Consider the following 72,089-nt stretch of genomic DNA (forward strand, 5'->3'; position numbering starts at 1 on the left):
GCAAACGTGATTCAGGTTCACGTACTGTGCTGAATGTGGCGCTCTGTCACTCACTGCCTGGTGTACTGCATGCACAGAGCTGTGTAGCGTCATGTTAAGTGAATGTTCTGTGCACAGAGGACTCGCATTCACTGTGTAGTAATATAAAAAAATATATATATAAAAAATATAAAATATATTTTAAAAAAAAAGGAAAGGGGACGTGGAGTGTACAGTACAGATATTCGCGGGAGATTTTTTTTTTTTTTCACCGTCCCTTACAGAGGGGGGGGACGACGACTGTAACGTCTGACGGGGGGGGGGGAGTGATTCGGTGAACGAATTTTTTGAACGACTCATTTTAAGGAACTGATTCTAGTGATTCAGTACAGTCAAAAGAACTGCCGATCCCATCACTACGCCACGGAGGGAAAGGACACCAAAGACGAAGAGTGTGGGGTGAAATACTCGTCTGCCATTCCCTGCTTATTATCACCTGAACACTGTGTATTTCAAGGGTACATGAGAGTCGTCCTGCACATTTAAAAATAGCATAAACTGTCCATGTAACCTCGATTTGAGTTCTCCTCCAGGGGCTTTGAAATCATGAAATGATTTATCAGAGTTGACACATCAATTTCTTTGCACTCAGATTTTGCTGCATATGCTTTTGGTCATGAGATCATTTTCTTATGTGTGCTTTCACAGATGTAAATTTTGACAGTTTCTTTTTTTTCCCCCCCTCATAGAAACATGCTGTCACTTTTAATCAAACTAACACATTTGTCAGTTTAGAATCCAGTCCTTTCTATTGTTGAAATAGGCTACACATAGCGGTAAAATTGTACATCATTCTGTTCCATCTGTACATTAACATTCACTGGAGCACAGTGAATCTATTATTTACTACCCCTCTTTAAAATGTGTGTAACACTGTTCACACTATCTCTAATCCTCCTCTCTACAGTAAATTTCATGATGGCTGCCCACTCTCAAGCCTGTTTAACAGATGACGGACATATGTAAAAAGCTTAATACAAATATTTTTGATTGCATTTTTTACACATTACATCCACATTTGCTGTTTTGTAGAAAATACAGTGGCCTCTTTGAGAAACCTCAAATAATAGTACAGAATATTGTGCACTCACTCTGCCTTCCTCTTTATATCCGTCTTTTGCTGCTTTTCACAGTCAGTCATCTCTTTGGTGCATATAATAGCAGCTGGAGAGAGTGGCTTCTGGTCAGCTAACTGCCCTCATTGAAAACCAGATTGGTCCACCTTTCACTGCCACAGATTTTGCAAATCCTCATCCATAACGTCAGGACTGCCGTTCCAGGAATGTGGGATTTTTTAGCTTAAAGGTTCCTCTGGCATTTTCTCAAAAGGTCACCTAAACCATTCACCATTCAGTTATATGACTTTTAGAGAATGCTTTTTCACTGATATGTTCGATAGTATTGGCAACTTATAGGTGCACCGAGCCCTTAAGTATTATAGTTATTGATTGAAGGTTAACAGGTTCACGTGATACCTGCACAGTATGTGCAACATTTTAAAGCTGCTGAGCTTGAAGAGTGCCCACTGGCTAAAAATGGTTTAAATATTTTCATCAAAGGAAAATGATTAGAATGAAATCTAGTCAAATGGTGATGTAGGTTCTTTGTGAGGTTCCGGGCCTTAGATGAACATTTTTAGAGATTTTCCCCCTGTAAAAAAGAACTCCATAGTTTGCTAAGCATATTACAACCCAGGTATGTTTCGCTGTTAGACATAGTGGCTGCAGTAATTAGAGTCAAGGTAGAGGTGATGTAGTATAAAGACTGAATATTCTTGAATGGCATTCACTGAATATGTTCATGCACAACACTGTCTACCTCTATCTTTATTGATTGTCTATAGACAGTACATAAGAAGTATTTAAACCCAGGACTTATTATCTTGAGTTATACAGTATAAAGCTGGAAAGGCTCAGTCAAAAAGATGATTTCAAAGTGTTTAGATATTAATCAGCCCACAGTTATCTATAAACTAGACTGCTGCTCTAATGCTGTTGATTTTATATGAATTCCCAAGGTCTACTAATGGATAATGTCAGGGTGCTCCATCTGCTGAAGCTCAATAGAAATTGGTTGCAGAAGCACAATGGTCTCTACAAAATGACTTCAAACTAAAAACAATGATGTTTTAAAATGAGCTAAAGATCCGTTCACACCAGAAGTCATAAGAATCAGTCTGTGTAGGAGGAGGACTGGTCCAAAAGTCCTCCTGAACATTGTGCTGGTCTGACAGAGCTGCAGGAAACACTAGTTGAAGGTTATTGGTGCCAAAGGAAGTTTGACAACTTATTAAATCCAAAGGTTTACTTACCCATTCAACCTCCGGCACTGTGAATGTTTGAGCAGGTCCAGCAAAGACATGAAAGATTATAATTGTTCGTGTCACTGTCTTTGTTGAAGATCAGATCACAGTTTAGAATTAATTAATGCTGAAAACCAGCTGACTTCATAATATGCTGTAGACACAGCACAAAGTGAACTGTACTGTAACTCTGCAACTTCTGAAACTTCTCAAGCTGACAATGCTTCGAGGGATGTGAACTTTGAAAACATTTTTTTCCACCATCTTCCCACTGCTTATGTTTGAGAATGTACTTATTTCGGAACAACGCTATGGCAAAAACAAGGTTCACTCAAATGCTTATATTCACAATATTTCTTAAGTCCTGCCATGAGCATAAAAGTTCAAGTGCCACAGTGCATTTGCATTTGCATTTATAAAGTCTGCAAGGAATTATGTATTTTCCACCATAGCTACGAGACAAGGGAGCGTCTGAGTTGCATCCTTGGCCTTAACAAAAAATTCAGAGAAGTGTTATTTCAATTTGGCTCCCATAGATATTATGTCTGGTAAAATCTTTTGGTAATGACACTGTCTGGGTCTTTCTGTTAAATATCAGAGCCTTTACCCTTTCTCAAACATTTAGTTATTGGCAGACCAAACAAAGAGCTCAGAGTACGTGCACGGAGATGTTTTTGTTTGATTGTCTTTGTGTGTGTGTGTTTCCTTCTCCTTTGGCTAGACTGTGAACATGTGTGATTGGACACACAAATGTGAACGCGAGTGCACATGAACGGATGCGCCGAGGAGTAATTGGTTTTGTGTGCAGAATCACCAGTGGAACAGCAGAGGACAGGTGGAGAGGAGAGAAGGAAGAGAGAGGATCCTTTGCTTCAGCTCATTAACCAACGCCTGTTAGCTTGGAAATAAATTGGGTGAGATTCCACCACTGGAGAGGCTGATTAGTTCATTTTTCTCCTCCCCCCCGACTGATCCGTCGTAGGTGTAGTGAGGCACGGCCGCTTCTCTCACTCTCTCCCTCTCACTCTGTCTCACTTACACACACATGGCATCTGAAGCCCAAGCACGCATACACTCAAATCAGCCGCCCGTGGGTCCTGGAGCAGATGTGAATGAGACAAGTGTCAGATGACTTGCAGCTTGCCACAGCTCAAAGGTCACCTAGACCTATACTGTCTGTAAGCTGGGCTGACTGGACAGGAAACTACAAGAAGCAGGTAGAGTGATGGGGATTGGTTCGAACATCAGGAGGAAAACAACATAAAAAAAAAACTTTACTGTGTGATGTGTGTGGTGGCTCTGCAAAGATACAGAGTGCTTTGGCAGCAACAGTTTTGGTCTGCTGATCTCTCCCAGCGTTTGATTCGGAGACATCGCCGTGTCATTACATCCACAGTGGAAAATGCCTCCTCTGCAGTGTCGCATGAAGGCATCATCGCAGAACAGAACATAAAGGCTGAAATTTAGATTATGACTTGTCATTTTCTAAACCTTGGCATGAGGTTAACATTATTAGCATGCTGTTCACAACACCGACTGAACACTTAACCACACTAAAAGTACCATTGTCATCCTGAATGAAAGCACCTCAATTTGGCAAGAGGTGCCATCCAGAATGGTTATGATTTTTCCAAAAAAAATGTATTTCCCACTGTTATTGACTAGAATATGTGAGAAATGATCCCAGAGCAATGAGAAAACACCAAAGCACTGACACTGTCGGGCTACTTTTCACTCCTGTTTTGATACACACACATGCACTCTGTCTTACTGAACATCCAACGCATTCCAACCAGCGTGTTAATAGAAATGAACAGACATACTGGATGCATGAATGCGCCAATGAACACAAATGTCTGATCAGGTGTACATTAAAATTTCAATTTTACACATGGAGGAATGGACTTGTTCAATACCACATGCATTACACTCAAACACACACACACACACACACACACACACACACATTAAATGGTCAGTGTTTTGGGGCAGCTGCACGACAGTCTGTCATCTTTCCCCCCATTGCTCCTCCCCCCCTTAATAACATCATTAATCAGGGAGTGTCAGCACTGAGATATGGGTCGATAAACAATTTGGTGCAACATGCCTAATGGAAACCGGAGTCATTTAATATATTCACCTGCTTATAAATCCTACAGATTATACCCTGCTTTCTGGAGCCTCCCATCAAAGGTGTTATGCAACAGCTCACTAACGTGTGGAAACAAGCTTGAAAGAAATCTGTACTAAACCTGTTGTTGTAAACTTTATAGGGTTGAATCATGTTGTGCAACTGACCATAACGACATGTTACATTGGAAGGGAGATAGCTGTCTGTGGAGTCTTTTCCAATGTTGATTGATGTCTTGTAATGATTAGAGATTGAGTTGAAGGGATGGGAAGGGACCAATACAGTTTATACAACATATTCTAATTGATAGGTTATCCCTGTCTAGAATGTCGAAAAGAATCAAACTCTTGTGCAATGTCTTTGACTGTTATCAATGCAACATAGAAGCTCATGAGAGATGGCAATACTCTATCTTAATTAAAATCGATGTTTATTACAGCTATTTGGAAAAAAAATGGACAAATTCTTAGTCACATTCTTCCACATATGACTGTAACCTTTAACCATCAAAATATTGTACATTAAAGGAGACATATCATGCCCCCTTTCCACAAATTAAAATAGTTCCCAAGTGTCTTAAAGACATGTCTGTGACATGCTTTGGTCAAAATACCCCAAGGATCAAACATCACAGCTCTTTTCATCCTCTCTAAACAGCCCTGTTCAGAACGGTTGGTTTCAGTGCCTGTCCCTTTAAATGTAAATGAACCACTGCTTGCCCCACCCCTTCTACCGGTCCCAGGTAGGGGTGGTGTAATGCAAATTTGAAACCTAGTTACATCACTGGAAGACAACTGAAGGGACAGCTCGTAAAACCACATGGATTTCAACCTAGGAAGCCTGAGCATTACAGATTGTTTTGTCAGTTCTCACATTTTGGGTCCAGAAGGCAAGACAAACACCCAAATATATGTTAAAGAGCCTTCAAAAAGTGATATTTTCATAATATGTCCCATATAATGACATTAGATGTCAAAGACTCAGTGATACAGACTATACTACATTATGTAAATGGCCAGTAGCCTGGTGAGGTGGTGATTTAACAACATATCACCTCACTCTTTGTCACATTAGATCATAACATAATATAGAAGGCAAATGGTTTCACTAACAAAGAGCAACATAATCTCTGTATATTTGCAGATGATACAGCCTCATATTTGAGTATTAGCTACTCAACATACATCTTCCAGTGAATGGCAGTTCTCTCTAGATAATTTTTTCAATCAACTCTCTAATTCATTTGCTCCACTGTGATGTGAACATTTTAAGGCGAAACTTGAGTGTATTGTTTTAACCCATTATTGCCATGATGATAATAGGCCTACATAAATCTATTTACAGTACCATCTACAAAAACATTTTTGGTAAATCATTAATAATCAGAATTATAAGTTAATATAGTTGAGATTGTACAAAATATTTTGTCAGCATGGAATTATGACACAAATATCATAAAGATCTCTGATTATATTTTGACTGTTTCTTCAACAGTTAAATTGTAGATCACATCCAATTAATTCATATTTCAGATTTAATTAGTTTCAATTTTATTTTAGTATAACAAACTACTATGTAAATATTTATTGATGCAAGAAGGGGAACTGTGTAAAAAATATAGCAGAAAAATACCAATTTTTATATACAGTAGCCTATGTATGTTTTTTTCTTGTTGTTGTTGTTGTTTTTTTAATTTAAGACACAGAGAGTAGCCCACACTCTTTATTTGCCCACACCACACCCTGAAATACGGCTGTACAAACCATGAACCACCATGAACTAATAGAGGCCAGACTGGAGGCTATCTCCATTAAATGGCCAGGATCGTACACACACAAACACAAGCAGAGTGTCCAACTTTACGGTTACTGAATGATGCACTCATGCCAGACTGGTGGGGGGAGTGTGTTAACTGGATTAGTCACGCCTGCACAGTTCCATCTCTCTGCATGTGTGTGTGTATGGCCTTATGCCCCAACACACACATATGCAGTTATAGTTTGCCCTTTTCAAGCCCTTGGTGACGCTCTGTGTTATTTTATCATCATCTCATTGTCTTGTTATCTCTACCTGAATAGTAACTGTGTCCACTTCTGAAAAGGTACAGATAAATACGTGTAAGGCTTTAACACACTCTCAGTGAAAAAGAAGGGCTATATTCCGATCTCAAGCTGGCCGCCTCTCTCTTGTCTGGCTGCGTCAGGTCCCCTGAGTGACATGCTGCCTGAGTGGACATGGCACCGTCATCTGACTGGGACCAAATGAGCCATGAGAAACGACAGGGGACACCCAGCCGATTGGCTAATTGTCCTGAATAATGAGCCTGGTTCTTCCCTCTTATTGGTGCGGGAGGTGGGAGGTTGACAGTTGGCAGATCCATCCACAGTCTATAGAATACAGTGTCACTGAAATGGATTTGTTATGCGACCCCTGGGGTGACAACAGTCTAACCCTCCATTTTCCATCCACCCACTGTAACATACATTCTGTGCAGCCTTTGCAGTCTGCTGCTTAGCTACAACAACATCCCTCCAAGACAAGTTTTGTTGAAGGCTTTAGTGAAGACTCAGGTGTTGCAACAGGGCAGGAAGCCCAGGCAATTGCCATAGGGTCCTGAGCTGGAAGGGGGCCCCCAGGGACAGCTGACATTGGTCCATATCGGTGACAACCTGATGTTGTCACTGGCTGTGTACATCGAATGTTGTGAATAGTCAACCCAGTATCATATATAAAAATGTAAACACCCAAACATTGTCGTTTCAAATTATTCTGGCTGGATCTGAAAAAACAACAAGCAAGCAAATTATTATGAACATTCACTGAGCAAATATTATGAAAATATATATTTTTTTTTTTTGCTCGAAATGTAATCAAAGGGCATTTTTATGCAGAAACTATCTCAAAATATAGATTTTTGATAGAAATATTTGCTATGTTTTTTGTTCTCACGGCCGGAAACTTGAGCGTAACGTGACTTGGACACAAAACAATAGGGAAAAAAATAGTCAGAAAAAATGTAACAGTCATACAATTTAATTCATTGAGTGCCAACCACGTAATTTCTCATTTTTCGTTCCCATGCGTTGAGTGCCAAAAACGAGATTTCTCGTTTTTTGCTTTTTTTTTTAACACACCCTATGTGTCCTGCCCGGTCTTCATCTGGAGCAACACCGTGTCCTCCCCAAGGTCCTCCCGTGGTAAAATGTGATGGTCTCTGGGCCAAAGCAGGCCGCCGGCACCACCGACCCGTACCACAGAAGGACCGCGACCACCGGTGGGGCCGGTGTTCCCGACCTGCTGTGGCCGGGAGACCATCACATTCCGCGGGCGAGAGGCTGTGACATGGCACGGTGCGTCTGTGTTATTGTTGTTTAGTGGCGCCCCCCCCCGCCCCCGATGGTGGTTTTGTGAATAGAACAACAATTGTTGTATATATTTATCTTACACGAGCCCTTTGATCCAGAAATGCAGGTGTCAGAAGAGCGACAGGCACAAACAGAGCACCTTTCATAAAAGACGCTCCATCTCCTTTTCTAGAAAAAAAGCAGGGATTTTGGTGAAACCCAGCCATGTTTAGCTTGAGTTTTCTCAGGAACGGAGGCACGTAGAAACAAACGGTTTGTGGCCATTTGAAGCATAAAGTTTCACCTTTCAAATGAGCCACGGCATGTGTTGGTGGCAATAATATAGAATACACTGTGGCTCTACAAAAATCGTCAAAAATGGTCTAAATTGCCAGTACACTTGACTAAAACTTTGGAAAGGAGCGCGGCACTCAATGAGTTAAGAGCCGTTATTGTAAACCCTCTATGTTTTTGCACTTTGGACCAACATAGCCAAGGTACGGTTGGCATATAATAGTAGCATAGCAGAATTGAATCATTAATAGTTTTAGTTTAGTTTTAGTTTTGGATACATTAACAGTTAATGTTTGTGGTCCCTGTTGGGGCTGGGGGCCCTCCAAGATACCTCTTGCCTGGGGCCTCCAGAGTGTCTAGAAACGCCCCTGAGTGAAGTTGAAGCCATTTTAACGGAGCTGAGACAATTTTATTCAAAACTTTCTTGGGCTGTTGTCAGTGACAGTTTGTTCCCACTGCCCACATAAGAAATTGCACGTACTGTACCTGTAAGTGTACAATCTGTTCATTTTCAGATCTATTTTCTACAAAAATAACTGTGATTTATTCAGCATCTGTAGCTAAAAGGCAGTTTTTTTGCTGCAGCATTATCCTTTAGAGCACAAAAATGATTTGACTATTACAGAAATAGGGGAGGTACTGGATTTGCCTTGTGTTACATAGACCCCATTACTTGTCTGTAATCCCATTTTGAGTGTGGCTTGCTGCTACTGGTTTCCCGCTGGTGCTCTTGATTGGGTTGTCAGAATGCAGCCAGCTGCTGTGACATGGAGAACACAGACATGATTGCATTGGGATCAAGCGCTGACAAATGTAAAGGGGAGGGCAGCAGACAAAGACATATGATAAAGACAGGTATTCATTAGTTCAAAAAATCTTGCTCTTGGTTCATTTGTAGCTGTTCCCCATGTAATGCTTTGATATGAAATGACGACTTGAGACTCTCATAGTCAGGAGTGGGATGTATTAGGGAATAAACAGGAGCCCCTCTACAGAAACAAAGAAAAGAAGAAGAAACACTCCATTGCACTGAGGAATTTTTACAGACTGAGAATGAAAATCGATAGGCTATAAGCATATCATTTAATTACTATCATCATTATTATCATTGACAATGGGTACAATACATTTGGGTGTGGAAAAATAATAAACAAACATATTTCTAAATCCCTTCCCAGTTAATTCATGCCCTCCGACACACACACACACACACACACAAAAATGGTTGAGGCTCGGTAAACTTGAGAAGTAGCTGCAGTGTCAGCACCGTTTCAAACGTGGTCATGTCAGATTAATTATTGCCCTCGTCCTGTGGATTATAAAGCCTTGAACCACCTGGAATATTGGAGCTACACCAGAAACCTGAATGTCCTGAGCAGCCGTCAACTGGCCGACTGGGGACTCTTTCCCTAAAGTAGATACCCTCTGGAGACACACCGTGATTTATGCACTCGCGGCCTCGGCTGATGTTTTCTTTGCTCCTGCTCAAGCAACTTGGTCCATTAAGTTGTGACAAAAATAATACGTCTTGCGAGCAAACTCCCTTTGGATATAAAAATAATCCATTTAATTTGCATAAACAAAACATAAACTTATCAAACAAAGAATTCACGCGTCCCGCCAGCCTGTGGTCAAAAAATAATATGCTATGCTTCCGGTGCGCCACACCTGAACTCCCTAGTGGGCACCTTAAAGGGATAGGGTCTCGGCATAGCAGTGCATGTCCATATAACGGTTGCAAATGGATACCAACTGTCTTCGTAACAAAAAGACACACCAAAAAACATCCAAATACCTCCATGCTGCTCGTATGTAATGTCCGTCTTGTATTGAAGCCCCGGAATGCGAAATTGTCCCAAAAAAAATTAAATGACTCTATATTTCAAGCTTGTTTATATACTATATGGACATGCACTGCTACGCCGAGGCCCCCTGTAACTCAGAGAAGCCACGGAGGACTCTGAAACTTCTCCCAGCCCTTAGTCGACATGAGGGTGAGTAGATAATGAGTGAAATTTCAATTTTGGATGAACTAACCCTTTAAATGTCCTCCCATTACTCCCCACAGCGCCACTCAGGCTCCACCACCCTCCATTCGCTTTGCTGGGAAGATGAGTTACTCAGGTGGGGAAAAAAGGGAATTTACCTGGCCTGAAGACATTTTATTGAGGCAGAGGGATCACTTTGGCATTTCTTGTTACAGGACTGAGTTTAACTGAACTCTCTGTCTTTTTGTTATTTATTGCTGGTGTGGGACATTTGGGGTTTTGGGACATTCAGGACTTTAATACATGTGGGTTTGTTGTTGATGGCCATTCTTGCTTGACCATGCTATCCCTCAGGTGGCTTGAAGTACCTCTTGTCTGCTGGATGTAGCTGTTTGTAACACCAATAGAGCTGTGATCATGTCAGTGCCATAATCTGACCAGTGGTCACAATGAAAGAATCTGTTAATGCTGCTTTAACCCATTACCCAACACAGAATCCCTTTAGTCATCACCCTGTCCTCTGTGAAAAGTCTAATTTTACAGTTAGTCATGATAGATTCTCAACTAAAATTACAGAAGCAATACAACTGAAAGATGTATATTTTGGCTCACATACCTTTGGCATTAAAAAGAGACTATATTAGCACTTAGTGAAATACATTTCTGAGCTACGTATAGCTGCAAAGCTTGAAGCAATCAACTCTGTGTCAACAGCTGAGTTGCTGATATTGAGATCTTAGAATGTATTGCAGATAAACTTGAAAGGACATGGACCCTTCAAATAATGTCAATATGATCATGAATATAATACAATTTATTATAACGTGTTAAAGCAGAAGTAAGCAGAATGTTTGTGTTAATATAAGTCTTAAATAGTTATATCTTCCGACAGCAATCACTTACATAGAGTGTTTGGTCTATCAGTCACTCTGCTCTGCTGTAAGCCGAGGAGAAAACTTTCCTTGTATCCTACAACCTTTATCCAATGAGGAGAGAGAACGGCATAAAGGGGCGGTCCTCTCTGTGTGTGCAGCAAAGGGATGCGCGTGAATGTGGTGACGTAGGGACGAGGGCGGGGACTGCTAACTCAGGGCTCGACAGTGCGACAGTTTTGCTCGCATTTGCGAGTTGATAATAGCCCGTGCGAATAAAAAATTGCATTCAGTCGCATCAGTGCGACTCGGACAGAAACTGCATGCACCGCTTTGCATGCTGTTTAACCAACACGTTCTCACTCCCAGTGCGTCAACCCCCTGACGAACGGTCACTGTCCCTCCTCGTCACATGCCTGACTCATTAGGTACCCGTTTTTCGTCATGAGGTGACGAGCGGGGATTTCAATTCATTCCAATGCAACCCCCTTCGCGGCGATATGTGACGCTCAGAGTAAAGTGATCCAGCCGACCGGACGCGGCGCTGAACGACGCACTGAGCTGGAAAACTTTTTTTCCCCTTTGAAGCTTTATTGAACCTGGTGTGTCTGACATAACTTTCATCCAAGCCGTCATTTTGGTTATTATTTATTTACTGATCTTGGCGTTGGTGCAGAATAATAAATAAACAAACAAACAAAAAAATAAATAAATTACATCCTTGTCGGAAGACCAGACGGGGTGGGGGTGTGTAATAAATAAATAAAGAAATAAATATTTTTGTCCCGTGCGTAATTGTCAAGATCCGCATTTCGATTAAACTCGCCTTTCTTCTTTTGTACGAGTTGTTGGACGACTGCATTTTCATTTTATTTACTTATTTCCCTGTCCTAAGTCATGTTTATGGATACACAGTTGAACATATTGTCATTTTACCCTCGGCATTTTCCCCTCACTTTGCTGAATATCTGTTGATTCATGTCATAAACACGTTTTGTTCATTAAAAATATGTGGTGTTTATTAAAAATATGTTGTTCATTCAAATCGGTTGTTGTTCATTGCAGAACAATAGAATATTAATACGGTGATTTATATACAGATATTGATCGCGCAGTGTGACCACAATCACTACGCACGGTGGCGTGAGGGACATTTGAAACAGCTGTATCAATCGTCCCTGCAGCGACTACTGACACTTCAACCTGTTTTGGCTCTAAACTTCAAAACTATGACATTGCATAGTTTAGGACCTGTTTATGTACGAATTCATCTGTTGTTAGGTCATATTATTATTGCATGAAACACACAATACAACTTTTGATCACAAAAAAACTACCGCACGTAACATTTTACTTTCCGTAGTAAAAAAAACAGGTTCGCGCCAATAACTTTTGAATGGCGTGACGTAATTTCACAAGCTTTCCCAGGATTGGTCGGTGTTGAGTGCTGAACTAGAGGATGTGACGTCATTGCAACGGCGCCACCGGTCGCGACCATAGACTGCGACACTGCCATCTACGGCGTCTGGACGGAACTACAACACCTTAACAGTGTGTTTGTGATCATGAGGAGTGGAAATTAAGCCATGTTGATTTAATTCAACAGCATGTGAATAAACAGTGAGGAATCAGAACAGTTAGACAGCTCTTTTTCAACAAAGTCCAAATAATTCAAGTAACTCAAGTCATATAGGCCTTTTTTTTTTTTAATTGCAGAAAACAACATTTCTCCCCCCTTCTCCCTTCTCCCGCCCAGGAACCTTAGTTTATAATATAGTGTAGAATGAACCCGTCCACTGTAGTAATGTTTATGCACAACTGCACCACTTTAGCCAGCTCCTTTATTTCTGGTTTTACATTGGACAAACTGATTAAGGCTCCATTTTCAGGAGACACAGCTATTCTTTAATAACTTCCACATTCGTTGGGTTACGTTCAGAGGTTTATCAGGGCAGGGCCTAGGGTCATCCAGTGTTAGCAATTACAGACCCATCTGACCTTCACAGGGGTCACAGGTCAACTTTTCATGTGAAATTTGACGATTTTTGCTATCAATTCAGGCATAAAACACCAATACTTGGAGCTGGGAAGCTGAAATCTTTAGATTCTAGTCCAGACCTTGGAGCAGATTGACGGTGCCAAATATCAGAGCTCTGCTCCACTCGGAAGTGTCCAAAATGGCCAAAAAGCAGTGTTCATTTCTAATCCCCAATTCAACAGATAGTCTTTAATAACTTCCACATGCTTTGAGCTGGAAGTCTGAAAGTTTCAGGGTTTTGTCAGGGGCCTAGGGCCACCCATTATCTGCAATTTCAGACCAATCCCACATTCAGAAGGGGTCAAAGGTCAAGGTTTAGTGTGAAATTTGACGATTTTTGCTATCAATTCAGGCATAAAACACCAATACTTTGAGCTGGGAAGCTGAAATCTTTAGATTCTAGTCTAGACCTTGGAGCAGATTGAAGATCAGAGCTGTGCTCCACTCAGAAGTGTCCAAAATGGCCATGGTAAGTGTCAAAGGTCACAGGGGTCAAACATCAAAGTTAATCCTAACAAAACACACACGCTTTAAGTAATCATCATGAAATTTAGATGAGTTGTATATCAGAGAGTCCTCTATCATTATATTGTATTCCCATTGCTCTGGGGGCCACGGGGGGCCCCTGGGGGCCACTTCGCTTTCCCATGCTCTCACAGATTTGGGTGTCGGGTCAGTGGATAAGGGCCTCACAATGAGTCCACAGGCCAAGTTTCAAGTGATTCGGTTGGTTTCTATGGAAACAGCGGCCTCCTGGAGACAGAGGAATGCGGCTGTTTGAAGCCCCGCCTCTCGAAAAGTAATGGCTCAATCAGGACCGAACGCACATCAACGCGTTCGTCTTGGGCCCCCGGAACCACTGATATCAAATTCAGAACTGTACGACTTTTAGAAATATATTTCATCCATTTCAGCTTTTCTGACTCAGAAGGTCTCTCAGGCATTAAGTCTGAGAGGCTCTGAATCTGAAAAGCTGAAATGGATGAAATATATTTCTAAAAGTCGTACAGCTCTGAATTTGATATCAGTGGTTCCGGGGGCCCAAGACGAACGCGTTGATGTGCGTTCGGTCCTGATTGAGCCATTACTTTTCGAGAGGCGGGGCTTCAAACAGCCGCATTCCTCTGTCTCCAGGAGGCCGCTGTTTCCATAGAAACCAACCGAATCACTTGAAACTTGGCCTGTGGACTCATTGTGAGGCCCTTATCCACTGACCCGACACCCAAATCTGTGAGAGCATGGGAAAGCGAAGTGGCCCCCAGGGGCCCCCCGTGGCCCCCAGAGCAATGGGAATACAATATAATGATAGAGGACTCTCTGATATACAACTCATCTAAATTTCATGATGATTACTTAAAGCGTGTGTGTTTTGTTAGGATTAACTTTGATGTTTGACCCCTGTGACCTTTGACACTTACCATGGCCATTTTGGACACTTCTGAGTGGAGCACAGCTCTGATCTTCAATCTGCTCCAAGGTCTGGACTAGAATCTAAAGATTTCAGCTTCCCAGCTCCAAGTATTGGTGTTTTATGCCTGAATTGATAGCAAAAATCGTCAAATTTCACATGAAAAGTTGACCTGTGACCCCTGTGAAGGTCAGATGGGTCTGTAATTGCTAACACTGGATGACCCTAGGCCCTGCCCTGATAAACCTCTGAACGTAACCCAACGAATGTGGAAGTTATTAAAGAATAGCTGTGTCTCCTGAAAATGGAGCCTTAATCAGTTTGTCCAATGTAAAACCAGAAATAAAGGAGCTGGCTAAAGTGGTGCAGTTGTGCATAAACATTACTACAGTGGACGGGTTCATTCTACACTATATTATAAACTAAGGTTCCTGGGCGGGAGGAGGGAGAAGGGGGGAGAAATGTTGTTTTCTGCAATTAAAAAAAAAAAGGCCTATATGACTTGAGTTACTTGAATTATTTGGACTTTGTTGAAAAAGAGCTGTCTAACTGTTCTGATTCCTCACTGTTTATTCACATGCTGTTGAATTAAATCAACATGGCTTAATTTCCACTCCTCATGATCACAAACACACTGTTAAGGTGTTGTAGTTCCGTCCAGACGCCGTAGATGGCAGTGTCGCAGTCTATGGTCGCGACCGGTGGCGCCGTTGCAATGACGTCACATCCTCTAGTTCAGCACTCAACACCGACCAATCCTGGGAAAGCTTGTGAAATTACGTCACGCCATTCAAAAGTTATTAGCGCGAACCTGTTTTTTTTACTACGGAAAGTAAAATGTTACGTGCGGTAGTTTTTTTGTGATCAAAAGTTGTATTGTGTGTTTCATGCAATAATAATATGACCTAACAACAGATGAATTCGTACATAAACAGGTCCTAAACTATGCAATGTCATAGTTTTGAAGTTTAGAGCCAAAACAGGTTGAAGTGTCAGTAGTCGCTGCAGGGACGATTGATACAGCTGTTTCAAATGTCCCTCACGCCACCGTGCGTAGTGATTGTGGTCACACTGCGCGATCAATATCTGTATATAAATCACCGTATTAATATTCTATTGTTCTGCAATGAACAACAACCGATTTGAATGAACAACATATTTTTAATAAACACCACATATTTTTAATGAACAAAACGTGTTTATGACATGAATCAACAGATATTCAGCAAAGTGAGGGGAAAATGCCGAGGGTAAAATGACAATATGTTCAACTGTGTATCCATAAACATGACTTAGGACAGGGAAATAAGTAAATAAAATGAAAATGCAGTCGTCCAACAACTCGTACAAAAGAAGAAAGGCGAGTTTAATCGAAATGCGGATCTTGACAATTACGCACGGGACAAAAATATTTATTTCTTTATTTATTTATTACACACCCCCACCCCGTCTGGTCTTCCGACAAGGATGTAATTTATTTATTTGTTTGTTTGTTTGTTTATTTATTATTCTGCACCAACGCCAAGATCAGTAAATAAATAATAACCAAAATGACGGCTTGGATGAAAGTTATGTCAAACACACCAGGTTCAATAAAGCTTCAAAGGGGAAAAAAAGTTTTCCAGCTCAGTGCGTCGTTCAGCGCCGCGTCCGGTCGGCTGGATCACTTTACTCTGAGCGTCACATATCGCCGCGAAGGGGGTTGCATTGGAATGAATTGAAATCCCCGCTCGTCACCTCATGACGAAAAACGGGTACCTAATGAGTCAGGCATGTGACGAGGAGGGACAGTGACCGTTCGTCAGGGGGTTGACGCACTGGGAGTGAGAACGTGTTGGTTTAACGTGAGCAGTATCCCCCCCGCCCCGCCCCCCCTGCCTGTTTGGTGATTTTGGCCGCCGCATTGATTAAAGCTTGTGTACATCGGGGCCGTTCAGATGTAACGTCTTTTCCGCACATTACTTTCAAGGTAGACGCGCGTCATGCACGCCAAGGCGACACCGTAGCAGCGCACATTCGGTGCGATGCGCTTTTTTTCCGTGCACGTTCGACCTGCTTCTTCCTCCGGTACACGGTCTCGGGCTGTGTCTTTCCTACTGTTTGACACGGAGCTCTGCTCCGTTTGAAAGGTGAAGGAAGCCCTTAGGTGGTACGTGGCCTCCGAGGCTACCGCGGAGCTATCAAAAAAAAAAAACGCTTGTCGCGGTGAGAACAGCTGACATGTGGTCACAGTCTCACAGCGCAACATTCATATAAACTTCAACCTCAAAGCTCCCTGTCTGACCTGTCCCTGAACATCACACAGGGGCAACATGGAGCTGCTTGTGTGACAGGTTGTTGAGGAAAAATGTTTGGTGTTTTTACTGTTCTCAAATGTAAAAATGGGTCATGTTGGACCCTCAGCATTATTTAAGGCTTAAACAGCCTGCTACAACATTTTTCATTGTGCTCCTAAAAAATCTTAGTGTAGAGCCCTGTATGTAATGTTCAGCTTTTTATACTGAGGGAAATATAGGTTCACTGCTCATCAATACCCCCACCCCTGGGCCACATGCACACACATACAGCGTAAAACTAAAAACTAATATTGGTTGTAATAAATATTCTATTTTCTCACACATATTTGCATTGTTTGTCTTTCCTGATTTTTGTTAAGGCAAAGAGCCAGTTAAAACATTAAAAATTAGTCTACAGGGTTAGGATTATAGGCTAAATCTACTTTATTTGTTTGAAAATGATATTTTCACCAAAACTACAAAATTTTTATTGTGCTACTAAAAAATGTTGTGTGCTACTAAATTTTTCAGCATGGTAGCACAGTGCTACTTGGAAAAAAGCTTAGCGTCAAGCCCTGTGCTAACTCCATCGGCTGACAGGAAGTTAGCCAAAACCACCGGATCGCTTACTTCTGCTTTAAATTACATAACAGTGCAGACCAAAACTCAATTCAAATCTGTATTGTACAAAATTGGCAAAAAAAAAAAAAAGTTTAACCATCCTTACAAGAACAGTATAATGATTATTATCATTATTCGAAAAATCTGTTTAATTACAGGACTGATTAAGTGCTATAGTGGTTACAATTAGTCATTATACAGCAACATCTAGTATATAGAGACATCCAAATACATGACTTGGTTTAAGTATGTAAAATAGATGTATGTATACAGTATAAAAGAGAAGGCTACCTTTCATCTAACTCTGAACCTTGGCATCATAAGTCCCTACCTTTTATGTATACATTTCATTCCTTTGAATTTGTGCCGCATGCTGAAGCGAAGCCCCTGCCAGCAGATTTCAGTGACAGGTTTTGATAAATAGATGCAGAGACGGAGGCAGCTGTCTGTGTTACAGTGCTAATGGTTTACCCTTTTCATGTGCAAGTCAAAGCCTCTGTGTCATATATGCTTGGAAATATGTGTATAAACATAAATATGCATCCCCCCCCAAATGCCAAAACATCGACTCCTGCCATATTAAAATGCATCAGAGTGGCACTGTCATGCTATATGTCTTTTCTGCCATTCAGCTGATTTTGGCCTCTCTCTTCCCCTGCCTGTCATCTCTGACCCCCTCTCCCTCTCTCCTTCTCGCCCCTCTGCGCTGAAGCTTGCTGGGACTTCACACAGCCCACTCACAGTCTGTTCATCAAGTCCACTAGACACACACACACACACACACACACACACACACACACACACACACACACACACACACACACACACACACACTGACAGACTTATTCATCCACCTCACCATTCCATGGCACCTTGCAGCACAGCAGGTCGCCTTCGCCTGTCTGTCAGTGCCACCCCCTAAAACAGACCCTGAGCAGCAGTATATGACTTAATCAGAGTCTGAGAGACTGTAGAACCCTCCACCACACACACACACACACACACACCCTCCCTTCCAAGCTGACCCACTGGAGCGTGGTCACACCAGGTGGGAAAGTAAGTGATTTGACTCATGGCTAAAACTAAATTTAGAGATTTTGCCTTGAATTATTTTAAGATTCTCAGTGAGACCCGCGTTTAGGTTCAGCTCATCGAACCCATTTGCATTTTCTCTTTCATTTTGTCAGATTTACAGTAAAACATGAGTCTGGTGTGCAAGTCTAGAGGTGTGAATATAGGTGTCACTGTGCGGCCTTGTGATCTTGTAGTGCCATAATTATCTCTAATCTTGCACTATGTACAGGCCCGACTACAAAGTCTCAAATTGGTTTTAAATGCCAGCAAATCAAAAATCATGGTTTTCTCAAAAGCTCCTTACTCAAATTAAAATATATCCTCTGTAAAAACTGCTCAAGGTCATCCTCTAAGCTTTCCCTTCATTCCCTGGCTTGCTCCCAACTCCCCTTGACTGCCTCCAATTTTACCTCAAACCCAGTAGTAAGTAACTCCTTTAGAATCTGGATTCAATTTAGGAAAAGCCTATAGGCCTCAGACCTCTCCCCCATTGTAAACAATCACCTATTTCTGCCCTCCTGCACCGATTTGGCTTTTAGGACTTGGTTTGACAAAGGGATAACTAAATTTAGGGACCTTTATGTCCTTTTCTGAGCTCTCAACAAAATTTGACCTGCCTAAATCCCACCTCTTTTTTTTTTTCCAGGCAAGGTATTTTATTCAGAACCAGAACCCCAAATTTCCTAGCCGTCCCCCTGAAACTTTGGTTGACTCATTACTGGCTCTTGAGCCTAAACAAAAGCGGCTAATTTCTAACATTTATGGTCTCATTAATTCTGCTATTGGCACCCCAGCTTCCGGTCCCAAGGAGTCCTGGGAGCAAGAGCTTGGGACCACACTGCCCAATGATTATTGGCAACAAGTTTTACGGTTGGATCACTCCTCTTCAATCTGTGCGAGGCACGGCCTTCGACAGTGTAAAGTTGTCACAAAGCTCATTACACCAATTTGAGGCTATCTTGGATTTATCCCAATGTAACTGATTCATGTAATAGGTGCAAACAATCTCCAGCCGACCATTCCCATATGTTTTAATTCTGTCCCAAGCTTGCCACTTTTTGGTCTGAAATCTGTAATACTCTTAGCACAGCATATAACACTACTATATCTCCTGATCCTCTCTTGGCCCTATCTGGTTCCCTCCTGCAGCCTCTTGCCTCTAAAGTTTTCCGTACTGTTCTTGCCTTTGCCACCTTGTTGGCTAGGCGACTCATACTTCTTAATTGGAAACACCCAACCTCCGTCTCATAGTAGGTGGGTGAAAGAAGTGCTACTGTCCATTAAACTTGAAAAGCTTAGATTTTCCCTCAATGGTTCCTTAGGTCATTTCGAAAAGACTTGAAAACCTTGGAAATTATATTGAATCTTTGACATCTCTGCCTGATTGTGACGACTGAGCCCCCCTTATTTATTTATTTTAATTTCATTTATTTTATTTTATTATTGTTGGGGTTTTTGTTTTGTTTTGTTTTTTCTTCTTCTTGTTTTTAACATTTTTATTTCATTTGCTTTTATCATTTTCCTTATTCATGTATTTGTTGTATGTATTCTGTGCTGTTTACATGTTATTGGATTCATAGAACTGTTTACCTTGAGTGGGTCGGGATTGTGGGAGGGATAAAAAATGGGGGAAAATGATAGAATGGAAGTCTTCTCTGTCACGTTGTACTGATATGTTGCTACCTGTGGAATTGCTTCCAATAAAGAAAGTCATTAAAAAAAAAGAAAGCTGTCAGAAAAAAAAAAAAAAAAACTGCTCAAGTTAACCTGGTCGAGGTTGTCACCAATTATACATACTTAGGTTTCCTTTTAGATAGGGAGCTCTCTCTTAAATTACATATTGAAAACTTGGTAAAAAAAAAAAAAAAAAAAGCTCAGGCTAAAGCTTGGTTTCTTTTACAGAAATCGCTTGTGTTTCTCTCTGCGAGTGCGTAAATTGCTTGTGTTGTCAATTTTTTTACCGTTAATTGACTATGGAGATGTACAGTACATGTACATGTGCGCTTCGTCCAAAAGCCATATCAGCTTTGGACACTGTATAATATCACAGTGTATTGAGGTTTTTCACTGGCTGTGGTCGCCTCACACATCAGTGTCAGCTCTATATGAAGTCCGGGTGGCCATCTCTGAGCACCCGGAGAGAAACCCACTGGTTGCTGATGATCTATAAGGCTCTCCTCGGTATGTTATCTATGTTCACTCCTCCATGGGGCAGAAAATCGGTACGCCTTAAGGTCCAGTGATATTTACTGAATACTCCACGAGTGCAGACTGAATTAGGGAAAAAAAGCGTTCAGTTTTGCCGCCCCATCAACATGGAACAATCTCCAGGCTGAACTGAAAATGTCTGAACTCGTATCTTTTAATGTTTTCTGTCGTTTCCTAAAGGACCGACAAAAAAATCAATTGAAGGGTGCCTCTGCTGACCATTCTTGCCACCACGACCCCCTTGCTCCTTGCACTTTGTTTTAATCTCGTACTGTGGCCCTATAGTAATGTATTTGTATCTCATGGATGTATGTTGACGACGTGTGCTGCTTCCTTCTTGGGCAGGTCGCCCTTGAAAATGAGATCTCGATCTTAACGGGTCTTTTTTACCTGGTTAAATAAAGGTTAAATAAAACAACTATGGTTGACATTGCAAAATAGATTAAAATAGTATTATTTCATTTACATAATTCAAAGTAATCCCGAATTTTACTCGTATTAAATAATAATAATAAAAGAAATCTTAAAATGTTTTACTTTCCATAATGCAGCTCAATACCTGCTTTGATTGTTTCAAGCCCAAACTTTGGAACCCCTCTCTAAAGTTCTACTAAATTAAAAAAAATTGATGGAATACCCCTTTAACATTGTTGAACCTTACTGGAGCTACTGTATGTAATCCATCACAGTGACCACCAGGTCTGCATTAATTTTTGTCAAAGTTACGGTATCATTATGCAGTGCAGACATTTCAGATCAATCTATATTACCATGCAGCGTCATGTAACTGAAAAAAATGAATGCAGACTCGATGTTCCCTGTGATGGATTACAGAAGTCAAACAGGTTTCAAGAGCTAATTGATTTTTTTTTTTTTTACTGTCAGGAAACGGATGTGAACCAATGGGCACTCAGATGGCAGGACAGATGCGTCCAAAAATCTGAACTGTATCGTTCATTCATTTGAAATTTATCCACAAAAATTCTAAAGGTTCACGACTTCTAGTTAATTGATTTTTCTGGCAACTTGAGGCTGTGACACAAGCTGACCCACAATAACACTTGGATCCTAACGTATTATGATCAGATAACATGGATGTGCAAAATGTCTCAGGAAACAGTTGTCATTTAAAAATGGAGCGAGATCAGTATTGTTCTGGAGGTTTCTGGCACCCAGCGGTCCATCTCATTAGCCCTGCTTTAGCCTTTTTCCTCTCTAGAGTATTTGAAGTATGTGGTTCTTTAGCTGCTTAATGCTCCACACTTCTCATCAGCGTGTCACTAACTTTGTCTCTGTCTGGTCATGTGGTGATGGGCTGGTAGGCTGCTGTGTGTTTTTTAGAGCTTTTGTTATTTTGCCAAAAAACCTTTAGCAGTAAACAACACTGATGAGAGCTGTGTGCCATAACAAAACAAGATGTGCACACTTACACCAAAACACTGCATTATAAAGGCACTAAAACACTCAGGAGATCTGGTAATACTCTGTGGATTCATCACTTCAAGCGACTGTTTTCACATTACATCTAGTGGTTCATTACAGCAGCTTAAAGGGGACCTATTATGCTTTTCCTGCTTTTCAGACTTATATGTTTAAAATGTTGGATAATGGTTCTAGAGGATGTGGAAGTGCCATATCACGAGGTTTATGCATTTGAAGGTAAACCCTGCTAGATGATTTGGATTTCTCTGCACGCCGTGTTTTACTCGGTTGCACTTACTTTTTTTTTTTACATTGAGCTCCCCTACATGGTCATGCCGAGGTATCTGCTCCAGCCAGCCCCATCTCCTCCCATGTTGCTCTGTTGTGGCTGGTGTCACAGCGGAGCGGACTGCTTCCTACTTTATTCCCTGCATGTTGTAGCGCTGTAGCGTCACTTTATTAAGTTTTAACATATTTAGAAGTTTACTCTGACATTTGATATTTGAAGCTGTACCTGTGGGAGCAGCGACCTACCGCCAGAACGCCGGACCGATGTAGCACCGGAGCGCCAGAGCAGCAGCGGCTCCTCACACAGGCAGAGCCCGTCTGCAGAGCTCTTTGGCCGGCCAACCTCCGTCGTCATCCCGGTGAAGAAAACGATCGCTAATAAACATACCCGCATGTTTTTTAGAGGTTTACCGCCAGGTGGTTATTGTTTTTAGGAGATAAATGTTGGTCTCATTGATGAAATCTAACAATTGTGGAATTGAGGAGCAGTGCTGCGGGGCTCTGTACACAAATCACCACATTTACATCAATAAATAAAATTCACAGACATGTCTTTAAGACACCCAGGAACTATTTTAGTTTGTGGAAAAGGAGCATAATAGTTCCCCTTTAAACAATAACACTCACAAAAACTTTGCTATAATCTGCTTATTTTAGCAGTGCTCAGATAAATTAAAATATTGTTATATTGTAGAAAAATTGTAAGAAAAATGTACAAGAACACCTCTTTTTCGAAGCTAGTTTTCTTTTTGTGATGTTATAATACCGTCTAGCCAACATTCTCATCTTCTTACTTCCTCATCCAATCACATCCTGCGATGGTGTCAGAGTCTTTCCTGGCTGTTTTCCTGCCTTCCCCTCAGCACGTGTGCTAAAATCTGACCCTCTGTGACTCTATTTAGCAACAAGTGGATAAAGCCAATTGATTAATTAACTCTCAGTGATGAAGTGAAAGTGGGCAGAGCAGCAGGCCTCAAGAGAAGGACTCACAGTGCTAAATTGCCACAGGCCTGTATCTCTCTCACTGTATCTCTGGGTTTCCCGCTCTGTGTGTCTGGGTCACCTCCAAACCCGGTTCTGCTTGTCTGAATAATTAGCTGCCCATCCCTAGCTGCCCGACTGCGCCCCGTGGATTTATGATGGTGATGGCTGGCCTGGTCTCAGGGGGACAGTGTGTGTGTTTGTGTGTGGTTGCGTGCCAATGAGGCCAAGGGAGACACGGCTGTACTACTAATGAGGGGACACAAGGTTATTTACGGCAGGCTGGACCTGTGTCACGGATATGGAGATAAGGCAATACCTGGGTAATAAATCATTAAGGGGCACAGGAATCGTCACAGGTGGGCGCACATTTCAGTATCTGCCTCTCTCTCATGCTTCATCTTCATGGCTCACACTATCTCTCCTGTCTACTTATTTTGACATGTATATTGAGTAGAAAACATGTCTGTCACAAGAACTTCATTCATATCACACTCTATTTCCCTTGCTATGAAACAAACTCAGAGGCTTCCTCCCACCTCCCTCTGTTGTGATTCATCTTTTCAGTGCATTCCCAATTCAGGTCTGATGTCCCCTGGCCTCAGGTCAACGAGGGACATGTGCTCTGATGAATACAGGTTGCCCTTGTTTAAAAAAAAGATCTAACATTTTTAAAAAACATTACTTACTTTCATCAAACAGTTCCTTCTTTTTTTTTTTTTTTTTTTTTACAAAAAGCAGTTCACGGACATCACAGTCGTCAGGATGAAAGGGAGGCATGAATGGTTGAGTGTAAACCAGAAGCAAAAACCTCTTTTCTCTGATGTACTCTTAAGGTTTTAAGCATACTCGTAGAAAACAGTTTAATCGACCATCAAAAAAGAAGAAAAAACATTCCCCACTGTAGAAATGAAAAGTTCTGTTAGCAAGTGCCTCTGTCCAGACAAGCTTGACCCATGTGAACCATTCGAGGTGGGTTTAAAACATCCATCTCCTCCAACACTGTTGCTGTGAGGATATTTTTTCTCTCATGGAAAAAAGACCACATTTTAAAGTGGAGCACTGCCCATATTCGTAGCCAGTGATTTGACCTTTGGATAGGTGTCTTTTATTAAAGTGGAGTGCATGTCTGGTTTTGGATTGGCTGCACTGTCAGGTCTGAGTCCTGGTGACCTTGTACACTGCAGTGCTGACCTTCGTCCTCACCTCACTCTGTTTCTTGCTTGAAGCTAAATTAGTCCTCTAGCAGAAATGCAGAACTTTGACCTTGTGTGCTTCTGATTTTTCTTCTTTTTTTCTGCTATGGTTTTTGTTTCATGTTATGATTTATTTCTCCCATAGTCAAACACCAAAGAAAAATCCCTTTGTCAGAGTTAACACAACACCAAAATAATCCATTTGTATCCAACTGAATGGCCCTCCATATTTCCTGTTTCTCTTGAACTTTAAAGACCTTAGTATTGCATAATACAGCACTTGTTCTCACTGGATCACTTACATTTGTGGGTGTTTAAACTGCACACATTCACTTCATACAATAGCAACTGTATTCAAAATGCCCCCAAGCGCTTTGTCAGGCAGTCTCAGACTGATCAAGGACACATGGATGTAACAGCAGACTGCACTTCCACACTGTTGCCTAACGGCTCTCTGCAAGCCTTTTCACTATCATTACTGCAAAACTGTAGGGAGGGAGAAAATGCAGTAGCTGCTTGGATATATTAACAACCACCAGAGCCAGATTACACTCGTCTGTATGAAGTTTAGTATAACTTCAGTCAGAAATACGATGCCTTATAAGTAACTGCTCTCTATCCACCCACTCATGCAGTCGCAGCCTTACATGGTGGCCTTCCATCACTTCAGTCCCAGACCATCTCCAGTCCAACCCTCAGAGGTTTCCCTCACATGATGATGCTCCATCCCTGAGCTCTTCTACTCTTTACAAGCATCAGACTCTGAGGGAAGATGTCTGTAATGGGAAGGACCTTAAGCTTATGGATTGTTTCCATGGTGACCACTCCCCGTTGAGGCCTAAGCACCAAAGTATCCTTCTCCTCTTATTTCTCCTGATTGAAGTGACAGCCGCCGCAAATGTTCCTAAACATGTAATCAGCTGTTTGAATAAAACCTATTTCCTGTAAATTAGCCAACATATGACAGAAAAGTGATGTAGTTATCTTTTCTTTTTTTTCAGAGAGGCGTAGCATATCCTCTAAGCTATCTAGTTGCTATAACATTTCACAGTATATGCAACCATCACTGAACACGAGCAGCACGCCACAAACAATCTGCTATGTGCGCCTCTCTGTTTGACAACTCCCACATGGCTTCATGTCCTCAGTGAGCAAGATGTTATTAAATTGAACTAAAGCCACTACTACACAAACACAGAGACGCACAATTTAATAAAGTTACTGTAGTCTGTCGACTGCCAGCCAACTGTAAAAAAAAAAAAAAAAAAAATCCAGCCACGACCATTAGCTCATGTTACTGTAGCATCACTACTATGCTCCGTAGCAGTCACTTAGTCCAGACAGTAATAGCAGCATCATTCATGATATGTGTAACAGCAAATTAGTTAAAGCAGATATCAGTGGAATGTTTTTGTTAATATAAGTCCTAAATAGTCCTATTTTCCGTCAGCAATCACTTACATGAAGTATTTCAGCCTAAACACGAGTCTCTCCGTCACTCTGCTCTGCTGTAACCCGAGGAGAAAATTTTCCTTGTGGGATACAAGTGTTATCCAATGAGGGGAGAGAACGGCATGAAGGGCTGTGTGTGCAGCCACGGGATGCGCGTGAATGTGGTGACGTAGCACGAGGACCAATTGATGCCTGACAAGGGCGGGGGCTGCTAACTCATGGTGCGTTCATGGAAACTCGTACTTTGTGTTTTTCCTTCCTGTGAAGTCATACCAGTTCGATCTGGTACGAGTTCACGGGTCGGAAGTAACGAGTGGCCGTTATAGGGAACTTTCACAGACGGTAAAAACACGAGCTACGGGTTACCTGGAACGCTACCAAGTCGTAGTTGTGACTTGAAGCTGTAACTTACGGTTTCAAAAGCCTGCCTTGAACGCAGCATTAGCCGAAACGGCCGTGAAGCTGATATCTGCTTTAATGTTATCATGGCTTCTGTTGCAGGTCACAACTGAAAATAACTATGTAACATAATAACTGTTTAGTTACTTCAAAAATAAGAGAAGACAGTTTTGAGTCCAGCTGAAGTGCTTTAGCAGCTTGCAGGGTTTACCTAGGCTATTGGCTCTATGGTCGGCCCAACAACACACCAATAAACGCACCAATAAAAATGTTTAAAATAAAGAAGTAGTTTTGCAGTTTGCCTGTACTGTAGTCTATCTCTATCAGAGGCCTTTTTAAATAACTTTTTAAGGGGATACACAGGTGAATAGGGTAAAAAAAAATTAACTAACAGATATCACCATGAAACTTCCCAAGTTTATCACTTACATTCAGACAAATATTTTTTTGTATTACAACTTTTGTCAAATGTTATGTTTAAATATGTAAATGAGGCAATATCTGATGAAATATGCACTAATTTGCAAACATTTCCAGAACCGAAATCTGAAAAATGGATAAAAGCCCCTTTCAAAATTCTTGTTTTATTTTGTTGACATATTAGAGTCAGAAGTTTTTACAGAGGGGATTTTGGATATCTCTTTTTATCACTCTGTAAATGAGAAAATACTGTCACCAGCCCTAAAAAATGTTTTTAGGAATAAAATGTTGTATAAATCAGGCTTTGAATGATATATCAACAATCCCCTCTGTAAAAACCTTCAGAATATAGACAGGAATAAAACTGGAAGGTTTCTGTAGGTTCTGAGGAAAAACTCATTTTGAGAAAACGGCCGGAAACGAGAGAGCTTTACATTGATACCTGACATGGGTCAGACAACATGGTTTCCTCTGGGGAGGCCATTGTTAATAATAGGCTTACCTGCATGTTGCGTACCACACTGTGCCATCACGGTGGAAGGTGGTGCTGTTGGCAAATGTAGGAGGCAGGAAACAAGTATCCTGCAGTTATTTAGCCTGGTGGTGACAAAGCTTCAGCTATGGCCTCTCTGGGCTAGATTAAGGCAGTGCAGCCTTTCACACACACATTAGAACCATCTTTGACTATCAATCATAGTCCATAGTGTAAGCTGTGACACCTCTCAACCAGCTCATACTGTAGTAAAATTACCTCACTAAAGAACCTGTAAGGACCTTTCATGCACAGTTAGCGTTAAAAAGCTTGCTATCAAACTTCACCAAATCTGTGCTATAGTATCAAACGTACACTTCCAAGTTGCGCATCTTCAGTTAAACATGTAACCCCTCCGAATCAAGCAATTCCCTCAACATACTGTGTCAAATTTCTTCAAAGCTCTTCAAGTAGAAAGAGGTGAGGGAAAAAAGTGGGATGTTGGCAGGAATCAAGGCAACCGCTTGAGGTTTCATCTTGAAACAGGCATGATACTGTTTTTATTCTTCATACAACTGAGAGCAGTGTTGAATGAAAAAAAACAAGAAAAGTCAAAGTTAGGGCTGATACAAGCAGCTGAATATCAATATGAATGTGACTCTGTCAAACAGCTTCAATTCCGGTCCACTTAATATTCCTGTCTGTTAGCTCCATTATAGATAGCATTTTGAATGGCTCAGTAAGAAAATGCAATGTCAATGAATTACATCACATTATCTTAGCCACCTAGCTTTGTCATTCAGTTGATGGGGCTGTCGCCTGTGTACGCCTCAACAACTCTGGCTGTTTGCCAGCATGTCCTGTTGATGTAGCCAACTTTATCCCCTATGCCAGTGAGCCGCGACTAATATGAAAACACATCTGACATCTGGCTTACTCCATCTTCTGGTTTTAAATAGATGGCTGCGTATAGGATTAATTTGCTCTTTTCTTTAAGCATGGGTGACATCTGCCTGAACTATGTCAGGGGGGAAAGACAAGAACAGTTTTTTTTTTACTTTGTGCACTTTAAAATGTTACTATGCACATAGAAACACCTCATATTTCTTCATGCTTTGGTAACTGCTGTATGTGGGAGATTTTTTCTGACCTTTACATGGTAACTTTCTACAAGGCCAGTAGAGTTATTCAGGTTAGTCCTTGATTGTGATAGTGCTACACTGAACATAACTCTCAGTGGTAAATAAAACTCTTGCTGTCAAAATGAAAATGAAAAACCTGGTGATTCCATGTGTAGCCAATCTGGAGCAAACACACTTTAATCTATATCCACGGTTCCCAACCTTGTTGGCTTGCGACCCCCTCTATGAGGCGCTGAAGGACAGCTGTCCATACCAGGTCTGGTCTGGTTGTGTCTGCAAGGTCCATGTGGGTCATTATGACATCAATTTCATCATGTGCTCAAGTTCACAACCCAGAATTTGAGACTGTGTGCAGAGGAAGTGAATGCACCAAATTACCACAATGGACACTTGTGCAAAGTATTGTTTCCTGCATACTGTATGTGTTATATTCCCCATTCTGTTTATGTAAGCCTGCCTCTGTTCTTTTTGGGACTTGTCTAGCCAAGGAAAACAAACAAAGGAGCTTCTCCTTAACCTGCCAAGTGGTAGCTATCACATTAGTCCAGTTCATGTGTGTGTCCATGTACACACACACACACACACACACACACAACCAACCTTTCACATTTTACAAATTCTTGCTTCATTTATACAGAGGCAGCTGTGGTGTATTTAAGGACTACTCTCTTGCAGAATGGCCAAGTGCTGTTTAAAGCAGAAGTAAGTGGCCCGGTCGTTTTCGCTAATGCTGCGTTCCAGGCAGGCTTTTGAAATCGTAAATTACAGCTTCAAGTCACAACTTACGACTTTGTAGCGTTCCAGGCAACCCACTCGTGTTTTTCCGACCTGTTTTACCTGTGAAAGTCACTATAACGGCCACTCGTAACTTCCGACCGGTGAACTCGTACCAGATCGAACTGGTACCACTTCACGGTCGGAAAAAAACGAGTTTCCTTGAACGCACCATAACAGTCCTCGTCCCTACGTCACCACATTCACGGCGTTCCTTGGCTGCACACACAGCCCTGCATGCCGTTCTCTCTCCTCATTGGATAAAAACTGTAGGATACGATAAATGTTTTCTCTTCGGCTCAGAGCAGAGCAGAGGGACTGACAGACCCGTGTTTCAGTCCAAACACTCTATGTAAGTGATTGCTGTTGGAAGATATAACTATTTAAGACTTATATTAACACAAATATATCACTTACTTCTGCTTTAAAGCAGATAACAGCGGCACGGCCGTTTCGGCTAATGCTGTGTTCAAGGCAGGCTTTTGAAACCGTAAGTTACAGCTTCAAGTCACAACTACGACTTGGTAGCGTTCCAGGTAACCCGTAGCTCGTGTTTTTACCGTCCTGTTGTCTGTGAAAGTTCCCTATAACGGCCACTCGTAACTTCCGACCCGTGAACTCGTACCAGATCGAACTGGTATGACTTCACAGGAAGGAAAAACACAAAGTACGAGTTTCCTTGAACGCACCATGAGTTAGCAGCCCCCGCCCTTGTCAGGCATCAATTGGTCCTCGTGCTACGTCACCACATTCACGCGCATCCCTTGGCTGCACACACAGCCCTTCATGCCGTTCTCTCCCCTCATTGGATAACACTTGTATCCCACAAGGAAAATTTTCTCCTCGGGTTACAGCAGAGCAGAGTGACGGAGAGACTCGTGTTTAGGCTGAAATACTTCATGTAAGTGATTGCTGACGGAAAATAGGACTATTTAGGACTTATATTAACAAAAACATTCCACTGATATCTGCTTTAAGTAAAGTATAACAGACCTTCATAATTTATGTATTCCAAAAGGCCTTGTGATTGTGAAGAGTTGGTTTGATTTATAACTGTCCTCCAAAAATTACCTTTAGCAGCTTTTAGTGATGTTGTGTTGTAAAAGATAGGTCCATGTGGCCTGGGAGGTCCATATGTTTGTTAAATGTCTACATAAGTTGCCATATTGTGTAAAAAAAAAAAAAAAAAAAAAAAGGTTGATTTCCCTCTTCTCATAAAATGATATGCCCTTGCCGTGCATATGGACATCCACATCTGTCTGGGTCTGTGTCCCGCAGTATGACTGAAGCTTAGGTCTATTCATGACCTCTCATCACAGATGCCTTTTTTCACAGGTGTCCTTTCATAAAAAAAAATCAAGCAAAGTTTGAAGCCAAACTGAATTTTAATTTGTAGTTTTGTCTTGTCTAACTCTATAAATGTTACTACTGACCCCTCAGACTTCTGTATGTTGAGCTTTTAGCTCTCCTGCTTAAAGTGGCTGGATATGGCCATATTAACTTCACAAGTTGGTAATATAACAAAGTTATGTAGCTTGTTTCTGCTGCTTCACGTGGCCTCAAATATCTGCCAGAGGAAGTTTAAGTAACTTATTCTGTTGACATTTTTATATATAAGGACTTGAAAATGATTTCCTGCCCAAAATAGTGATGTTGTTTTCTAGCAAGCTTCCTCACACACTTTGTTGTTTTTTAAATATCTGTTGACATGAAACCTTGCTGGCTGGATGAAGTTTCCCCTCCACATCCTTTGAAACTTCAGTCGCCGAATAGGAAAGCTGTTGAATAAAATAGGATGTCTGCGAGGCAAGGCAATGGTTTGATGCATGTTCACTGTGCTGTAAAAGATTCCTTGCTCTCAGTGTATTCTGTCTCTGACCTCGGGAAAAACAATGAAAAAGAAATCAACTGCTCAGTATCCCTTTGTTCCACTCCGCCTTTTTTAAGCATAAAGAGCTAATTCATCAAATGCTTCACATTTACCCTGTCCTCAGGCTCCCTGACATGTGGACAACCTTTTGTTTTGGTTTTCAGCAAACCTACGTCCTATATGAGCGTGCTATTACACAAAAATAATTAATTATAAGGCTTTTATTGGCTTAGAAAAAAATTTAAGCATGTGCTGCTGCTGTAAATGATCACCAAACTCAATTAGCATCCATACTGGTGTGATACATTTAACCCATCATAGATGAATTATTGATTGACCATTAACTGAAGCAACTGATAATTAGTGCACAGTCACTGTACATCCCTGGCCTCAGGTTCCTCCTCCACATCCTGCAGTGCCAGCTAAGGACAGACGAGTGGTCGGTGAGTACAACAAACTCTTGTGTGCCGACATCACACAAATTCCTGCTTCACTCTGCAGCTTCGATGTATTTAAGGACTGCTTTCTTGCAGAATGTGTAAGAGCAAAGTGCTGTTCAAGTAAAGTATAACATGTCCTCATAATTTATGTATACCAAAAGGCCTTGTGATTGTGACAAAGTTGGTTTGCCTCTGATTTCTACTGTTGTTCACCAAAATGTACTTTTAGTAGTGGGGTGAATAATATGACGCTTTTTATAATACTGATACTTCTTTGTCTACGATGTTCCCAGTGGCCTGAGAGTCAAAATGCCTTAATTCATCCAGGTACAATGTACTCCTGCCAATCTAGCCCATCAGGATAAGTGTCACAATCAATTTGTTCTCTGCTCAAAGGACGATATGTCAAGTAGTAAGGCAGGTTAAAAGTGTTATCAAAAGCACTTTGATCATACAGTATTAGTTTTAACAGGAACAGGAATAACTAAACACTCACTTGTGTATTTTCAACTAAAATAGTATAGAATTTATGATTAATCCTTAAAGCAGAAGTAAGCGGAATATTTGTGTTAATATAAGTCTTAAATAGTTCTATCTTCCGACAGCAATCACTTACATAGAGTGTTTGGTCTGAAACACGGGTCTGTCAGTCACTCTGCAATGAGGAGAGAGAACGGCATAAAGGGGCGGTCCTCTCTGTGTGTGCAGCCAAGGGATGCGCGTGAATGTGGTGACATAGGGACAAGGGCGGGGACTGCTAACTCCAAATGCTGACAAGAAGTTAGCCAAAACCACCGGATCGCTTAGTTACTTCTGCTTTTTTACAAAAGCATCTATTGTACAAAAAGCCGTGCTTTTAAATTTGGATTCTGGTGCAGAGCCATCTCTGCCCTACAAAGGTAAAGTGCAGTATCTGCAAAAATGCCAAACTGAGAAAAACAGCTTTTTGTGTTTTTCATTGTCAGGTGTAAGCATCAAATTATGAATAACTACCAAGTCTATAATTGATTAGATAAAGGTGGACTGAATTAAATGTATTTTGTAGTTTGTCTTTCTGACCAATTTTGGCAGTTTTATGGCAGATACTGCACTTTGCCTTGGTTTTAACTGCAGAAACTGCACTTTGCCTTGGTTTTACTCCAATGGAATTATGGAGTGAATTATAGATTGTGGGTGGGCGGGTGGGTGGGGGGTTTGTTACGCTCAATGTTTTCTGCCTAATGGAAATACAAGCCAAATATTTTTTTTTATATTTTATTTATATATTTTGCTTATCATGTGCAAATATTTCTTTATGATATTTAAGTATTGGTGGTGAAACCAAGGCAAACTGCAGTATCTCACATACTGTACTTTTGCCTTGGTTTCACAGTGCTTTTTTCATGGACAGAAAAATAAAAATCCCAGTAACTCTGGAAATTTTTGCAGTACCACTATCAAATTATACCAGATTGAAGAGAATATCTAGCACTTTTGATCGGTCAAAAAAAAAAAGAAAAAATGCAGATACTTCACTTTGTAGGGCAGATCTGTGGTAAACATGGAGGACTAGGGGTCCCTGTCACAAAAAGTACCTGATATTTTAAAGTGATACAGTACTCACTCTACATTAAAGTTTTACAACAACTTCCAAACCAACAGGGGCCAGTGATTCATGCTGAAAAGAGGCAGGAGTCAAAAGCTGGGTGAAAGAGGTAACAACTTATGTCTATGGTTTGCTGCAAACAACTATATGTACTCGTATGCTATTTTTAGAGATTGAAATAATGTAATGTGCATTTTATGTATCACATTTTTCTCTTTTAGTTTCACTTGATGTGGTTGCTGTGTAGAAACCTGCTTGTCCTTGTCTGCCTTCAGTCTTTGTTATTGACTAAGACCAACAATCTTTGTTCCCACGTCTCTATAGGTTTAAAAGCCGTACACGGATCCGTTCACTGCATTGTGTACAATATTCTTAATCTCTGTTGCCATGGTTGTGTAACATCCTTAGATGCTTCAACAGCCCCTCTGTCTGCCTCGTGGCAGCTTGCTCTTGTCTTCCAATATCTACTTACAAGTTTTGGGTTGTAGTGACAAAATACTGTCATCCAACTATAGAGAAAATACTCCAGGCAAATGGAAATGAAGTATTTCCTGAGGAAATCCAGTCATCAAGCCTACAAAGAAACTAACCCTTCTGAATGTTCTTCTTCATGATCCAGCAAATGTATTCATTTTCAACATACAGAAAAACTAGAGAGCACATCATAAAGACATGTTCATCAGGAATATTTTCAGAAACAACTAGCATAGCCTTTCTAAAACCATTAATTAACATATGTGGGGAGTTAGACAGTCATGTGATGTATCATTTACTACATAAAAGCAGTGCATTTTGACATCAGCTGCATCAGCATGAATCCATAATCTGCACCAACAACCAAACCTTTGTTCCGTGACCAACGGCGCGCTCTACCACATGTCACTAATGCAGGTTTACGTTTCCTGCTAACAAGACAAACAGGGCTAAAAACATAATCTTCTCCTCTGGTTGCTTCAAGGATTAAAAGGTAAAGATACATGAATAAAACAAAGGTATTATATTGTAACTTAATGCATATGAAGGCGTAACACCAAGTCCAACAATAGGGGATAACACAAGTATTAGGCAGGGTTTTAAAAAAAAGTCATATACCAAGCATTGGTTGCCATCTGACAGAAATAAAAGAAAGGAGGGAGGAGGAGGGGAAGAAGAATTGTTGGGGATGGAAGAGAAAGAGGCCAGTGTAGTGATCTTTCATCATAATCCTGTTACTGTTGAATAATTTAAGTATCTCCTTGCAGACATTAATTTCCTATCATCTACTTTGCCTCTAATTCACTGGGAGAATTAATGAGGATTGACATGGCCGCTCTTTCTTGTGCCGTGAAAGCCAACATGGAGCTGTTGATAAGCGAAACGTGGTGCTGGAACAATGGGCAGCTGGTTATAGACTAATCGTTTATTTTACATTTCATCTCAGCTTTCATTAGCTTCCAAGAAAAATAGGGCATGAAAATATATGAAATAATGTTAATTAGCTACAGTAATAGTGATTATCAGAATTATCAAAGTGCGACAGATATACTGCATTCCTATTTTTTTTCTAAAAAGTCAATTTACTTTAAAGTGAATTAAGCGTGTACCATCATCTTTAATGTGCATTATCTTTGAAAGGTCACCTCTGCACAGCATAGTAGGCATGTCGAGGACGAAGCTATGCAACTGATAGGCAATCTGTTTCAAAGATTGATAGCTCACTGCTGCTATCAATGATACGCCCATATGCCTCTTAGCATTCTGTAGATCCTCATTGTTTTTCTTCAAGGGCACCACGGGTACACAACAACCATACAAGATGGCTTTTCTGAAAAACAGGAGAGGTGCAGGAGAAATAAAGAAAATATAGACCGCCGCCGCTACAGCACCACCCCTAAAAAAAGCACATGGCTGTCAAGAGCGTTAAAACAACAGGTTTGAAATACAGTGTTGTAACGTCGCACGGCTCTTGTCATCATCGGCTTGTCATTTTAGGCTGCGAGGAGAGGAACGTTGCTGGGAAGAGTGGCGCTGCCTCTTCAAAGATCTGTCATGTTCTAGGCCGATTTTAATGGCTGAGCTGTGAGGAGCTGCAGTGACATTCACGTCACAGAAACTCGAAAGAGTTTTAAAAAGACATAAATAACCAAGTATGTCAATGTTTAGATGTAGAATGGAGAAGGGGAATTACCCTAATCTTTATTTCATATGTTTTTTCTGTGAATGGACAGTCATCCCAGCTGTTCCTATCCTTCTTTTCTTTTCCTAATTGTAGGCGTCTTTCTACTGTCAGTAAAAAGTTGAGACTGTTTCAGGCACTTCTGCCCTCTCTTGCTTTAGTTGGGGACATTTCATGCACTTTTTGAAGTAAATGAAATCCTTCAGAGTGAGAAAAAAATATCTGTACAAGATATGAAGTCAACAATACTCTTGGCACTTGTGATAGCAATTTAATTGAAACGTCAGTCGAGAGACCGGGACTCCAAATCCGCAGAATCTGTCTTTTTGTCTCTCTGGTGGCCTCATTTCTTTCTCTTTCTCCTTCTCTTCTCTCTCTTTCTCTCCACACCGCTCTGAGTTACAACTTCATCTCTCAGTCGTAGCCGAGGGTGAGCCATGCATCAGGTGACGCACTCAATGCCGCACTCATTTGACCCATCACCCCAACAATAGAGGCTGACCCTGAGCTGCTCCACCAATTAATCACCTAACCTTCCCTTCACGCCACCAGCCGACCTCCAACCCCCCACCACACCCCACCCTCCTGTCCGAGTTGACCCAAGGCGGCCAAAAAAAAAAAAAAACTCCACCACTTCGCCTGCCTACGAGGGTTGGAGACACTCGTCCACCATTCCGCATGACTGCTAGTATAAATCTGACGGAAGTAATTACCCATCACCCTCTGGGGGCCATGAGCGGGCTTCCCGCCCCCTCTTCAGCTTCAACGTAGTTCAACCTTATTATACTCAGCTAGGAGGAGAATTGCGGTGCATGAGCAGGGAGAGTCGTATTTAGAGTTAATTGCCTCTGGCGGGTGAGGACATCAGTTCCAGCGTGTGCCCAGGCAGATGGCTCACTGGAGGCAGGTTCAATCAACTAATTGTAAAGTTCTGATAGGACTTGGGGGAGGCGTTGACCTAGAGCCGAGGTCGAGGGACATGAGACAGGCCGAAAGGCTTCAGGTCCGTGCCGGCCACAGTTTATCATCGCGCGCGCCTCCAAATTTTCTGCATATGTCACATCATCTTCGCTGGCATCTCTGCTATGCAGCTACATCACCTCAAGTGTGTGTGTGTGACTTTCAAATTCACAACACAAGCACAAGCATAAACACATGCACATAGAAAGCGAGGCCGTGCTCAAGCACAATGTCCTTGCAGTCGCCTTGAGCTGTGGCCTTTATTGCTCTGGGAATTGGGAGAGATGTAAATAAAGTTGTAGGCTGAGGTGACTTTACCTCACAGGCAAAAACAAAGGGTAAGGAAGCAAGTACAGAAAGAGGCAAAAGGAGGAGAGTAGCTCAGGTAGAGCAGGAGCCCCGTAGGCTATTAGTCCTCGCCACAGAGGCCCTGGTTTGAATCCACCAGTGGCCCTTTGCAACATCTCATTCCCCTTCTCTCTGTCTCCCCATTTCTTGTCTCTCTGTCCTATCAAAAAAAAGGTACTGTAGAGAAGCCAGAGGTGATAATCAACAAGGACCAATCAACACCCACAACCGTCAACCGACACCTTTACACAAACCTGAAAATGCACATTGCGGCTGTGAAAAATAAGAGCTACTGTGTGTGTGGTGTTTTATAGCCTATGCAGCACTTCTCCACTGCCTTCAAATGAGAAGCTAAATCTACAAACATTAAGAAACAGTACAAAACAGACCCGAGCCAGACATTAAGACGAGATATGAAATAAGATGGAGCAGGAGGAGGCGGTGGAGAGGGGCGAGGTGAGATGGATGGAGCGTACTTAAGAGAGCGGGGGCAGACCAATGACAGGTCAGGTATGCCCATGGGGGCTTGTGTCGGTGAATAATCTTCACATTAGTGTTGACTCATTGAAATAATATGGATCACTCAGCAGATACAATGTCGCTACCGGAATATTAAAACCTCAGCTGCCTTTGGACAAACTTAAAGGGATATTCCAAGTTTAACCCATGGTCCAACACACCCTGACACCGAGTTAGACCCCCCCTCGAGAGATGAAGTCTGCTAACCGCTAGCTTCTCTAGTTGTAGCAACTTTAGCAATGGCCGCACCATAACAAACAGGATATAGGACCCTTTTTCTGAAAATGTGTGATTATTACTGCAGTGCAGTCAAAGTTCCTATGTATCTTGCCTATCAGTTTATAAAAGTTATTATCGAGTGCTCACAGGGAAATGAACGGAATTGGGCATTTCTAACTTTAGGTATTTGCGGGAGAAAATCCCGTAAACAAGTGCGAGATTAGACGTGATGACACACACGAGACCAAGACGACGTTTGTTGCTGGAAGAGACTGTCTGTAACATAGTGAAGCAGACATGGATCTATAATATTACATCCATGGAAGCAGACATCACAGAAGGGACAACTGAGTTCATGGAGTTTGACAACAACAACGACTGATTTCATTTTGATGGGCGCCCCTATCAGTTTGAGACCGAGATTACCGAAGACGAGCTGAAGGAAATGAAGGAGAAAAGTGAAAGCTTAACCAACTCTTTTCTTCATTGTAAATATTTTTTTCTAACAGCTGTCTTTCACCTTTGTATGCATGTGGAACACTTATAGTTCACCTTGAAACACAAAAGACATAAGCTTTTCAACAAACGTCAGCAAAAAAAAACCCAGACTTGTGAGGGATAAAGTCACATAAATGAGAGCAAGTTTGGAGACTTGAAGCTGGTGTTGTATAGTAAACTACCAAGCTTCACTTGATTATCATCTCATCTTGAAATTCTATTACAGTAGATTTCTGAAAGTGACATTTTTGCCTAGACTATTAAGAAAGACCATAAAAATGTACTTCATGATGAGTTAGAGGGAACAATGAAAGGGCATCCAGGTATGACCATTCTTTCAACTGAATTTAATGACATATTTCAGTATATAATTAAGATCTGCTTACATTTTTAAATATAGTCATTAAAATGCATAACCTTACAGAGGTGTCAACCTAGACTTGTTTTTAAAATGCAACCCACTGTGCTCCAACAGGTCACTCTCAGCTTTTTGCACTTTATTGATGAAAGGATCTTGAGTAAACACTTTAACATTATTAACCTTCAAAGGGAGGTTCTTCATGCTCGTATGGCTGTTTTACCCAGATGGTGAAATAGCAACCAACAACCTCAAATGGCCACTTGGGGATGGCTCCAAAAGTTTGTCAATCTGCATGTGTTGCCCAACTTGGCAAAAAGTTTACAGGCTGATATCTAGCCTACAGCCAATAACAAGTTAGAAAACAGCTGCTTTGACTGACACTCCATCTCTTTCCCTGTTTTTGGGATAGCCAGGAGTTCAGTGGAGTCAGGCATGACTACTGCACTGCATTACTGTGCAGGTCAGCTGTGTGGGCCACAGCTGGCTCTGTGTGAGTATGTGTATGAACACACAGAGAAAGGGCTGTTTGATAGCAAGATAAAGGGGTGAATTTATTCTAAATATAGCATTCACTTCAAGTGGTAATGTATTTTTTTTCTCCTGTGGGTTTTTTTTTCAAGTGGCTAAGCTTTCTGCTGCTGAATGTTTCTCTATGACTTTAGATCACTACCATGTACAACCCCAGGTCAAATAACCCAAATTATCACTATAACACTGGGGCTTTTAGTTTCTCCCTGCCTAGCTATATAGTGAATAACAGCCACATGAATATCATGTGAACTGTATTAGAGAAATAACAATTCTTAAATCAATGTAATCATGGAAAAGTGTGAAGTCAGTCTGCTCTATTCCGTCACCATGTCAACTGAGCATGCACTGGTGACATTCATTGGGCAGGAAATGTGAAGACTGTAAAAAATGTCTCAAAGTACATTGCTCATGACATCACTGTTATTTTAATGAGCATAGCTGATAGTCGAAAATGTCTTTGTAACTGATACCACCTGTACCCATTTGTGTTTACATAATTAGCTTAACATTTAGCTTATTATGGTACCTTTCTTCAAACTCTGAACAAAACCAGTTTACTCCTGAGTGTAGGCTGATCAGTAGCAAACATTAACACACAAACTAAGAACAGACAACATGTAAATAAGACATGTGTGGCCATCCCCCCACCCCCAGCCTCGGTGCTGAGTTAGCAAGACCCTGACCAGCCACTGAACTCAGCGAGCCTCCAACAGCATGTAAGACAAAACACAATATGCCACCAAATGAAGTGTAAGTAGGATTAGTAACTTTAACACAATTACTAAATTTCAAACACTATTATCACTCAAGTAATCCTTACTCATTGCCTAACAACATGTAACACTGGTCAATACTGATTAGTTAGACCCAAAATAAACCAACTGTATGGACATGAAAATCAGTAAGTTACTATAACTGTTTTCTCTCATGTTTATTACTCCTAATATTTACAGCTGGATTCCAGATCACTGCTCTGCTGCATCAAATGAGAAAAACTTCATGGTTGTTTGAGCATAGCTGACCAGAGCAGATGAAAGCGGGAGGTCACGCATGGGTTCATGTTCAAGTGGTTTCTGCTCTAAAGCAACAACAGCTGTAATAGAGTTTTGGAGACCATTTTTAATTGGGTTATATTGGAGTTGCTGTGGCCATAAAGTACTGTTTTTCCTTTTTGCTGATACAGGGATAAACTTTTGTTGAACAAATAAAAGTTGTCTCAGTTTTGAGTTTTCTCTCTGACAGCTTTTTCATTAAATCTTATTTACAGAAATCATTAAAAAAAAAGGATGTGTGGCACAGGCATGGGAGGCAACTTTGCTCTGGGAAAGTCCTTTTGTTTACTGTGATCTTGATCAGACATCAGTTTAGATGGAACATGCAATGCCTCAAAGCAGCTGGCAGCTCTGGCTTCTTTCTGACAGGGTATCTGTCATAAAACATGATAGTCTCTCATTCCTCGCTCAGACACTCATTCCAGTTCCTCACTCAAAGTCAGTCGTCCTCCTCCCCTGCAGATTACACATTCGATCCACTCTGGATCTCTCTATTCGTCACATGTGAATTGTGCTGTTGACTCACCTTGGCGAAAACATAAGAGACATGACTGAAACCTCACCTTGACTTTGATTGGTCACCACAAACCAAGTGAGAGTCTGAGGGATGAGCTGAGGTGGTGTTATACTCATCAGACACAATGACAGTTCCGGTGGATTGGATTTGTCTCCGTTTTTTCCACAACACAACTCATTCTGCCCGTGCAGCCAGTGAGCTGCAGTGGATGGAGGAAAGGTGTGTCGTTTCAGTGGCTTATTGAATTGTTTTCTTCTCTTATTTTAGTGCGAATAAATTCTGTTCATATTTGAGTGGAATGCTTTTAGCTCAAGCTGCACCATGAATGTGTCAAATGAAGTGTGTCTCCTTGGCCTTGGGAGAACTGTGCTGCTTTCACTAAGCAACTGTATGTGTGTGTATGTGTGTGTGCATCTGTGTGAGTTAATGCGGTCTCTATGTGTGTTTCCACATACAGTATGTGCATTTCCACGTATGTGCGCAGATGCTGATGTGTATTAGTGCACGAGCAATGGGGATCCAAGCTGCTTTCACAGAGGTGAGAGTATTGAAAGTTAGGTTACCACAGCAACCGTGATGGTGTCTATAAATCATATTAATGGTGCCTCTCATTGTGCCTCCATCTTTATCAAATTCAAGTGCTAAAAAAATGACAAGGCTCAGCCCAGAGAACAGGCTAAGCTGTCAGAGGCAAAGGAATGATGACGGCAAGTCACAAGTTGGTAGTTCCATGTGCCTTTTCTGTCAATTCTGGAATCTCTCTCTCTTCACATGCTGCTTATCACTGCAGGTGTGTTGAGACGGGGACAATAGGACAGTCGGGGAATGAGCTTCTTCACAGGTGCTGTCATTGTTTCGGGTAATTGCTGCATGGGTCAGTGCATAAATGACATATACAGAATGTTGTCCTGTGATTGATGGAGAGTGTGTACAAGACAAAAGTGGAATTAGTGAAAAAAAAAAAAAAATTATATAAAATTATTACTATTAAAATGATTAATTATTATAAAATGTATTATAAATGAGGCTGTGGGTAAAACTGTGAAAATATGGTCACAAATCAAATGATTCGCCTAACCAGAGATAAGAAAATGTAAACCTGTGTTAAAGGGATAGTTCAACATTTTGGCCCATTGGCATAATCCCTATAGTTTTAGGAGTAGGTTTGTTTCCTTTAATTGTCGGTGCAAGCTTTTTTTTAGAACGGCGGAGCAGAACCGCGAGCTGTTCAGAGCTACGCTATGGAGGCTAATGGGATTTCTTGGGTTTCTCATCAAATACATCAAATACACAATTCAACAACTCCAAAATGCTCTTGTGGACAAGTTGTGACCTGCACATTCACCACACTATGAGATAATAACAGAACGTTACCAGACAGAGTTGTTTTCAAGGTAAATTCATGCAAAACCGCTGATGCGCGTTCCTGTCAAGGGCAGTTTTTCGGCAAGCAGTCTCTGCATTTACCTTGAAAACAACTCTGTCTCGTAACATTCCCTTATTATCTGGTGAATGTGCAGGTCACAACTTGTCCACCAGAGCGTTTTGGAGTTGTTGGATTGTGTATTTGATGAGTTTGATGAGGAAAGAGAAGAAATAGCCCGCACAACCTCGTTTTGCTCCAGAATATTTTACTGACAACGTTTCGGGCTTCTCAGCCCTTCATCAGGTCATCATCATAATGTGTTTCACCCGTGTAGCATATATATGTAGACGCCCCCTGGTGATGTCATCAGACGTGGGGTCATTCACAAATTTTTTTTACACACAACAATGCAACATAGTAGCCTGTGTGAAGGCAGCTTACCAACAGGGAAACATTTGACATTCATACATCATACATTATATCTGAAAAATCCAAGAACGACATCAGGTTAAAAAATATATATATATAGTCCCTCACATACATCACAAAAAATGACTGATAGGGAACTCTTCATTCATGCCTCTAGGAGACATCGTGCCCAAAGTAAATATCCAAAAGGATTCTCGTTGTAACAACAGTCTATTCGTATCACCTCCTCGTCTCGGTCGTTTAACATGTTCAATTCCCTGATACGTGAGGGATGCCACGTTATGTTTTGCCTGCAGAAAGTGCATCGCTACTGGACTCTTCGGGTCCTGATTTCTTATACTGCATCTATGCTCTGCAATGCGTGTCTTTAATGCTCGATTCGTTTTCCCCACGTATCCTAAACCACACGGACATTTAAGTAAATATATAACGTTGGTGGTTGTACACGTAATAATGAGTTTGATGAGGGAAACCAAGAAATCCCATGAGCCTCCGTAGCTTAGCGCTGAGCAACTCGCGGCTCGGCTCCACCATTCTAAAAATAGCTTGCACTACACACCGACAATTAAAAGTAACAAACCTATTGCTATGACTATAGGGAACATGGCAATTGGCCAATTTGCCAAAACATTGAACTATCCCTTTAACATAATTGACCTTTGAGAACCTCGTAAAATAAATCAACACATTAAACCTGTATTAACTAGTACATTTTAGAGCACTTGAGAACAAGCTGCAACCTAATTTAGCAATATACCACTACTACTTTAAATCAGTATTTGATATGATCGATAACTGTGTTCAGTACAGTATGCCACAGTAATAACTAAACTCCCCCTTACAGATCAATAGCATTCATCTGTTCTTTCTTGAACCTCCTTTAACAACAGGTACTAAAATGTTCCCACATCAGCAACCAATACAGCAGCTGATTTTATACCTGTACTGTCATTTTTAGCGCCCCCTCCAAACTGTAATTTTCTGCATCTGAGATATATCATCAGTTCATACTGTTCGCAGCCCACTTGTGATGATGAATAGAATTTTGAAAACACCACAATGCCATGGTGAGAGGGACTACTTTTCCAAAACAATCTGATCACTGCTGTTTCACAAATAATAATATAAAAAAAACAAACTGAGGGAAACCCACGATTCTCCTCTAAAGACGTGTCACAAATTTTCATATCAGAGCAGTAATGCAGGTGAGCCGGGTCAGCCACGCTGTTTATGTGCGTTCTTGTTTCCTCTTTTATCCTTGGACATCTGCTACAGCTCGCACCGATTCTGTTTATGTTTATACAGTTATTATCATCAGCCAGCTCTGCAGGTGACTCTGTTTGACTAAACACAGTAACGGGAGAAAAGCCTCTGTGAATAATCTCCTAGAATGAGATAAGGATCAGTGAGTATAAAGTGTCCTCTATTCTCAGGGCCTTCATTTTCTCTGGGATGTTAGCACCTGGTGAAGGCTCACACTGGCGCACATAAAAACACACACACACACACAGGCAGAGCCATGTACCATGATCTCCTTTTGACATGAAGAGGGCAGCCGCACCGAGGCGTGACCGGGGTTCGAGGGCATGAATCAAGATCACCATAAACAGAATTAAAAAGAATAAATACTTAGCTATCATAGAGGGCGAGTGATTTATTTTACACTTTCACAGCGCTGGCTGAAAAGCGCCCCCCGAGAAATCAATATGTAATTATAGACATCCTACCCTGGGCCGTTCCTCTCCCAGCATCCACCTCCCACCACCTGCCACGCACCAACACCACCACCCGCAAAACAAATGTCAGAACAACACACAGCTGAGGGAAAAAAAGAACAAGAAATAAAAGACTTCTCCCTGTTGAGCACAGCCCTGTGTTTTAATGTGTTTACTATCTGTACGTGCACAGTTTGTGTCTCGAAACCATTTTTCCCCTTTTCCTGTTTTTCTTTTTTGGATTTGATTCAACTTTATGCACAATTCAAATTCTAAATATCACACCATGTCGAGCTGTACAGAAGCCTGTTAATGGCAGGAAGTTGATAAAGTCGGGGACGTGCACAGATGAGAAAAGGAAATGAGACAAACTGGAGAGAAAAGAGAAGTAATTTCCTGGTTAGTTGTGAAATCAGCTGGAAACTGTCTGAACTGTCTCAGACCCACAGGCACTTCTTCGTGTTTATGTGGCTGTTGCTCATGTTTGCACAGTTGGTAGGCCTACATTGGCTGCACCAAATACAGACTATACTCAGTAGCCATGTTTCCATCAGCCTGTTGCGCATCTAGAAGTATCGCATTGGAAAATTATGATAAAAAACGCATAATAATAATTCAAACTAAAATCCCCTGATTCGTACAAACTAAAATACGATTGCTGAAGCCGGGTTTTGGTTGATTCGAAAGGGATGGAAACAGATATGTTCTAATTTCACCCCAACTGCTTGTGGTTTACTCACAAGACAACAACATGGCAGACAACATAAGATTTGTGTGGACGGAGGACAATAGTATTTTTTTTTAACATTAAAGCAGAAGTAAGCGATCCGGTCGTTTTCGCTAATGCTGCGTTCGAGGCAGGCTTTTGAAATCGTAAATTACAGCTTCAAGTCACAACTTACGACTTTGTAGCGTTTCAGGCAACCCACTCGTGTTTTTCCGACCTGTTTTACCTGTGAAAGTCACTATAACGGCCACTCATAACTTCCGACCCGTGAACTCGTACCAGATCGAACTGATACAACTTCACAGGACGGTAAAACACGAGTCTACGAGTTTCCTTGAACGCACCATAACAGTCCTCGTCCCTACGTCGCCACATTCACGGCGTCCCTTGGTTGCACACACAGCCCTGCATGCCGTTCTCTCTCCTCATTGGATAAAAACTGTAGGATACGATAAATGTTTTCTCCTTGGCTCAGAGCAGAGCAGAGTGACTGACAGACCCGTGTTTCGGTTCAAACACTCTATGTAAGTGATTGCTGTCGGAAGATATAACTATTTAAGACTTATATTAACACAAATATATCACTTACTTCTGCTTTAAAGGGACAACGAGGAGTTTCTCCATCAGCAGAACGAAAAAGTCGGCGACAATAAAAAAAAGTCTCATATTAATGTGGATGAATTACCCACACTTGTTAATGGGCCCATTTTCGATAAATATATCGTTTTGTCTCTATCGTTATTTTGTTATTATTAGTGGTGGCGGAAATGCTGGTCGAGCCGACCAGCGTTTTCTTACTTTCGGTTTCGCGGCGAGTCATGAGAATAACGCCGCCGAATCACCGTTTATGGTCGGAACTACGACGGTATCTGAACCTCTTTGAACCTCTGACTTTAATTCTTGATGAATGAAAACATGAGTCCGTCTTGCGCCGGTCAAAGAAATTCACGGTGCGCGCGGAGGCTCATAAATGTAGTGTGAAAACGCTTCGCTTTTCCAAAACTCCTTGTTGTCCCTTTAACAAAGGAGAAAAACATCACTGCTATCCACTCCGCTTGTCACTAAAGCTTGAAGTCCTCTCTCCATGGTGATAACCACACTCCGGGTCGGGAAGGCGGTAAAGCGTTTACAGGCTGGTTGCCATGCCAACCTGAGGAAAACTTTTGTTTGTAGTTTTCATCAAAGTTCGTACTTTTAATGGAAACACACAGGATTCGAATTTCTTTAAATGTGCATTTCCCAGTTATTCTAATCACTTTGGATGGAAACATGGCTAGTGACATCATCAATGTTTGATATCTAATTCAATAAAAAAATAAAGTTTTCATTAATAATACTAAATAATTTGACTTACTGTCGCATGAGTTTGACTCAAATCTATCTATCTTTACTCTTTCCTTTTCGTTGCAGTGGTTTTTGAGTCATTGATGTTTCGTCTTCTCTATTCAATTTCTGCAGAAATGGCTGCAGCCCATCCAACACACTAAAAAGTGAGTATGAGCTGTGACTTTGTACAGTACAAATTTCTTTTAAAGGTATAATATGTAGGAATTCCCCCCATCTAGCGGTGCGGTTGCATATCGGAACGTATTCTTGATGTTGCATTCACGTGAAATGGGGCAGATGTCAGACAGACAACAAACGCTGCATGTAACAGGGTAAACAAGCGTCTCTATGTAAACAAGTGGTCCGCCAGCACGAGGCAAAACAATACAGGCGTGACAATATGTTGTCATGGTGATGTATTGTTGACCTGACCCACGTTTTACCGTCTTTCCCTCGTCGAGTAAAATGACATCCGGTTGGTTTGCCGACGGCCGTCTGCCTGACTGCACCTGAATGCAACACCAGTGCCTCTGTCCTTCCTCACACTACACAGTGGTGACAGTTTTAACAGGCGCTACCTGGAAAACTTTCTCCCCGAGCCGACAGGTACGCTGAGTTTCCGTGGTTACCTACGGTCACGCTGCCACTCAACGTAAAAAATGGCGATGCAACATGGCCGCCTCGGTTCGGTGCGTCGCCCACTTATGTATTTGTAACGACTTGTAACAACTCATTCTAAGGTAGGCCTACGAGAAAGCTTTCATTTGTATGCGGGTGTGATTCCACTTAAAGGGATAGTTCACCCTAGAATGATATTTCGCTCATTATCTACTCACCCTCATGTGGACTAAGGGCTGGAAGAAGTTTCAGAGTCCTCCGTCCCTTCTCTGAGTTACAGGGGGTCTTGGTGTAGCAGTGCATGTCCATATAACGGTTGTAAAGGGACACCAGAGCTCTTCGTAAAAAAACACACACAAAAAAACATCCAAATACCTCCATGCTGCTCGTATGTAATGTCCGTCTTGTGGTGAAGCCCCAAATTGCGTAATTGTCCCGAAAAAAATTAAATAAGTCTATATTTTAAGCTTGTTTGTAGCGGAAGCTTCTCAAAGCTCCTCTTCCTGGTCCGTCCAAATCTCGCGTGATTTGCGCCGGCGTCAGTGCGGTTACTGCGAATGAGCTAAATATCATTCTAGGGTGAACTATCCCTTTAAGTGAAATACGTTTATGAAAGACATATTTGATTTTTGCTAATAAAAAGCCAAATAAGTTACATACTGGGGCTTTAAGAGCTAAAAAAAAACAAACAGACAAAAACTTAAGATCCCCCTCCATAGTGTGGTGTGTAGTCAGTGTGTGCATTAGCTCAGGTGATGCAGTCACAGAGACAGGCCTCAGTGGCTGCTGTAGGCCCTGACACATTGATCAACAGCTGTACAGGTCTGAACTCTGCTCATCGCTCTGTGCTCACTCCCAGCTAAATCAATGAGGTAACCAGTCAATGCTTGCCCACACTCAAGCTATTGCCAAGCCCTTATCTGGCCCCGGCAGTTTAACACTGACCCCCGCACAGGTAGCAGGAGACACACTAATCCATCTCTTCTAGCCCAGACAGACTCATCTCATTTCATCCCAGCTATCTCCCCACTCTCCGTCTCTCTCAGCCTCACCCATTCACTTACTCGAGCACCTTCTCGCTGCTCCCGTCTCCCCTCAATGTCTCGCTCAGTTTCATTTTCCCTGTATCTACTATATGTACTCATCCATCCCTCTGGTGCAGCATTTCCCTCTGTATCCTGATCCATCTCTTACGTAAACCCCCTTGCTCCCGTCTTCCACGCCTCGTCTGAATCTTTCTCCCCACTCCTCCTGCTCTCGCTGCGGGTGCCTCTGAGTCTGGCCGCAGGAGCGATAGAGAGAGAGGGAGCGCTGGTCAAATTGACACACACATCATTGCCTATCAATATTTGCTCTCAATGAGGGCTGAAATGATTGGGAATTGGAGCTGTTTTGATTTGTCTCCCCCACTTTCCGCCTCGGGCTCCAGCGTTTGATTACAAAGAGCTGCAGTCAGAAAATATCCCAGTATCCATAATGACCATATGGAAGTGAAGTCATTTGATACAACACACCTCCCAGATTATTGCAGAGAAACAAGTGTTTGTAGCAGATTGCACTAAAGACATGTAATTTTACCATGGCAGCAGGCAGTGAATGTTGGAAACAGCCATTGCTTATGGTGTTACAGTTGTGAAAACAATTAGCACATCTTATAAAAGCAAAAAAAAAGACTTGAAATAGCATCTTAACACTGTGTCTGTGCTGCCTGGATGTGAAAAAAAAAAAAAACACAGCTCACTGAATGTCTTAAATAGTTAATGTAAACGTAAACACTTCTCCAGCATGAGAAAACCTCTGATAAGTGAGCTCTACAGTCATCAAGAAGATATTTGCACTTGGCTCGTAACTTGGCCTTGTAGCTACATGGGATTTTTCCAACAAGTCCTTGTAATCTAACTGGATAAATCGGCGCTCTCACCGTTTCTGAAAAGCTCAGGGCACAGCTTGAAAATCCAATGTATTTTTCTAAATAACCAAGAGCAAATTAAGAGAATTACAGAGAAGTGTAATCTTTGGTTGGATTATAACTGAAGAGACAACACTTTTCTTAATGAATAGAAGAAGTGATATATTTATTAAGGTTGTCAGAGCTGCCTGGAGGTGATTGGGGGTGGGACGGGCAGACAAGGTGCAAGACTCTGACAGCAACAACAAAAACACTTTGGGTAAGGTCTGTAAAAGATTTTGTAATTTTCTTAAATGTAAATAAATGTATTGTGCCTGAGATCGCCGTGAACATTTTCTGTATGAAAGCAGAACACAACTATAGTCTGTAACCTTGAGCGCTGCAGTTACTACAAGTGGATCTCGTACTGTTAGATCAGATATCAAGTGAATACACTGTCTGTGAACATTAACATAAGTTACTGTTCAGTGTCAAATTTGCATCTTGACAAATACATAAATTAACATTAACTGGAAATGTGATTATTAATTATGTTGCCTATAAATATATTTGCTATTGCAGTTTACATGATTCCTAGGAACTCAATGATAAGATGAAAAGTGAAGGAGTCACCAAAGTTATTACTGCACAAGCCGTCCAACAGCTGTTCAGAAATTTAACTTAAAAACCACAAATCTGACCCTCGAGGTGGCGTAATAGAAAAAGTTAGAGGACCAAAGTCAGTGAGATTAATCCTCGGGGTAACATGAGTGTCTGCACATATTTTTATGGCAATCCATAGATGTTGAGAGCATCCAGCCTGTGGTGAAAGTTGCTGTCATGAGTTCAGTAGGACAAATAACTCACCATCAGCAGGTAAAAGCAGTGGTAGAGGGGCAAATATCTTGAGGGGTCAAAATCAATTTCAATTATATATCAAATGTATTTTTTCTTCATAGTTACCAGTTTTAAAGCTGCACATTTTTGCTTTTACTATATGACATCATCATGATTTGTGAATATCTGAAGAGTTTGCAGTCACACCCTTAAATGCTGCTGGAACTCAGCCCATGTAACTAATCTGTCTGCGATTTGACACTTCAGACCCCTCCAGCTTCTATGGTCTTTCAAGACAGAAACTAGAAACAAATCAAGAAACTTTTGGGCAGACATTAGCTGATTTCCCTTAAGCAGAGTTGCTATTATTTGACTGAATGTCCAGCAGCATGATCCATTGACCAGTCAGCAGCAGCCAGAAAGAAGCATGAAGTGTAAATCTGTGCATAAACTGTGCAATCACTGATCTGCATTGTTTGTCACAGTAAGTACTTCTACAGTTCACTGGAGTGAATCTATTCCAAATGCATGGGTCCTCCCTGTTGTTAACTTTATGATACTACACTGCCCATGGTGCACACATCATCAGGTTTGGGAGTGGGTTTCTGTTTCTGCCATATTACCTTGTTGCCAGTCTGGACGAATTTGAAACACATCTGTTCCCAACGTGCAGATGGAGGCAAATATTAGACAAGAAAGCAGCTATTTTTCTTTAATTCTATATGGGATCATAGCAAAGATATTTAACAATTTTCCTGGGACTAACAGCTAAGGTAAAGGGAAAGAACCATGTTTTTGAAAAGGGAGAAAAAGACAGTTCTAGTGTATCCAGAGGTTTTTAGCTTGCTGTCATACAGGATGTCTGACGATGGGGCTGTGATACGCTAAATTGAACAAGAATTAAAGGGGAGAGATAGGGACCGAGTGCAGAGAAACAGGACAAGGATGTGAACAAGAGCGAACAAAGAAGTGGAGAGGCAGGAGGGAAGAGTGAAGGCCGTATCGCCACTAGGCATTGGCATTTAAGATTCATTATGGGCATTCAGCAGGGAGAAACTCAGCCGTCACCCTGATATATGATAGCAGTGTTTCCTCCTAAATTCTGACGGCCCACTGTAATTTGGTATTTAGTAAGTGATGTTTATCTGCCCTCTTCCTCTGTCTCCCTCCCACTCTCTGTAATAGCTGCACACTGACATTCTGGTTGGCTTTGAGGAGCCACAGTAAATAAGCAAGGTAAAGCCTCTGTGGATGTATTTCTATTTAACAGACAAAGTTTGCCATTGGCTCTCTGTTATTTGATCTGAAAGCGACAGTGGGTCCCACTGGCAGGTGCATTAGACCCTGGCTTCCAGGGATCCAAGCTAACATCTACCACAGATAATCATCCAGTTGGTTTAGGTGCTTGTTCAGACAGGTATCATTTGAATCTGTGAAGTTGCAGCCATAACAGGAAGGCCTGAGTCAGTGAATGTCTCACTGGAGTACTGAAATGTCTATTTCAGACATGTGTGGGCTTTGAGAACCATCAGAAGTCAGGTTAGGGCAGTATTTCTCATTTTTCTTTCCACTATGCCTCAGTATTGAGTGGTTGGCCAGTTCACCTTTTTGGTTCAGACCAAAACAGGTTAACAACGATGGGACGGATTGGGCTGAAATATTGGAAACTCATGGAATGAATCCTATTGACTGGTGACCTTTCATGTAGTACAATACACCCTGTTAGTCTTAAAAACCAGACTGCAGACCCACAGAGTCTGGTGTTTCTGTCTCTGTCAATTTTTCTCATAGACAATAATGGGAAAAGAAGCGGCTATAAAACGGTGGATAATTTTTTTTGAGTATCACAACCCCCGCGAAACAACTCGTTTCACGACCAGAAATTGATCCATTCAGTCCGATTACGTTTGGAAAGTCTAGAAGGGCTGCACGATTAAATTATTTTATTCATGTTCTAGTTAGCCGAGAGCTAAAGCGGAAGTTAGCCGGTTAGCTCGACGCAGAGTGATTCGGCGTAGCACTAGCTCGGCTGAAGTCAGTGCGCCCACTTCCGGTTTCTTCCCGAATCCGAATACAAACAGTGCACTAATGGCTGTTCACCCCTACTCAGCATTTTTTTCTTTTTTTATTTGTTTGTTTTTGTTTTATTTCGTATTGTATAGGCCTTTGTTACACATATATACAGTTATAACAATTTGGTCCCCTACATTCATTGGGTGAATACAGCAGAAAGCATCTCTGTTTGTGCCATATTGGCTATTTGGGCTGTGTGCCTTCAGCATACAGCAGATTCATCCAGGACTGTCCACTAGAGACAGATTTTAGAGATCTTTGTAGCAGAGAGGCAACAAAGGCCTCAAATCAGACCAGCTGTATCCTTTGCTGTGGGCTATGTGGCATAGATATGAAGGCAACTCCAGTCTTCTTCCACGCAGGCTGTTTTCATTCTCCCCCGAGCTGAGCCGCATTGCCTACAGCCCAGCATGGCAAATCTCTGCTGGTTGCCTCGCGTTTTCTCATCATCATTCGTCACCTGGGGAGCTGGATCCAGCCGTGGTTGCATATGTAACGAGCGGCAAAGAGAGAGAGAGGGAGGATAAGAGAGGGAGAGAAAGAGAGAGAGAGAGGGAGCGATAGGGAGGGGAGATGAAACTTTCATGAGGCACGGGGTTGCTGTGTGCAACCACAATGAAAATGCAAAGATTGAACTTTTCTCCAGGACTGAGGGTGGGGTGATGAGAGTAAAGACAGCCTGGAGGCGTGTGGGTGAGGGAAGGAAAGGCAGGTGAGGGGTCGGGGGAGTCGGGGGGGGGGTGAAGATAGCCTCTGGATGTGAGGATGGAGGAAGGAGAAAAGGAAGAAGAAATAAAATGAAATGCTCTAATTCTACTGTCCATTTATTTTTTTCCCCCACCTCCTTGTATTGTTTACCACCTTTAATCTCCTCCTGTCTTTATCCCCCATTTTTCATTTATTTCACCCACTATCTTATTTGAACCTCCCACTCTATTTTATTCCATCTGCACCGATGTTGCATTATCCTCCCGGATGTGGTGGGGTGTAGGGACGAGAGCTGTGACCACAGGCTGGAGGAAGCGACGGGAGACTGGACTGGGAGGTGGCAAATGTCTGGGTGGTACCCCTGAGGATGTCTCCAGAATGTCTTCCAGCCCTATTGTATCTTTACACACGCACACACACACACACACACACACACACACACAAATGCACTGGCTCCAATGGTCTCCCTCTCCGCATCATGTTGTCTCCCTCTTCCAGGAAATGCACGGTGCCGCGTTATGATCGATGGGTTGCGTTCAGAGACAGAGCAGCCCCCACTGTTTGTTTGTCTCTGTTACGCATGGCTGCAGAATGACAGCTGGGACCAGTGCATGCTTTTGACTCTGTCTGGAAAGAAAAAGTTGGGCTCCTTTGATTTAACTCGCCTTTTGTTCCAAAGAAGGAAAGAGATGAGAGTTTCTGGCTGTCACAGGCATCAGATATGAACACCCTTTGGTAAACCATATTCAGTCTGGGCACTTGAGGAATTTCGAATATCACATTCTGCTGCTAGGATTTATGTCAGCCAAGCTTGATTACGAAGCAATGTTTGCTTAGCAAGTGTGTGTTTAGGGTGTTTGCCATGATCAGATGATGCCTATTTAAGGAAGAAAAGAGATTTGTATGGAGATGTGTATGTGGTATATGTGTGCAAGGACATGAATAATTTCAATTACGGCTCATCTCTGTGTGTTTCTTCCTGTGTATATATGTGTATGCTAAATTGTGATCTGTAGCCTACGTGCGTACGTGCGTACGAGCGTGCGCGTGTATCGCTCTGCTGATGCATTAAAAAGTGAGTAATCAGCAAACCGCACACACATAGCTACAGAGAATTGTTTTCGATCTAACTCAGGAAATGAGAAGGGTCTTATCAGAGTTCATCTGATAATAAATTCTGCCGCTACGGCCTAAAAATGAAATCCAAGCATTTCCTCATCATGACTGACGATGAGTCACTGATTCACTAATCACCATTATCTTGGCATGGTGCATTGGAAATTAACCAAAACTGCAGTGATAAACCCAGCTCTACACACAATGTGGTAGTACAGCTAATCTCCTAACAGCATTTCCTGTGTAATCATGTTCCAGAGGCAGTCTGGTCCGCTGGAGGACTGATCAAAAGGGATCCTATTCCTGCCTCGCTGATGACACAAAAGTTTATTTTACAAACGGCACATCGTTGATAGTCATCGTCAAAACTGACAATCAAAAAGAGGATTGGAATAAGTGATTAGCTTCAAATTTTCAAGTTGCTATTTGAGGATGAAACACATTTTAGTGCTAAGGTCACATTTCGTCTAGCATAGCGACATCCTTTTGACAATAATTATTCCAATGACAGGTTTCGTTTTTTACCTCTTAACTTTGATTTGAATTCAGTCTGCCAAACTGAATTTCTCTGCGCAAATCTCCAGATAAACGGATCCAAACTCAACCAGCACATTCTGTCTGAGAGCTATTTTTGACGTTGGCCACTGGAAGGCAAAAGAGCAGCAAATCAAACTGGCAAACACAGTCGCAGCGCGGTCACAGCACATGGTTGTTAAGGGTTACCACAGTTGCACATACTGTATGCTTGCTGGTAATTCCAACAACAAAATGAATGCCTAGATTTTTTTTAATGATCCGATCTGTTAAAACTCATTTTCACCTGCAGAAGTTGTTGTGTTTCCAGCTGCAAGATGACGTGAGATCTACATTAAGTGCTTTCACGGTGCTGACAGTTGAGACACTGCTGGGAATAGAAAGTGAACAGGAGAATGGAAAGTTATGCAAATTAACTTCCAATTACTCACATGGATCCCTCTATATACTCATGTATTCACATTAATTCCCTTGTACCATTAGTCTATCAAATCCGGTTCAGCCAATATCTTTGTGATGAAAACAACCCTGATGATATTATAAACGTACACAGTCATACCATACCCACACAGAGGTTCCACTTGGACATAGATACGCTCTCAAATTAGGCTCTTGTTTTCAAATTTGCAATCTTTTCTCATCATGTTTTAATACCAATTCTATAATTTAAACTAATCATGTATCTTTTTGTCCAGAAGAGCATATAACATCTGGATAGGGTTGTGTCATATGCACCAACAAATATAACTTTTACAGCTCACATGTCCACAGTTTCATTACTTGTTATCTGGGGACAACCAACACCGATTTTTTTCTTTTCTTTTAAATACCACTTTTATGACCAAAATAAACTGATAACATCAAACCCATAAACAGCAATGGCTCAGTCACACTGGTGTTTCTTATTTTAGCTTTGAGGCAGATGAACAAGCATGTCTTGTTCCAAAATGTTTCAAGCTACTGAGTTTCTGAGGGAGCTGGTGAAAACAGGTGGATAGGCTGATGTGCTGTATGTTTCATATGACTTCAATCTGTTTAACAGCCCAAATCAGACGTGCAGCTGATGCATTCATAAACCCTATAGGCACCGTAGATTTAACCCTTTCATATGTTTCCATCAGCTGTAGCTGCTGAAGTATTTAGTACTAAAAGTAAAGCATGTTAGGCTGGTTACCATGCTGCAGGATTATATTGGGATGGATCACATGACGCTGTAATGACATTAAAGTAAGATATCTAAACAACTAAAATGTCTTTTGCACAATACTACAAGGGCTAAAAGTAACTCAAGGCAAGGCAAGGCAAGGCAAGGCAAGGCAAGGCAAGGCAAGGCAAGGCAAGGCAAGGCAATTTTATTTGTATAGCCCGTTTTTTACAAACAGTTTGTCTCAAAGGGCTTTACATGGCATTACAACAACATCCTCTGTCCTTAGACCCTCACATCCACTGAGGAAAAACTCCATAGAAAACCCTTTTAACAGGGAAAAACCGGAGAAACCTCAGGGTGAGCAGCAGAGGAGGGATCCCTCACCCGGACGGACAGACGTGCAATAGATGTTGTTAAAAAAAAATGAATTCATTTCAATTGCACCTTTTTATTGTCATCGAGGACCGATACTCTGCGGGTGCAGTAGGATCCTGAAGCGCCGGCTCAGTCACTGAATTATTTACAGGATTTTGGATGAAGAGGTTGGACCTTGCACCTGTTTGAAAAATGCAACAGTTAAAAAAGACATTAAAGGGACAAATCTCGCGTGATTCGCAGTAACCGCACTGACGCCGGCGCAAATCACGCAAGATTTGGACGGACCAGGAAGAGGAGCTTCGAGAAGCTTCCGCTACAAACAAGCTTAAAATATAGACTTATTTAATTTTTTTCGGGACAATTACGCAATTTGGGGCTTCAGCACAAGACGGACATTACATACGAGCATCATGGAGGTATTTGGATGTTTTTTTGTATGTGTTTTTTTACGAAGAGCTCTGGTGTCCCTTTGCAACCGTTGCATTGAAATGCACTGCTACGCCAAGACCCCCTGTAACTCAGAGAAGGGACGGTGGACTCTGAAAATTCTTCCAGCCCTTAGTCAACATGAGGGTGAGTAGATAATGAGCGAAATATCATTCTAGGGTGAACTATCCCTTTAAGAAGTGTATGAGGCCAGTGCAGAATAAACGAACGTGCAGCAGCTTCGCTTGGACTCAATACCACCCCGTATCCACGGAGACATCAAAGGGTTTCACATCACAGCAGGGAAAGTTTTGAAGCCGGTTAAAATTATATGGCTGAACACAGCTGTTGTATCATTATATCATCACCCTCATGAAACATACAAACACAAATTCTGGCGCGCAGGTTTCATGCTGCTCTTATGGATCCGACTGACAAATCACGTATGAACAGTACAACACTTCAACTCTACATCCTGTAATATTTGATATGTTCCTTCATGGTTGTGCTTCTTCATGTGAATTCAGTTGCAGGATATGGTGAATTACAAACAATACACTGTATGTCTAATACCACACTTCCACATGCAGCTCACACATATTTACCTTTCTAGATTATGCACATTCATGTTCTGCATACTAACATACCTGCATTTGTGCAAGCAAGTGTTAATGTGGACATATTCCCTATATATGAACAAAAATGAACACAGTACAAACACAATTAGGTATGAACAGAAAGTGCTCATGGCTGTCACTGCACCACCTGGTGCTCCAGCTTAATGATAAACAACATTCACATTCATTTAACATACCAGTGCACTAAATAGGAACGCAAATACACTGTAAAAGTATGCAGCCGATACATACATATATATGGCAAGCGGATTTAACATTTAAAAGCTAAGTTTGACTATCCGGAATTAACATTGTAGATATCAACAACATCTTTCTGACTAGACGTATTACATTTTGAATAGTTGGATTTTTTATTCAAGATATCTGTAATTCAGTTTTGCCTAGTCAAAAAGAACATTTCAGATATCCGCAACTACGTTCTTCCTAGGACAAATGACGTCACTTTTGCCATTCATGTGTATGGGGTTTGTCATTACAGATATCTACAATTCAGTTGCGGATATCCGCTATGTGAATTACGGATATCTGTAACTGAATTACGACTAGTACGAATTCCAGTTTGAGATATCTACAACGTCATTTTGACTAGTGATAATTCCAGTTACAGATATCTACAACGTCATTTCGCCTAGTCAAAACTTAATTTAAGATATCCGAAAAGGGACATGTAGATATCTTTAATTGACGTGAATTAAAGATATCTTGAACTGGAATTATGACTAGTCAGAATCAAATTGTAGATATCTCAAACTGGAATTAGTACTAGTTGTAATTCAGTTACAGATATCTGTAATTCACATTGCGGATATCTGCAACTGAATTGTAGATATCTGTAATGACAAACCCCATACACATGAATGGCAAAAGTGGCGTCATTTGTCCTAGGAAGAACGTAGTTGCAGATATCTGAAATGTTCTTTTTGACTAGGCAAAACTGAATTACAGATATCTACAACACATATCCAGTCTGGCTTTTAAATGTTAAAATGGCTTGCCATATATATACATATACATTAACATCGGTATGTAAAGATGTCTAAATGCAAAGAATCACACATGCACTTAGAGTATGAATAAAGATACCAGCACTTTTCTCTCTTTGCCTTCACCTGTATATGCAAATAAATCCCCCCACCCACCCACCCTTGCACATAAATACTTACACAGGTAGCGGAGTTGCCCGGGGTTTTTCTGTGCACCTTTCCTCTTAACCTTGATGTTCTCTCCAATTCCCACACATCTGTTTAACACGTGTAGCCCTGAGCATTCACTTCCGCCTGACGTGAAAAAGGAGAGATGAGAGGAGAGGGAGAGAAGGATTGGGGGATCAGGTGTCTCCAGAGACTCTGATTGGCATTCAGGAACACAGCTTCCACTCCTCGTGCCCAGCATCCCTTAGATTTCCACCGGGCCGTCGCAAGGTGCTGCGAAACGGACCGTGAGGCCTCAGATGTACCTTACAGATGCTCCGACAGCAGAATCCCTGCTGACTGATGTTCAGTGACTAGCAACAGAAAATCGTTCTGTTTATGTTTGCTTTTGTTAGGTTCAAATTTTTTTTAAATGTTGCATATTTCTTTTTCATCGCTGCTACTTACACCCCCAGATGTCATCACCACCTTATCATCCTAAAAAGGCATCCCAGGTCTTTAGTATTTGCTTGTTTTAGTGTGCTCACTCCCCGCTCACTCCTCGCTCTCCTCTGCAGTCTGCCTTGACATTTCCAGGAATTACCAAATCCCCCGGATAAGTGGCTTCTCTCTGCCATGTAAGAGTAGGTGGTGAGAGCTGAAGTGATGCACCAACTTTAGTGTTTTGTAAACTAGTTATCATTTAGAAAAGGACGCAGAGAATCACACAGCAGAGTATGATGTATTTGTTTCTCAGTGTTTGCCTCTTTCTTGTTGTTTCACACATGGATTTCTTTTCCCTTTTTTCATTTTTAATGATGTCAATGATTTTTGTTTTTAACGTCAGTGTAAATTACACACACTAAAACCTTTGTATTCAATATTTTCTGTTAAATAGCGCTCAGAGGGGTATTTGGTTCATCCCTGGAAGACATTAAGAAGCAAACAAGGGCAAACATTTTTTCTCAGGCCACTGAAAGAAGAGAGAATGAGCCAGATGGAAATATCTTTGGTTACAGGAAGAACAAACCATGAGTATTTCTGCCACTGTGCGTGCATGTGTGTGTGTGTGTGCATGTGTGTGTGTGTGGAGGGGGTGTTATTGCTGAGGGCAGAAAATCAAAGTGAGGAGAAAACAATACAGGCTATTCTCTTCATTCTCTCCCCTGGCGGTTCTCAGAGACAGCCTTCTTCTGCAGAGATGAGTCTCCTTCTCTTAATATTATCTCCTTTATTTGTTCCTCTCTTTTTTGCCATCTTCTCTATGTTTTTCTATGTATTGCATGTACCACGAGTCCCTGATTTTTCCTCCTCTGTCACTGTCTCTTCCTCTCACCCTCCGTCTCAGACCCCTCTGGAGAGAGCGACTGAAGCTGTCTCCGCTTACTCAGGGGTTTGCAGCATGTAAGAGAATGCTGCTTGTGCCTGTAACTTAAAACGGTGCCTGAAGTGAAAGAAATTAATAGTGGCATGGCCTCGACACACACACACACACACACAAACAGACTAAACCCCCACACACACAAACACAAATCGTCTTCATTTGGAGCATCCACAGTCAAGTCATGCCCCTCTTGTAACAACACGTCCAGGGATAGATGTTCCTACTCTCACACCACTTCACCCCGGCTCCCAGCCCGGATAAACTGTGCTTGTCATCTTGTAAAATACCCTCGATTCCTCTCTGTTTCCTGTCTGACTTTGACTGAGTCCTCACTCCATCATTCTCTCTCTCCATCAGCGTGATGTGACTTTTAAAAGAAGAGCAGGAGGGTGTGTGTGTGTTTGATGTGTGTGTGTGGAGGGGTGGCGGCTGTCCTCATGGACAAACTGGTTCCTGTCCAACCATTTGTGGCTTCCATTAGCCCGGCCTATGAAGCCTCACTGGTTTCACACTACATTTGCCTTCATTCACTTTAACACTCCATTGGGTCTCAAAAAGGAAGGGGTGGGGTATAATTGCATTTTGAGTGATGTTTGTGTCATTACCTTGCTTCAAAGTCAGCGACAACAACAACAACAGTTAGCAGCACACATACAGCCTTTCTTAAAAGTCGCAGTTGGACATTTGGAGCGGAGGTGGTCTCAACTGAAAAATAAAGACTGAGGGTTTCAGGAGCCAGTTACAACAGTGCAGTAAAATACTAAATTCCCTTTTGGAGAAAGACAGTAAACTTAAGATATATGAGATCTTTGTTGGACATATTTATAGGAAGATTCACACCTCTTCCTGGGTGTTCCCCACAAATTGAGATTTAGCTGACAGAGAGGAAAATTTGGCAGAGAACGTCTCAGTCCTGGGCATATAATATATATATTTGACCTCTGTTGATTATATACTGTATATAGAAAATATTTGTATATTCGAAGTGTGGACAGTTGGGTGTTTTACAGGACAAAAGGTTGAAGGGATAGTCCAACATTTTGGCAAATTGGCCCATTGCCATAATCCCTATAGTTTTAGGAGTAGGTTCATTACCTTTAATTGTCGGTACAAGATATTTTTAGAACGGCGGAGTAGAGCCGTGAGCTGCTCAGAGCTACGCTACGGAGGCTCATGGGATTTCTTGATTTCCCTCATCAAACTCGTCAAATACACAATCCAACAACTCCAAAACGCTCTGGTGGACAAGTTGTGACCTGCACATTCACCACACTATGAGATAATACAACGTTACCAGACAGAGTTGTTTTAAAGCTAAATTCATGCAAAACCGCTGATGTGCGTTCCTGTCGAGGGCAGTTTTTCGCCAAGCAGTCTCTGCATTAGCCTCAAAATCACACTCTGAGAAGCTCCCAGACTATAGGGATTACGGCAATGGGTCAATTTGCCAAAATGTTAAACTATCCCTTTAAGTGCTTACATTGAAATCTATTTCACTCTTTCACCATTTGAGGATGACATATAGGCTGTTTAGTGAGAAGAAGTTCATTTCTCTACAGTATTTGTGTAGTGTGGAGTGTTTGCACTGTCATTAAGTGAGAGTCTTCAGAAGTTTTCTCTCTGTTGTTAATAATTTGTTTTGCACACACAATAATTTTGTTTTACATGAATATTGCTTTGTTGTATTTGCTGTAATTGTCCTCCCGCCTTTAATTGTTATAATTCAGCCTGTTGTTACAATGCTAATATATCAATCTGGCTTCATTCTGCCGCTGCTCGTGTTATGGATGTTTCTGATGTTAAAATGTGATTTCCTCTTGGCACGATGTGATGCACAACATTATAATGGCTGTGTCTGAGCTAGACTTCATTTATACGCCAAGCAGACTCCAACAGTTGCATAAACACAGCTGTTGTTTGTTTATGCTTACAAAGGCTTGCAAGTGCCAATTGTTCCTCAGTTTCAGATAATAAAATTATGTGCTCAATTTCTACTCTAAAATGCTGCAGAGCACTGACCAGAAATAGACTGCTGTTTGTCAGATTAATGAGGGAGTCATTTGCCAAGACGAGGGATGCTCAGCTGGACTGACTCATCAAATAACAACATTCCAACCTGAACCGCAGCATCGGTCCAACCTGTCAAAAAGTCATGAGTCATCTTCTCCTCTTTATTTGCACCATCGCCAAAACTGCTTGAATTGGCATCGTGCACCGGCGCGGCTACCTCCAAGGCTCATTTTTGTTACAGTCAGTGTTCATGTGCTCACGTGCGGCTGGCATACGTGTGCGTCAGTCTGCAACATGCATATGCAAACGCATGTGTGTGTAAGCTTTTTCTTTCGAGCGAGGTTTTGCTGTGATTTAAATGCTAATCTGTTCAGACAACAGGACCAGCCGTGTCCAGAGGCTATGGGCTAAGGACAGAAGGACCTTGACAGCGATGAATCTGTGTGAGTGTAAGGATGCCTCCACCCACACTGCCTGGCCGACCTCTCTCACCGCGTGACTGTCAAGACAATTATGATTGCACCTGTAGTGTAGAATTAGATAAATAAGGCTCAGGGGAGACAACTGCCAGAAATGTAGACAAGCATCTAAAGGTGCAGGCTCAGAAACACATCAGGCATTTTAGTAGCAGCGGGGGGGGTGAGTCCAATTTTGTTTTACATTAAAAGCCTGAGATAAAATGAAAGACAGGCGAGCTTAATTGAGTGACAGGATGGAGAGCGAGATAGCAGTAGGACAGTAGCACAGAGATAGTGGAGGTGGGGATAAAAGAGAGAGGGTGAGAAAGCACAGGCCAGAACCATACGGGCGGGCGGCCATCACCACCGATGGCTCTGGAGGGAGATCGCTGGCGGTTAAGCAGCGTCAAGCAGCTGGTCAGTCTGTGCTATTTGTTATACTGGCCCTCCTGTTGTCCTCCTGGGTCAAGGAAGGAAGGAAGGAAGGAAGGAAGGAAGGAAGGAAGGAAGGAAGGACGAAGGGAAAGAAGGAAGGAAGGACAAAGGGAAAGATGGGAGGAAAGAAGGAAGGGGAAAAAGGAAGGAAAGATAGAAGGAGGGAGGGAACCGATTGTGTCAAAATAGAAGGAAGAAAGTAAGGAAGGAAGGGAGGGGAAAGGGGAAAGAAGGAAGGGAAAAGGAAGGAAATAAAGATGGAGGGAGAGAACAGATTTGTTCAAGGAAGGGAGGAAGGGAGGAAGGAAGGGAAAAAGGATTGTGGGAAGAAGGAATGGAAAAAGGAAGGAAAGGAAAGATGGAGGGAGGAAACAGATTTGTCCAAGGAAGGGAAAAGGAGAGAAAGATGGAGGGATAGGGAACAGATCAGGTCAATTGGATCAAAAGAGGAAGGAAGAAGAAGTAAGGATGAAGGGAAGGGGGAAAGGAAGGAAAGAAGGAAGGATGGAGGAAGGGAACAGATTGGGTCAATTTGACCCAGAAGGACAACAGGAGGGTTAAAGTGCTGCTGAGATGAAAGCCTCCTACAACCCCAAACCCTTACACACACACACACACACACACACACACGCACACACACACACACACACACAGCTGTTCCATTGACCGGCGACGGCTGATTCCGGGGCTGTGGAGTTTCTGTTTGCCAGCGATGCTGCCAAGCGGTCGGAGCGTCACACAAGGAACGGTTTTGCTTTATTCTTAATTTGCGCTGGGTTTCAACCTCCATAGCGATAATACAGAATCATATTTGGCATTGAATTATTCACTGACGCAGCTCCTTTTGCGGGTTTTGGGGGGTTCGTCTATTTCCTTTTAAATGGGCTACATTTGTTTCCAACTTAAATAGCCTCCTGACATCTCTTGTTGCTAGAGGGTCAGGGATTTGCCGGCGTGGTCGTTTTGGGGGGTTTTCTTTGCTCCCTGTTTTCTTGTCTGTAACAACATCTATTGCACGTCTGTCCGTCCTGGGTGAGGGATCCCTCCTCTGTTGCTCACCCTGAGGTTTCTCCGATTTTTTCCCTGTTAAAAGGGTTTTCCATGGAGTTTTTCCTCAGTCGATGTGAGGGTCTAAGGCAGGCATCACCAAATGGCGGACCTCGGTCCGGACCCGGACCGAGTGATGGTTCGATCCGGACCCGAGACCAATCTCTAATAATAACATTTTTTTCCGACGGGACAGCGGGCTCAGCTATAGGTCAATACGGCAGCTTCACTCAATTGAGCCAATCAGATCGTTTGTTTACCCGGTGCGGCCAGTGCGTCTGAGAGGGAAAGAGAAAGGAGACGGAGTGATGACAGCCTTGCTCCAAAATAAAAAAAAGTTGATGCTGAAGTCAAAGGCGAGCCGCTGGGCGTTTGTGGCCGCCGCCGCCGCCTTGGTTAAGCGTGTGTGCGCGCGTGTGGGGGCCGTTCAGAAGGGTCTCTTGCGCGCACAAGCCCATTACTTTAATGTGCGCTCACAACGCCGTAGCGGTGCGACGTGCTTGTTTCCTGCTTCTCCGCCGGTGTTGTGTTGACCCCCGGTTCTCCCTCGGTCTGTAAACTTCTTCACGCGGAGCTCTGCCCCGTTTGGAAGGAGCAGGAAGCTCGTATGCGGGAAGACGTCGCTTCAGAGATGTAGAATGTGTGTTAGAGAAACACCTATTTCAGGACTACTGAATCACCAGAACAGAACAGACATATCCTGTGATTTTCAGCCTTCCTCCATATTTAATGGAGGGGGACAATGCAATGACAGTGCAGCTATCAAGATGCTTTTGACACCTTGGCCTCAAAAAAAGAAAGGAAGAAAGAAAAAAGCACCAAACAAACAAACAAACAAACAAACAAACAAACAAACAAACAAACAAACAAACAGGGAAACCCCCTTATTTATTCGGTCTTGTTCTCTTTAATTGAAATACAGGCCTTAAATTAATTTGCCTGGGAGCTACTTTTATTCATGGTAAAAAAAAAATTTACAAAAAAAAGCTAGTTGTTTACTATAAAAGTGCACTATGTTAAATGTTTCCTGTGTTGAAAATTGACAATAGATATGAAAATGCACTTCGTTGGGGTAGGCTATAGCCAGGGGCGTCACTAGACCTAATACTGTACTGGGGCACACCTGGGGCACAAAGAATTCATGTGAGCGCGCAAAGTGCACGAGCAAAAACATTTTTAGCACTTACTTATAATAAAAAAAAACATAAATAGTGCTTTAAACTATACATGTCTACAGTCTGTAGATGATGATAAACCAAATTTTACACAATTTTACAGTTCATGTGGCACATAATGTACCACACAAACAACTTTTGCAGTCACCAACAAAATATTCTAGATCTAAACTGCCAGCAAGTGAGACCCCCACACACCCTCATTTCTGTTCAAACACAGAGCCACAAAATGCTGAACTAGAAACAAACACACTATCTACATAGCAAAGATGATGGCAGATGTGTTACCATACATGCTCTAATCCAGACAGATTCACATCCTGTACTGGTCCCAATATTGGAACTAAGGATAAGATAGGACTCTATCTATAGGCCCAAAAGCCAGAGCTATGGTGAATCTCATCTTTACCATTAATTCAGAAGTGAGAAACTATTTAAGAAAACTGTTCACAAAGTTTGATTTTGAGGTCACCAATTTCTTTTCTTTTTTTTTTTTGTATTATTAAAAAGATAAAAGCCCAACTAAACCACCACAGACTATTAAAATGAAATTATAAAACTTTTTTTTTTATGTGCTACATATAGGCTACAAATAGCCCAACACTGCACTACAAACACGCTAACAACTACATTAAATCATGCATTAAACTCATTCAACTCAACTCATTCACTTCAATTATGTTGTTTCCAAAAGGGGGAAAATGTCAAACCTGGCAACGCAGCATGCGGCTTTGTTTACAACCTGACGGCAGTGCAGCTTGCAGGTTACTATAGCTCCGCTAACCAGAGTGACATGCACAGGACACAAAATGGATCGATTTCTAATAAGAAAAATCAAACGGACTGACAGGCGGCGTGATAAGGAATAGTGACGTTAAAGAGTCAGAGGAAGCAGCATTATGAAAATCAACATAAAGACGCCAGAGAGGGAGAGCAGGCAAGGGCCAGGTGTTCCTCGCAAAAAAAAAAAAAAGGTAGGAGGCATACACCTGACACAATATAATTCTGAAACTCTGAAAGTTAGTAAGTGTATTAAATAGCTTGGTAGCTACTTACATTAATTTACAGCGCTCCATGAGATGGCGTGAAGTCTTTTTTTTTTTTTTAATGCAGGCACCGACTTGGATGTGAGCCAGTCAGGCGCAGGCAATGAAATGGTTTAGTCCACTAGGGGTGTCTGAAATTTTACTACAAGCATCTTCCTGGCATAACTATGGAAAATACTGTTTATTGTAGTATTTATGATTACTAATAAGAAAGATAAATGTTTCACCCCCCCCCCCCCCCCCCCCCCTGTTATTTGTACCTCTTTTAGGGGGGTCGAAGTCGTAATTGGGAGGGTGGGGGGGGGGGGTCAAACCCCCCTGTAATTCGCACTATGGTTGTCGGCTAACGTTACTCAGGCAGCTGCTTCACAGCGCCTCTCTCTCTCTCTCTCTCTCTCTCTGTCTGCAGCTTCAAGTTGAGCAGAAGTATAAATCAGCTGAAGTCGCTACACGTGAATAAATTACCATATTAAGTAGTTATGTGCGCATTCCGTAGCCTATGCTATGTAGACTTAAAACTCTGAAGTGAATTTTTTACTGGCGAAATTTTTACTGGGGCACTGCAGATCAATACTGGGGCACGTGCCCCAGTGAAATCTGTCTGGCGACGCGGCTGGCTATAGCTTATATATAAGACACCATTTGGACTTTATAAGGTTCGGACCTTTCACTTGGATGAAAGTTTAGTAACTGGACCTCAATGAATTTTAATTGAATACCCCTGGTCTAAGGACAGAGGATGTTGTTACGATGCCATGTAAAGCCTTTGAGACAAACTGTTTGTAAAAACGGGCTATACAAATAAAATTGCCTTGCCTTACTGCGCCTGTCAATAGAGCATTCTAGATGCACAAAAAGCTATGAGCCTTTCATTGTAAATAATTGATTTAATATTATTATTGTTATTATTATTAATAATGGGTATTATTATTGTAAAAATTATTATTGTTAAGAGGTAGCGTGTGGCTTATTCCCTATTAAATTTTATAGGCAAAAATTAATTCCATTCTAGATAGCCTCCTGGCATCTCTTAGCAGAGGTTCCAGGATTTGCCGGTGTGGTTGTTTTGGGGGTTTTCTTTGCTGCTGCGCTCCCTGCTTATGCCGTTCATGATGGCTCGTGAAGGGCAGGAAGGTGCTCTTCCTGCCTCAGGCTTTCCACGCAAGCGCGTGGAAGAGCAGGGGGTCCCAGAACAGTACCATACCGCCAAATTAAACTGTGCAAGTAAATAAATATTATTTTGACATAGTGGTCCTGACAGAAATTAAGCGTATAGCGTTAGTTCTGGCAGGCCATGACGTCAAGCTCTAATCAGCACAGCGTAACTGTCTTCACCTGTGCAGGTCAGCTGATGGCTCAGCTGACTCCCCTATTGGGGAACTGCATTCAGGGCGCGCTGTTTAAACTGCTGTAGCCCGACGTCACCTCCCTTGCTGCTGCTGCTTCCTCTGCCGGCTTTTTTGCAACCCACCTCCGCCCCAGCTCCTCCTGTCATTATATCTTGTTGGTTGCTCTGCTCTGTCTGGGTTTTCTTTGCTGCTGCGCTCCCTGCTTATGCCGTTCATGATGGCTCGTGAAGGGCAGGAAGGTGCTCTTCCTGCCTCAGGCTTTCCACGCAAGCGCGTGGAAGAGCAGGGGGTCCCAGAACAGTACCATACCGCCAAATTAAACTGTGCAAGTAAATAAATATTATTTTGACATAGTGGTCCTGACAGAAATATACACATATACACACACACAAACCTCCATATGCCATTCTCTGAGCACATGCTCCCGCACTCCTGTGGCTAAATGGCAACTCCACTTATCGCATAATAGATCTTTGCTCTATTGCTGGAACCGCGCCACCTGTATATCAGATGAACTAATCGTATCCCTCTTCTTCAGCTGTGTAACACAGAGAAGGAGAACGAGTGTGCACATTCATCTGTGAAGCTGATGATGTGATTTAGACGTTGCCTCTGTTTCTTGGATTTTGCCTCAGCCCGACACTTTGTAGTATGTTGATTTTAATTTCCTTGGATTTCCTTTTTACTGTGCATTCACACATCATTCTTTTTTTTTCATTCAAAATTTTATTTGTTTTAACATAACTTTACAGACATTTCAAGTGTTACAGATATGACACTAATTAATAGTCTGTTTAAGAAAGTAAAAAAGGAGAAACAGATAGATACATTGATAAAAATAAAATACTCATCTTACAACTTAAAGGCAGCCCCCACCCCTGGCACCCCTCATGCTTAGGGATGGGTACCGAACTTCGGTACTTTTTTGGTACCGACCGAATTCCCACCAAAGTACCGAGTATCGATTCACATAAAGTCAATCGGTACCACATTTCGGTACCTGAATGCACCTTCGTCGTGCATCAGCAAGAGTGCAGTCTGCATGAGCACCGCACACTCGCGCCCGCCCCCCTTCTCTCTCTCTCACTCTCTCTCTCTCTCTGAAATGAGACGTGGAGAAGCGGTAGAGCCAGCCCGTCGTTTTAAATCACTACGTGAAAAACAGCCGTCCGTCATTTAACAATGACGAACGGACTGTTGTGACAATCCGTACCGAAGCGGTCCGGTCCCGAGTCCCGAGTCCCGCTTCTCATCACAGCGGCGCCATTCAAGTCCTTGTCACGTAATGAGAGCACATCTAAACGAGGATGAAGTCTCCCCCTCTCCTCTCGTCAAAACGTGAAGTCCACATGTTGCAGAGTTTGCACTGCAGTTTCAGTTTTTTTTTTTATTTCACAAAGTTTCACACAGAGCTTTCTGATGGCTGTAGGAGTCTCTCCATGTTTCTCCTTTTCCCACAGTAAAAACGGACGATAGTCTCATAAACATTTTTTTTTTCATTTTTTTTTTTTAATTGAATGACTATTCCATTATATTAAAATCATTGCCCATCCCTAAAACATAAAATACTCTTAAAGATTGAGGAGTTGTGATGTTGTTAGGAGGTAAATATTAAAATTTTAGACATTTTTATTTTTTAAATTTTTTTAATTACCACACACACAAAAAGTACCGAAAACAGGTACCGATTGGTACCGGTATCGGTTCCCAGGTACCGAGTATCGATACTGTATCGATTCAAATGCGAAAGGTACCCATCCCTATGCTTCATACATATTCAAAGCATAAATAAATACAATTACATGCAATGTAACTATCCTTCCAACCATGCCTTACACCCCTTATGTAGGTCTTAAAGACTTCCCATATCTGACAAATTTTACTTGGAACATTATTAACCCTAGCAATCATCTTTTCAAAGGCAGCAGTCTCTGTCATGAGTTTTAACCACTCCACAAGCTCCGGTTTATGTGGGCTCTTCCACTTGCGTAGTATGAGCCGAGCCGCAACAATAAGACCAGTTGGTTGGTTGGTTGGTTGGTTTACTTTATTAATCCCTCTGAAGGGAAATTGATTGTCACTCTGTACGTACAACATCCAACACACAATACTACAACATGACAAGCATTGACAACTCAGGCAGTACAATAAGTGCAATGCAATGCATTACTGAGCATAGCACACAACAGAAAACAACAATAATCAACAACAATGTTCATTAAAAAACTTCACTACACCAGGTACAAAAGACCTCCTGAATCTTTCTGAGGAACATCTTCCAGAAGCATCACCAGTCTGTTGCTAAAAGAACTCTTCAGTTCATGGAAGAAAATATAGAGTGGGTGGTCCTTATTGTGCAGAATGCACCAGAGTTTCCTCCCCACCCTCTTCTCCATGACCACCTCTAAGGAGTCAGGAGGCAAACCAATGTGACCCGGACCTCTGCTTTGGTAAGGCTTGGTGGCATTAGAGCCTTATCCATTAACAGGCATAATTGTGGGGATTCTGGTAAAGGTTGTTTAAGCCATCCTTCAAGGTTTTTCAGCACCACCTTCCAGAAGGGCAGTACCATAGGACAGTCCCATATAGCATGAAGGAATGTCCCCAACTCCTTATGACGTTTCCAGCATTTACACATCATTCATTTAAAAAAAATCCATCTCCTCCACTACATGTTTTGGCCCATCCACAATACTCAGGAAATTGTAGAGCCCCACGACATATGGAAACCCCACTGACCTTTTTAAGTTTGAAACTCCAGGGTCGGTCCCTGATTGGGGCGCACCTGCCTCGATCACAGCAGTGAAAGCAACACAGAAAATGAAGTAAAAGTGCCACTGGCTTTATTGTCTCTGGTAGCAGCTGTTACCCAGTTAAACCCTGGATTTTAATACTGCAGCTTTCCCGGCTGCTCCTTGTTCCGAGTGTTTCTTCTACTTACTCAACTAAGAGAATCTGCTTCCTGTTTGCATCATCTTGTGCATTCCCAGAAGCTTTTGGGTCTGAGAACTGACACAAATAGTCAACAACTGAGAGAAGAAAAAAAGAAAAAAAAGAGCCCAAAAGATTGCGGGGGTCAGTCCAACTTTAGCAGTCCACATGGTGCAGAAATCACATGCATCAACTATAATAGCTCTCATTCATCACAATGCTCAAGGAGGAAGACCAAGTTTATGCATGCGGCACTCCCTGCCAAAGACTTATTGCTTGTTGTCAGTGTGAGGGGCATTTCATAGATTAGATTCATCACTGACCTCATCAAGTGCACAAAGAAAACAAATTGGCTGAAAATGTACAATGTTTGTCATTAGTTGACATGTGGCCTATTTTCCTCCCCCTCTTGTCACTCCCTAATTTGAAGCATCGACGCCGCGGGCCACTGCACAATGCAAAGAATTGTAACAGTGCTGCTTCGCCAACAGCACACACACCAGCTCCTATCTAGACAAACAAATCAATACGCAGTCCACTCTGTTGCATTATCCGGCGGAAAAGTTAACCACCAGCACCAACAGCGGCAACACAAGCAGCTGCTGAGAGTCGTGAGGAACAAAACAATATGAATTCCCAATTCATTTGAGGGCAAACACTTGCTCTGGCATCTTATTGATTGAGGACAAGTTGGGGGAAAACTATTAGTGCTTTAATGCTGAATTCAGCAAGGCTCCCTCTGCAGTGCCGCCGCTGCCTCTGCCAGAGATATGAGACATGACATTAAAGTTTGACCTTAGTTTCATCTGAGGTTTGCTCCAAACTTCAGATGAAACTGTGATATTTCTCTCCTGTGTTCAATAGCATGTTGTTTCTAATGTTGTACTTGCTGTAACTATCAAGAGGTGATGTTTGTCTTTCAGGCCATCTGTTGTTGTACATTTTATTATTTGTTTTTGCATTCGATTTCATATAATCCCCCCAGAAATACAACATTTATCCTGGAACCAGTCCATAATAACAGATTTAATGGATTGGTTCCATTCAGAAAGGTACAAGATGTACTTGCTGTTGCAAGCAGACAAGGCTGCCTCTAATATTCGAATTAGAAAAGTTCGCAGTTTGAATAAAGCTCTGAATCTGTGATCTAAGAGTGTTTAAGGCTGCTGTTTGCGTTGTCGCAGCCTCTGTAGCAGAGGTCATTGCTAATCAGCCAAACCAGCAGGGGAACATAATCACTCTCACCTACGCAGCTGAAAGTTGGGCCACTCTGAGGGCTTCTGTTGCTGCCGCATAATATTTCCCAGGCTCTCTCTCCCTCATTACCTGCCTCCTTTCCCTCTGCCTCTTTTTTTTTTATAAACACAGACTCCTGCTTCTCTTAAATCATTTCTGGTGTTACTATTTTTACCAATCTAACAAGGTTGCTTGGTCACAGAGGACTGTGGGGAGCGACGAGGGAAAGAAATGTTCACTGAGATCGAAGATGCAGACACGCTACTTCTATTACGGCTGCCCTCAGAGCAAAGGGCCCTGGGCTGAAAGTGGAGCCCCCCCGAGATGGAGGGAGATGGGAGTAGCGGGCGCAAGAACTGCTGCAGACCAAGCAATGGTTAGACAAACTCTTAACCTTGAAGGCAGATGAAAAGAATCAGCCTGGAGCCGAGAGAATGTGAGGAAGAAAATCAGGGTTTAAATCAGGGTTGTGTGGTGTCGTTCAGGGAGGAAAAACTGAACCTTTAAAAAGTCAAAAAGGAAAACGGGACTTTGATGTATCGTCTGGAGTGACTGGTCCAACCCTGTCACTATGTCAACTTTATCCAGAAGCATGAAATGATCTAATGATTGTTTTGGATTGTGTAATGCTTTTATAAATGTGTATTATGGGGTTTTTTTCTTTGGAAAACAAAACAAAACATAATTGTTTCCCGTTGTTCCACTCTTTGCTAAGCTACAGGCCCTAGTTTTATGTTTATCAGACAGATGTGAGAGTGGCCTTGATTTTCCTTTTATTCTAGATCAAGATTCAAGATTTTTTATTGTCAATTCTCTATATTTTCTTTCTAGGACATACAGAAGGATTGAAAAATGGTTTCTCTCTGCCCTTAAAAAACAGTATGGAATATAAATTAAGAAAAAATAGAATAAGATACGATATAATTTAATGTATAGAAACAACCTACGTACCACAGTGGCGGTATTGCAAATGGTAGTGCAAGATAAGCATGTGCACATACACATAGTATACTGTAGTGTATTATCCTAAACTATCCAAAAAAAAAAACTATTCCATTAAGCAGCACAGTCACATTAAATTCCCATTAGATCCAGTGTAACCAGTTCTCAGCATAATTACATATACTTATTCTTTAGGATAAAACTTAATTTCCATTGGGTTATGGTCATTTCATTAAAAACTTAACTTTATGTAATAATATGCATGGTATAAAACTGCTGTTCAGAGACAAGACACAACCATAAAATTAACAGAGCAAAGCCCACTTTAGCTGAGATTGTACTTCAGTGGTGCCCTTTCTAACAAAATGGCAATTAATTCAATTGCCAAATCCAACTAACATACAGTGAACATGATTCTGTGGGGACCCTCATTGTTTGGGGTTTCCAGAAAATGTTATGTTTTGCCCAATCGATAACCCGGCTCCGAACTTTAAATTCACCTTTGAGGGTATTTTTGAGGTTATAGTTTGTATTTCTGCTGCTTTATGTGCATTATGCATCAAATTATTAGGTTTCTGTTATTAGGTTTTTTTGTTTTGTTATTTTGTTCATTGAAAGCATAATGCACCTACAGTATGCATAACAACTGCAAATTATTATTACCTCCTTGAAGCAACTACTGTAGCTTCATGCCCAAAGACAACAAAATATTCCTACCAGCAACTTTATTGGCAATATAGATAACTACTGTACTGTTATTTAGACATGCTAACATTAGATGTTGCATTGGGTTATGTGCAAGACTACTTATTGGTCAGTCAATA

The sequence above is a fragment of the Trachurus japonicus genome, chromosome 1 (genome assembly GCF_045865225.1).
Source record: "Trachurus japonicus isolate A0001 chromosome 1, Traja_1.0".
NCBI lineage: Eukaryota > Metazoa > Chordata > Actinopteri > Carangiformes > Carangidae > Trachurus > Trachurus japonicus.